The sequence below is a fragment of the Pleurodeles waltl genome, chromosome 3_1, assembly GCF_031143425.1.
Source record: "Pleurodeles waltl isolate 20211129_DDA chromosome 3_1, aPleWal1.hap1.20221129, whole genome shotgun sequence".
NCBI classification, from domain to species: Eukaryota; Metazoa; Chordata; class Amphibia; order Caudata; family Salamandridae; genus Pleurodeles; species Pleurodeles waltl.
In genome coordinates, this window is record NC_090440.1 from 257,816,700 (window position 1) to 257,888,788 (window position 72,089).

The following is a 72,089-nucleotide window of genomic DNA, read 5'->3' on the forward strand; positions in this document are numbered from 1 at the left end:
TCTTTATGAAAGTATTTCTAAATATTACTAATATTACACTCATTTTAATCCATTCCTTTTGTCCTTGCGTTATTCCAGAGGGTTACAGGGTGTATATGTAATGTTGTTGCATGTGTTTGTGTGTATGGTGCTGGGGGTGGGGGTGTTGCATTTTGCGTGTGTGTGTGTGTGTGTGTCACTCTCTTCCCCCCCTCCCTTGTGTGTTAGGTGCAGTACTCACCGTGGTCGTCGTCACCGGCGTTCATGTTCCTGGTATATGAGAAGATACACCAGCATGGGGAACACCTGCAGCTCGGGCTCCTTAGCGTCGTGGTTCTTCCTTGAGTGTCGAGAGGTGAGTGGTTTCCCTTCTGTGTTCTGTTTCCGCGGGGCTTCTGATGGCGTTGGTACCGCCCTGAAAAAGCTGGCATATGGGCGTGTTGTAATGCAGTGGGCGGTACATTGTCTTCCACCTGGCTGTTGGTGGTTACCGCTGCGGTGTTTGTGGCTACCGCTGTGACGGTCAGAGTGTTGAAGTGGCTGTCTGTGTTGGCGGTATCCGCTGTGGTCATGATTCCATTTTTTTTTTCCGCCGACCTGTTGGCGGTGTTACCGCCGCTTTATCACCGACCGCCAGGGTTGTAATGAGGGCCATAGTAACGTTTTTTAAATGTCCTATGAGTGAAATATTACTACATTTGTTTGCCACTGTTGCAAGGCCTGTCCCTCTCATAGGTTAACATGGAGGCTACCTAGATTCCATTTTGGAGCAGGTGGACATGTGGAGTTTGGGGTCTCTGAGCTCACAATTTAAAAATGCATCTTTTAGTAAAGTTGATTTTGAGATTATGGGCCTGATTCTAACTTTGGAGGACGGTGTTAAACCGTCCCAAAAGTGGCGGATATACCACCTACCGTATTACGAGTCCATTATATCCTATGGAACTCGTAATACGGTAGGTGGTATATCCGCCACTTTTGGGACGGTTTAACACCGTCCTCCAAAGTTAGAATCAGGCCCTATGTGTTTGAAAATGCCAAAGTGAGCATTTTCTTGCCTATACCATTTCTGTGACTCTGCCTGTTTGTGGATTCCCTGTCTGGGTCAGTTTGACAGTTGGGCTGGTTGCACCTCGCACTAGACAGTGATACAAAGGGACCTGAGGTGTAGCCTGCATATCCTGATGAGCCATCTGTGCTAGGAGAGAGGGGAGGAGTGGTCACTCACAACTGAAAGGGCTGCGCCTGCCCTCACACAATGCAGTCTCCAACCCCCTGGTGAGTGTCTGGGGCCTGGCCTTGGCAAGGCAAGATTTCACATTCAAAAGAGACTTTGCTTTGAAGTAGGCCTTCTTCAAAGGAGAAAATGGGTATAAGAAGGGCACCCAAAACCACAGACTTTAGAACACTTCTGGAAACCAAGAGGAACCTCTGCCTGGAGAAGAGCTGAAGAGCTGAGGAAGAAGAGCTGCCCTGCCTGTGACTGTGCTATGTGGAGTTATCCTGCAGTTGCTGCTTCTGCCAGAGTAAGAGGGCAAAGACTGGACTTTGTGTGCCTTCCATCTTGTGAAGATATCCAAGGGCTTGATTTAGAGCTTGCCTCCTGTTGTTTGAAGTCTCAGGGACAGCAAAGACTTCTCTCAGCCAGCACCTGTGGTGCCCATCCACTTCCTGGGACCCTGAAAGGAGAAGCTGGCATCCTAAGAGGAAGAAATCCACGCACAGAACACCGTGCGGGGAAAAGATCGACGCGACTCCGATCTGGGGCTAGGAAATCGACGCACCGCCAGCTTCGCAGCTGAAAATCAATGCTCGCCTGCAACGCGACCAAAGAATCAATGCACGGAGCTGGAGAAACGATGCGCAGCATCGCTGATGGAGGCTGGTGAGATCGCAACCCGCGATGCGTTGTTTTCTGATCATCGTGTGGCTGGATTTCTGACGCAAGTACCGCTGGGCATGTAAAAACAACGCAGGGCCTGCCCGGACCCGAGAGTGCTGGCCAGATCGACGCATCGCTCTTCTGGGAGAGAAGAAACGACACACCCGACCCGACGAAAGGAGAAACGACACAAGGTCTCGCTCGTGAGTGAAATCAATGCATTGCAAGCCCTTTTTGCCGCACACTCGCCCTTGCGGGGTAATTTTTGACGCACCCAAGGTTAATTTTCATGCTAACAGCGTTAGTGTGTGTTTAAAACTACATGAAGACTCTTTTTGCTTTTTAATTGACAACTTTAATTGTGTATTGTGGATTTTTGTCATTTTGGTCTTGTTTTGTTTAGATAAATATTTTCTATTTTTCTAAACCTGTGTTGTGTCATTTTGTAGTGTTTTCATTAAGTTACTCTGTGTTTTGGTACAAATACTTTACACCTAGCACTCTGAAGTTAAGCCTACTACTCGTGCCAAGCTACCAAGGGGGTAAGCAGGGGTTAGCTGAGGGTAAATCTCTTTTACCCTGACTAGGGTGAGGGTCCTTGCTTGGACAGGGGGTAACCTGACTGCCCACCAAAGACCCCATTTCTAACAGTCAGCATGTCAGTACCTGGGTCAAGAGTCCTCTGAAAGGGGTTAGAAAAGATTTTCTAAGTCTCAGTGGAGCAGCTCAAAGGGGCAATAAGAGAGGAACATACGTCTCCAAGGGGTTCAGCATGCGGGATTCTTCAGCAGCACAGGTTCTGCTCACAAGGCATCTGGAAAAGTGCAAAGCATCTGGAAAATCTGACCAAAGTCCAACTGATCAACCGTTTAGTAACGTTCATAAAGCAATTTGATTTGCTCCAGAAAGCAGTCAAGGGGCATCATCCAATAGTATTTGATCATACGACTCCAAGTTGCAACATCTACTTCCATTCCCAGGTCTGGTCATTGTGTTGTATAGCTATTATAGTTAGGTTTTAGACATGTTGTTTAGCTAACTAGGCCTGCCGCTGTGCACTTTCACCCTATTACATTTTACGTGGCATTGCTTTATTTTTCTAGCAATAGCTTCATTTGCGGTGCTGTTTTTATTTCTCTCCATCTTATTGTCCTTTCGCCTAGGAATGCATCGTGTCCTTAGTAGGACATATAGTTCACTTTGTGCTTTCTCCAAGGCTACAGTCAGATAGGAGTGCCGTCAAACGTAGCATGCTGTGTCTCCTGCATTCACAGAAAAACACACACTCATACATGGGGGCAGTTTCTTAGAATGTCAGCTGTTTTATTATACCTGTCTTATTATAAAACACCTCTTAGTCCCTGACATGTGAGAGGGAGATTCCAGCCAGATGACCGCGACTGTCTGCTGATTGCTGCACGCTTCGCTACAGCTACTTGCTTAGAATCCCAGCCCTTAACTGTATGGGGACTGTGTCTCTCTAGACCTCAGGCCTCTTTTTCAGGTATGAGGGATGATGTTCTCCCAGGGGGAAACCCGAAGGGCAGATTAGGTTTAGTATGCTATGATCATACTTAGCGTAGGTGAGGTGCTATAAAAACTACTCCTCTGTTTAGACAGCATGGTAGAACTGTTCTTGTGCTTTACTGTTGTTAGTCACATGCCTGCTCCTATTGTCTTTCATTATCCTCGCTATTGCTATGCACCTGCTTTTATCTAAGATGCAGATATTTTAATAAATGCGTATTTAAATATATTCTGCTTCTGTTGTCTTTGCCTGAGTGAGATCTTGGTAACTGAGAGAACGGGATGCAATCTGATGTACCATGATTCCCTGGGCAGTCTATCTTACCATGAACTCGGTTGGCACAATCATCTCGGTCAGAGATGGGGCGCTGCTAGTTAGCTAGAATCCCCGGATTAGGCTGACAGGTGTCACCAGCTGTGGAATTGTACTCAGGACTCACTACCTAGGCGATCCTACCGCCCAAATCCAGTAGCCTCATTACCCTAATGAGAACCTATGGCACAATGGAAACCTCATCCATCCAAGTAGCTTCACACAGGATTGAAACATTTGTTAAATTTATTAGTTCATCTATACAGGATGTTCCAATTTCAAGGATGTTACAATTTCTCTCTGTGTCTATGTCTAAAAAATAGGGCCTATTACCAAAGCTAGTCTTGTCATGGGAATGAAGTCTGAAAGAAAGTTCACGTTATGAAAAAATGAATCAGCATTTCCTGCACAGTCATGAATTACAAATCTAACAGGCCTCACAGCCTAACACAAGTAAATTAAAGCAATACATTTACTTAATACATTTTAATAAAACACATTTAATATGCAAACTTATGAACTCAACATTAATAATGCATCATTAATATGGATAACGTTCACTTTAAAGGAAAAATAACTTTGTTAATGCATTTCATATGTTATCACAGAGAAGTACATTTATTTCATTTTTCCATGCATTTTTAATCATTAGAAATGCAATATCATTTTAATATATTCTGTTATTGTGTAAATCTTGCAAATACTTGATTTAATTCAAATACCACAGAACTCTACAATGTAAATGAAGCCACATTATTACAGCCATTAGTGCTTTTGATTAACATAATGCATCAACTGTCATATTTTAATAACTTTTGTGGCTTGAGGGACAGCACTAAAATGTAGACTATATCAAAACATTACTGTGAATGACTTAGAAGGCCTGTTGTTTCTAAATATTCTGATAACTGTTTATTCACCATTTCTCCCAACACCTTGGAAAAGGCTCGGATTAAGGAGATGGTCGAAAGTTGGTCTGCGCATCTGGATTGGTGGAAGGTTTCTTCAATAGTGGTTTAATCTTAGCCTGATTCCACAGCGATGACATCGTTGCTGCAGTCAAAGTGTTTTTAAACAGAGCATTTATCACAGGGTTAAGGACTTCAGTGGCCTTAACCAGCAGCCTAGAGTGATGTTGATCTGACAGAGATGCACCCTTGCAGTTTCCAATTGTTTTTTCGCTTTCAGCTAAACTGACTGCCTAAAAACTGGACAGAGTTGCGTTGTTTTTTGACATAGAAACTAAAGGGGGTTGCAGCTCCTGAAGTTCTATGTTATTTACCTGAAAACCAGATTGCAGTTTCCTGATTAGCTCCTCAAAAAAATGAGAAAAGTCATTGCAAAGATTTAGTGAAGGTTTAACCTTTGTACTACATGCTTTAGGTTGTAGATAGAGATTCGCCACGTGAAAAAAATCCCACGTGGCTGGGTTTTGGAATTGTTAAACCTTCGGGAGAGCAAGTCTCCTTGAGAAGCTTTAACTGCTTTCCTAAACGATTTCAGAGTCGTTCTGTAGATCTCTTCTCATTTTCTGTTCCAAATGTTTTAATTGTTTTCTTCTCCAGGCCTAACTGCTTCGAAAACCAAGGAGCAATATTCTGAGGCTGGTGGTATACCTAGACGAATTCGGGGAAATAGCCGGAATTTCAATTAACAGAAGGAAAACTCCGCTCTTCCCATTAGGGACAGAGAGGGGGGATTGCCTTCTGGCCTACCTGCCTGACTTAGGCCTCAAGAGCTAGGTAACTGCAGGGTTTTGGGAAAAATGGTTGCCTGGATGACAGAGTGACAATATAAACATAATGTGGGCAAGATGCTCGAGGGCCAAGATCACCATTAGGGTTTTGGAATAAATTATCATAATCTATCATGGAAAGATCTGCTTTTGCAAAAATGGTGTTTCTACCCAGATGTTTTCATATAATCCATAATATACACACAATATACCTTAAAAAAGCTGAACAGTATTCTGGGCTCAGCAGACCACCATTTCTGTGATTGCTTTTAAATAAAGCATTTTTTTTTTTTTAAGTGCAGACGGTTTTCCTTAAAGAAAAACGGGATGCGTTTGAAAAAGAAAAATGAAAAGTTTTCTTTTCATTTCTTTAAGAGGAGGCAGTGGTGCATAGGACCACTCCCTGCTCTTAAAAAATGTTCTCCCATACATTCACAAAGGAGAAGGACCCCTTGGGGACCTCTTCCCGTTTGCAAATGGGTTACCACCTTCTTGAAATAGGTGGTAAAATGATTTGCGACTGCATTTCGGTCACAAAAAAATTCCTACATACTTCTGCGATTCAGTATTAGGAAAGAACGCCCTTGACAAGCCTCTTCCTAACTGAAAATTCCAAATTGCGATTCGCAACAAGTTAGAGAACCGCAAATTGGAATTCATACACACCTAAAAATGCATGATACATCTGGCCCTTAGTGCTGTAAAACTGAAATCATGATTGGTATGACTAGGGTATGGAGGTAAAATCTGTGACGTTGTTTCTGCTAAACACATAGGAAAAATGAAAATAAATATATTAAAAGAATAAATGCAGCAGAAAAGCGACACTGGGGAAAATCTGTAGTGCTTGATAGGGAAACATGTTTAAAGTCACATGGCGTTCTTCGCTCAAGATGGTCGTATGGTGGCTGAAATAACCACAATGCAGGTAATAATTTAAGAGCTGCAAATGCAACAAAGACCTTGTAAAATGATCCATTTGTTATTTGGCAACGAGTGACTAAAGATGCTAGACTTCCTGTCTGTTTTTCTAAAATAAGGCGATTTCGTTTGGTTGTGTAAATAAAAGTCAAGAAATTGTGTCCATTTGGTAAGGCAGCTGCTTTTTCTGCCAAATGATAAATGCAGTGTTTGCTGAGGTGAATAATGGGGATAGTTGGCTGGAATATTTGAATTTGGTCACAGACAATGTTCTTAAATAACACTATGCAGTGTTATGGACATGTTAATATACTTCTGATCACTAATGCTTGGTGCAGCATCCCTCGGTTCCACCTTCTCCCTTTCCCCTCTGCATCCTAACGTGTCTCTCTAACACCTTTGCTCCTGTACTCCACCTCCACTATCCTCCTTCAACCCCCTCACCATCACTTCTCACACCCCCTAACATAGTCTTCATCCATCACATCGATCACCTCCTTCCAGGGACATCTGGCCCGTTTGAGGTTACTCCTTTAACTCCAGCCACAATATGCATCTCTTTGAAGCCTTAAGTAATCTAATAAATGAATGCAGCAGTCCCACTCCGACTCTCTCTTCCTCTCCACCTCTCCCTATTCCCTGAAGCCCCTCACAGTGCAAAACGTTTCTTTTTCCCCCCCTCGCTGTCCCCACCCTGGACTGCCTCTTCCACTGACCATATAATACCTCTCCTCTCGTCGCCACCACTAACTAATCCCATTCCTCCCAGAAGTTAAATCCTTCCTGCTCCTCTGGTGCATGCAACCTTGCTTATCTGGCTGACAAGCGCACCACCTTAGGTGCTTCTTGTCACACCTGTAGCCAGACACCATCAGGCAGGAGACAAAAAAGTGCAAAAAAGGAAAACAACAAGACAACATATTTTCTCCATGTATGCACGAAGGAACTGGAATGATAACCCAGCTCCATCAGAACTGCCCCAATGTAGCGAAGGTCTGAAGACACACCTGTTCAAAAAGCACTACAGGATGACAGAGTAACAGACCCTTTTCACTCTAAGAACTAAAGAAACCCTTCAAACATTTGTTCACTGTAACGTTGTCTTTATATACTATATATAGCTCTCCACTGCCTTTTTGGCTGGGTACCAAATGTCATCTCTTCATCTCTGCAACTGTCTTCACTCTCAATCTTTACCCGTTCCACCTCTTCTCCTCCCTAAATATCCTCTTTACACAATGCGCACCTATCTCCATTCCACCTCTCTTGTCCGCTAAACTGTACTGCTTCCTTTTTATTGCACAATTGATAAACAAGAAGAACAAATAATCTGCCTTTAGATACGATGAGCAACCCCTTATGTGGCACAGTAAGCTCCAATAGCTGCAGAGTGCCATTCTACATGCACATCTGAACTGGGACAGCGCAGCATGGCATGCTGTGGATTCCCTTCTTCTAAGATGGCCACCACATCTAAACATAATGATATAGCAGTGTATGCAACCGGCTGGTGAGTGGTGAGTGGAATTGGTGCCTTCCTCTTCTCCTTCAGTGGTGCCTGCATCATGTATGGCTTTGCTGCTGCTACATTTCTCCCAGAGTCATTATCACTCAATCACGGTAGGAGATGATGGAGGTGGGAGTTTGGCACATGCGCTGCAAAGATATCCTGCCTCCCAAGCTCACTTCACCTCAGTACCACTCTTCTGAGCAAGCACACTCTGTAGAATGTACACAGGGTATCTGGATTGCCTAAAAGTTGGTGCACTTGGTTTGGTAACATCTAGCAAGAGCAGATACTATTGCAGACCTCTTCATGGGCAAATGGAGACAGAGAACTGCAGAAGACTTTGTGTCTGCGAGCACTAAGAGGTCTGGGGGAGGGTGCTGAGACTCTGTTCGTTGTGTAGGCAGTAAAAACTCCTGGGGGTCCCTGATTGGTGTGGGGAGGGGGTTAATGCAAGGGGACAGCCTGCGACCGATCACTGGCAAGGGATGTCAAAAGTAAATGTCTACCCCACTCCATCTATAAGCAGCCTCATTAGGGAAAGTAAGCAGTCAAGACTCATAAGTGGAGGAAGAGCATTCGGGTTACTAATGATTGTTGCAGCTGTGTTTTGGGGCTGAGACTTGCTCATCTTTAAGTGAGTACAAAGTGTGTCTTCAGCCATGGCTTCAACAAAAGCACAAGGGCAACTGCTATAGCCTGTATGATGGAAGACAAAAAATACCCTAAATACCAACAGCACTTTCACTCGTCTCACAGACTACCAGTCACCCAATACTGACAGCGTTCTCACAGCCCTCAAACGCAAGCAGACGTGCAAGCAGCCGAAAAAGCACTCACATCCCTCATAAACTAGCAGTAAAACCACCAGACCTGGCTGATAGCTGAAAGTGCTTCATCATTGGTGTATGTGGTATTGTCAATGGGTGAGTGGGTGAATGTAATATCGAGTCAATCGATGGATAAATGTCAGGAACCCTGCAGTTCGTGCTGGCTGAGGATTGTGTCCAGTGTTGCAGGGACATAGTCATATTTCTCAGACACCATGATACAAGCTTGCTATTGGATGGCCTTGGAGACTGTGTCACATGGCCCTGTGGCACCTGGAGAGGTGAAGGAGAGTGTAGCCACAGGATAAGAGTTATCAGTACTCCCACAGCAAGGTGGAAAGTAACAGAACATTCTGGAAAAGTCAGAACACTAGAGAAGGCCCCAGAAGGTTTTGAACATTTCCATGTCAGCAGTAGCTGTGAGAATTTAAGCACCAGTCACAGCATTATATTTTGCCAGCCAATAGCAGTTGATAGGTTCTCTGTTCCAGTTGCATTGTTTGTACTGTTTACGTTCCCTGCATATTTTTTGTTTTACTCCTCTTTGGTTCCCTCAAGTGGTTATGGCCGCTCAGGCTAACCATTTCTTCAACAGATTCTGAGCTTTGCCATCTGCCATTTTGGAATTCCTGTAACTTCAGATACTGCAAGGCATCCTGTCTCCCAGTATCTATACCATTGGTGATAAGCCTTCATATTCAGCTCATGGGCGGTATCAAGTTCATCAAGGGGCCAGTCACAGACTCTCCACTTGCATACACTGGTAAACTATTCTACTGATACTCACCAGTAGGGTGTGCGTGAAATTTGCATAATTTGGTTTTGCCTAATTACTCAAAATCGCATCACAATACACATCCCCCTCCCAGAGTCCTCCTCAATCCCCCTCCCTCTGCTGACCACCCGACATCCACACACCCACATGCGCACACATACACACTCATACACACACGCATACCCACATCCACCCACGCATGCACACATACATACCCACACACCGCAACACACACTAACATACAATGAAGCACACACGCATTCACAACACACAACATACACTCACATTCAGTCATTCACACATGCATGCACGCACACAAAAACAGACACAGACACACCCTCCACACACACAACACCCCCACTCCCCTCTCCTGTCGGAGAACCCAATTTACCTGCTTGCAGGGGGTCCTCTGGCAGGAAACAGGACATGGCGCTGCTGCCAGCAGCAGCGTCCGCCAGCAAAACACCGCCACGCCGTATCATGGACCATGATGCGATAGGTGGTGTTTTGCTGGCGTGGCGCTGCTGCTGGCACCTTACTGCTGTCCGCCGCCATGACCGTCAACGGAATTCCACCAGAAGGCCGTCGACAGCCATAATGCGGTTGGTGGCTGGTAACTACGGCAACGGTATGTTGGCGGCCATCGCAGTGGCGGTAGGCGGCATTTGACGCCAATGTCATAATGAGGGCCTAAGACCCCTGCTTTCATTATTGACTCTTTGGGGGGGGTGTATTCCAATAATGATTCAGTGGGGTCCCCGGGTTCCAGTAATGATAAAGTGGGGCCCACATAAGTCAAAAGGATGGGCACCACTGCAGTAGATTATGCTCTGCTGCCCAAAGTGACTCCCCGAAAAGTACACATTGAAGGAATTCTCAGCTCTCAAGCAGTGCCTTGGGGCACAAAAAGAAAATCGGATACCTCATAATGTGCTTGTACACCAGGCATAAGGATTTAAACTTCACCTTTTGGCTAACCAGTACCCAGGGCAATTTAACTAACACCCGCAAGATGGATTCATATTTCTTAGTATTTTAGGGCATTGTATAATTTTTGACCAATTGCAATTTATTCAAAGATTATGTGAGCAGACCCACATATGCATTATTACAGTAGTTCAGTGTGACTAACACAAAAGCATTTGTAATCTCTATTGGAAGTTGAAAAGATAGAACATTATTTCTAACATTCTCTGCTCGATAAAAACGGATCTTTACCACGGCTCTATTTGGCTCTCCACTGAGCGGTCTATGCCGATTTTGACGCCAAATTCTTCACACTGTTCACGGGAGTGAGTGTCGAATAAAGCCAGAAAAGGCAATTCCAGTCCATCGGAAAGGGAGTAGGAATTCTGTTTTTTCGCCATTTGGCTTTCTTCGATTTTGTGAACTGCAACATTGCACATTTCAAATAAACTTTTGAAAGGTTTCAGCACTTATACCAGGATCTCCATTAATCGCAAATAAATCATCGGTGCCACCCATGTACATCAGCGCCTCCGGGCCATACAACTGAATTAACCGGACCAGGGACACAATGCACAGATTGGACAACAAGAGTGATAAGACCGACTGCTGTGGCACTTCTTGAGGCTGTGGTCTTATTGTCAAGCATTTACACCGGTAGATGTAGTCCGATGCATCAGTGTAAATGTATGACTTGATAATTCACATACATTGCTAGTGGTATGACTAGAAAGCTGCAGCAGTCATGGCTTTACAGGCTACTATTGGGGATGAGATGTGACCCTGCTATTTCCCCCAGTAGAGAGTTATAAACCGGGCATAACACAGGGGTAGGCCGCCAGATGTGGAACTGCACTTCTCAAGTCTCGACTGACAGCGCAGCAGTCGCCAGACCTGATATGATCAATAGAAAAATACCTTTTTAGAAGCACCACTGAGAAAGGGTCCTTGGCACCACCTACATGTTGTTTTTCTTGAATACCGACTTTTATTTAATGGGATTAGTGTGCCTCCGCAGAAAAAGAGTGCTTGATTTGCAGTTTTTTCAACTTGGCAAAACATATACTCAACACAGCTGGACTGAGTGAGGAATAGTGACAAGACATTGAGCAAAGTTAGAGGCCAGAGTTATGTGTGTACTGTCATTACACTGTTTTAAAGCACATGGATATTTTGTTACAGGGATTCTCAGAGATTACCACACTATGCAAGGATTTCTGTTTTGCTTACCCCTTGTGACAAACATTTGGGATAGAAAATATGCACTTAGAGAATCCTTGTTGTGCCACTTCAGGAAGAATCGAAAATTGTTGTGTCAAATGTAGTTTTTCTGACATATTTGTAGTTTTATGACTACTGAGAGACGGGATTCGGTTCCACACAAGTGGTGCTCCCACCGAGCACAGGAATGAACGGACATGTATAAATTACTTTAGTTCCTTTCATTACTTTGCGAAGCCCATAACACAATACAAAGGAAATTATAACTTGTAGAAAGTGTCTGTGCACACGTGTGCCTGTAGTATTGTTTGGGTGGGAGTGTGTGCATGTATAGCTGTACATTTTCTGTGTGTGCCTCTAATGTTGGTGTGTATGCCTCTATACGTTTTCCCCTTAGACCTGTGCTATTGCCTGTCTGTACGAAACCTAAAACAAAGCCAGACCTTTTTAGCTATATCAATGTTTTGTTTTTTTTTTTGTTTAGAAAAAAAATTGTCCCTCTGTCTCCACAGGGAAAACAGTATTCCCCATGGAGAAACCCCACGCCCTACACATTCTGGCATATGGGAGTGTTCCCTTCTGTAGAAGGAGAGTTACTCCAGACTGTGCTGGGGTAAAACTGTAATCAGGGGTGGGCCAGTCAGCAAACCGGACCAGTTGAAAGCCCGCACGTAACATCTCCCTAGAGCAGGATGAAAGCTCGGGGAGGCCAGCAAGCCTTTGAGATGGGAGTGCCCGGAATGGCTGGCATGCTTTGAATCGGCCAATCCGGGCGCACTGAAGTAGGGGTAAAATGGGACTGAAGAGGGCACCCTTGAATTCAATCCTCAGGACCGCGGTCCAGCCCGAACTGTCAAAAATGCTTTTTGTGTTGCATTTTCATCCTAAGTGGGATGAGTATGCCCAGACGTTGATCCCGTGCTCACTATGCCACCAGTTCAACGCTAGCCTGGCTGATGAGGGGTGATACCCTGAAACTGGTCTCAGGATGCATGCTTTCCAGTTCAGGGAGGACCTGGCCTGCCAGTTCGGGCTGGACTGTTCCCATGGGAAGAAGGGTCAAGGCTGATTTGCATATGGCTGGGTCCAAACTGGAATGGTGTGGCAAGCAAAATAACAATAGATTAAACCCAGATCTGTGACTGGGGTGAATGTTTGACAATGTTCAGCATTTCACCCATCATTTTTTTGTGTCTAATTTTTGCCCTAAGTAGGGAGGGTGTGCCCAGGCATGTGTCCCATGCTCTCTACTCCACTGGTTTCAAGCTAGCCTGGCTGATGAGGGTTGATACCCTGAAACCGGTCCCAGGATGCATGTTTTCCAGGTTCAGGGAGCACCTGGCATGGCACAGTTTGGGTTGTACTGTTCACATGGGGAGCAGTGTCAAGGATGATTTGCATATGGCTGGGTCCAAACTGGAATGGAGTGGCACACAAAATAATGATGGATGAAACCTAGATCTGTGACTAGGGGGTGAATGTTTGACAATGTTCATCATTCCGTCCATCATCTTTTTGTGTTGCATTTAGGATTATGCTGCCTCAGTATTCTGTGCTCGCACATTTAAATGCTGCAGCCGGGTGTTTCAAAGGAGAGCTTTGTGCACCGGCACTTTCTTATTTACAAATTAACCTCTCCAAAACAAGCACTGGCAAAAAAAATGCCAGCAATTTTCTGCCTGGGTTTCTCCTCCCAACAGCCATGGACGTTATTTAGGGGTTGCAAGGGGTCGCAGCTGTGACCCCTAGCATGCCTCTTGCTACCCTTGGCTCTGCCTTTGCAACCACTGACCTCAGAGGTGGCAAAATTAGTGCCTGGAACACAGGGGATGCTCGTCTTAATGGACGTCGGTTCCACTTTCTTGTTTTCTGTCAATTTTATTATTAAACAAATAGTGAAAAATCTATTTGTGTAATAAAAATATTGTGCAATTAGCAGGAATATGACTCTATCTGACAGTTAAGGTAAGTAAAAATGCTCTGAAATATATGTTGTATGCATTGCTGCGAGTGAGAGCGTGTATATGTGACAGTTTGTGTATGTGTAAGCATGTGTATATGTGTGTGTGCGAGAGAGGTCAAATGGTGTGTGATGTCACTTTCGCTACCCCTGGCATTTTGGTGAATTGACGCCCACACCCACAAAAAACAGGTATCGGGGCAACAGAGGAACAAGTCGTGGGGAAGCAATTTAGGAGTGGGTTGCGGCAGGGGGAAAGCAGCACACACAGGAAAGTAATAAGGGATGTGGGGAGAAGAATACGAGTGAGAAAACAACACAGGCTTGAAGGCATAGCTGCTAAGTTTTCATGATGATTGTGTGGCATTTTCCATGATGTCAATATTCTTATCAGGGACATTCTACTGCCAATTGTGTGACACTTCCAGTGACATTTCAAATAATGACTAGCAGTACTTTAGCTGGTTATGACCTTGTGGCACAAGAAACACAACAAGCATTTGCAATGCAATCGGTCTCACATTTGTTTGATTTAGAGCTATTGGTGTTGTAAATGTATAACTGGGCTTTTCTTGGCACATAAATTGGTCAACCCGGCCGCATAATTTGGTCCTCTCTGCCACATAATTCCAGTGGCCCTGAATATAACTTAAGCGCTTCCATCTACCTTCTTCCTCTATCTGCAGCAAAAAAATAAATTGCTATTATTTATTATATTATATTTATATTATTATTTTGGGGCCCCCATAACCTAGTGTGGGGACCCAGAGATGACCTAAACAGAAAGGTCTTGTCGTGCTGACCGTTTTGATGGTGGCGCCATTGTGCTGGAACAATTGAAAGGTGTCCAGGCTGCTTTCAGGAGACCCACAACAGCTGGAGAGGAGACTCCAGCAAATTACCAAATATTTAAGGCAGTAGGCTACAGCTTTTCTGCAGTACTACTTCAGCCAAGACATTCTACTACTGTTAGGGATGCTGTGGAATGAACCAATGAAGAGATCACTGAGACATCCTTGAGCAGCAAGAGTTACCAACAAATCTCAGACAACTACAACGTGTTTTTAAATGTATTCGTCACAGCCAGTGCTGGTCTAGCAGATGACAACTCTGAGGGAGAGTTTGATAAAGATGTAACAGGGTAGTGACACCGTATTTTTCAACATTCTACCATCAAAAAGATTTCATGCTTCAAATGACCAATTAACATAAAATTACCGTAGGCGGCATCATATGAGCCACCACTTAGGTAATTTAACAACAGGAAATGTCATCACATTACTTAGGGGGGAACCCCCCTTCCATGAAGGCCAAATACATTCAAAGAAATGCTGCAGTTGGTAGCAGTTGCATTTCTATCAAGTTATTATGGTTTATTCGAACAAAACAATAAACCATCTGATAAGGGGACAATCTGGGGTGGAAGAAATTCATATTTCCTCAAAGTCACTACAGCAATTCAAAGAAGACGATAGCACCTGTGACATCATGTCTGCCCTTGAAGAGATGCTTATTCAAACTTGCGTGGCACAATGAAACTGAAATTCCTTCCAAAATGTGATTGGGATCCCAGAAACTCCCATCAGTAATCTCATTCCAGAGGGCTTGTACTAAATAGCGACCCTATCACCAGTGCTTAATTTGTAAATAAAAACGTGCCGGTGCCCAAAACTCTCCTCTGAAAATGCGGCTGCTGCAATTAAATGTGCGAGCAGAGAATACTGAGGCAGCATAACCCTAAAGCCATCTCGAGCCTTTTAATGCATTTAACATCCACTCCCTGCCCCTTCAGCTCACTCTTGTAGCTTTCTGCTTTCTCCCTTTGTGACTTTTTTTCAGCTTCTTTCTTCTTCGATCTTTCCAATATGTGACTTTTGCTCACAGTAAATGCCTAATGCAGAAAAATAAGTGCCAGCCCTCAAAAATACGTGCCAGTGCCCCTCACCAGAAACCACCGGCTCAAATTAAACAATGCCTACCACACTTCTTAACAGATGGTGTGCTTCTAGACGAGTCCGTTTATCAGGAAGGAGTGATAGAAGGGAGTGCAAAACGGGTGTTCAGACTGATTTAGTAACAAGGATAAATGGGAATCGTAATGTAAGAATATTAATGTATGTAGCTCTGTAGGTCGATAACGTTGCTTCTCACTGGGACTGCCAAGACAAGCTCTGGGGGGGTTGGGGGTACAATGGCTCCATCCTAAAGTCCTAACGTGCGTAGAGAAGGCCAACCACAGCCCTTTCTGGGCAGCCGTGCAGAGCTGCATAATGTGCTGCACTGGGGCAACTTGCAGTCCTGTTCAACTCTTTAAATCAGGAAGGTACAGAAGACAAATGGGTGAGTGAACTATTCACACATGGATCTGAGATGCTCCAGAGCGCCGGGACACACCAACAAACATTCCGTGTATATCAGAAGCTTAGCCTAAGGAGGAAGCGGGCCATCAACAAGCATCGAAAAATCAGAAAAGGAATAAAGATGTGATTTTTCACACCTGCTGTATCCCCGTGAAGGCGGAGCACAGCGGTGGGAGGTTTGTTTGTGCTGCTGGACATTTTATCCTAACAGCATAATCTGAAGCATATTGCCTTGGTCCCACACAGGGCAGCAACACTCAACAGCCACCCCTGCAGCACAGACATAGTAATAACTGACCCAATTGCTGGAAAGCACCTTGAGGCCACGGCGGGAGACATGAAAGCGCTACATGAGTGGCAGCATGCTGCATATGGAGACTGCGAAAAAGGGACTTCACCGCTTAGACGTAGACACGCTATAAACAGGCGTGGTCACCCTGTGACTGGGGTATAACCTTAGTTTGCACCTGGCTGCACATGTGACACGAAGGAGCAAGTGGCTGAGAGGGGCTTCCAGGCACACGCTGTGACAGAGGCAGAAGCCCCAGGTGCTGCTTGCACACGGTGTCATCACACACACGTGCTCTGAGACACGGGAGCAGGATTCCAGCCCAAGAATGAACGCTCACCCGTGATGTGACAGACCCATGCAGGGGACCTGTTGCAAGAGGTCAACGGAAGATTGTGTAAAAAAAAATGTATCATCCAGTTTTACCATTGATGTCTATTGAGGGGGAAGGGGTACAGTGACCGTCTGCCCCTTACTTCACACGGACAGATGGTGGGCTCAGCGTTCGCGCTAAATGAAACATAAAAAAAAAAAAGAACATTCCACCCCAGACCTTTTACCTTTGTTCATCCAAAAGGCCTGCGGCAGGCTGGGAATGGGGCAGATGGCTCAACAACCCCTCAATCCGCTAGTTTACTGGAACTAGAGCCCTCCAGGAGTTTATTTACAATACGTGGAGGACGAGAAGAACATAACAAGAGCTGTGGGCAGGGCAAGGCGGGCTGGCACAGATGGGAGAGCTTAACTCTTGCAGGCTGGGTGTGGATTCCACCCATCCTCATGTTTTCCTTCAAGCGCTTTTAAGTTGTGAGGAAGGAGCTGCTGCCTGTGTAGATTTCTGGACTGATCATGTTCACACGTGTGGCAGTACAGATCTGCCTCTTCATGGTTGTCTGTCACTCACACGATGGTGGCAAGTGCTCATTTGGGAGCGGAGAGCCCTGTTGCAAAAGGGTAACGGGGATGTGACTGGTACGGATGTGCTTGCATGCATGTGACGTGTACGTTTGTCGTGTGTGGGTTTAAATCTGTGTTAGTCTGCATCAGTGTGCACCAGGAGAGAGAGTCCATATAGGAGTGCATGCATGTGTGTGTGTCTGCTAAAGCTGAGCGGGCTCACATATTAACAGCAGGAGCTGAGCCAATCTTCTGGTATGGCTTTAAAATCCCTGCACGATCTTAGCTATAAACATGTTTGACCCATAAATCATGCAGAAAAGTACGATAAAGCCTCTTAAAAGTTCAGAAGAATGCAAAATAGTTCATCTTAGTAGATCAGATTGCTGTGAATGGCATCTCATGAAGCAATAGTTTTTTTAAACGAGTTAAGAAACATTCATGCTCTTCCTCTCCTCCTGCACCCTGATTCAGATGCCTTTAGTAAAACAGGAAGAAAGTTAATTATTTGCCTCCTCTATATCGCCTATTATACATTGTACAACAGTATAGTCTATTAAAAACAAGCATTTGGAATGCAATAGTCTCGTGTTTGCTCGAGTCAGAGCTCATAGGGTTGAAAATTACTGACTGGACTTTTATTGCCATACAGAGTGAAAAGAACGAGGAAGAGAGCGAGAGCGAGCTGGCCCTGGAAAAGCCCCCTCTTATGTTGGTTTATGTTAACAGAGGGAGCTGGTGGGGAGGAGGGACTGAACACACACCCACAGCGCAAGGCAAACAGGCCAATACTGAAAGAAAAAGTCCCCTTCAGAAGAGATAAACAGGACAGTGCGTAATTACACAGTACTTTGTGCTGCTCCCAAAGTGAAAAAAGGCAGGACAAAGAGGCAGAACTGACCACTAGCAAGCAAGGATTTTTGAAAGACACTGCAACTAACAACTCAAAACACTGGAACTCACTCTATTGTATACTTTAGTATACAGCAGGCCGAACGCTAACGCTCGACCTAAAAATGACTATTGCACGCTGCATCAACCATGATTCAATTCTGTTTCTCTCCAATTACACACAACACACAGACATCTGCAGTGACTGCATTAAACAATTTTCTTAATGTAAAATAATTTATTTCCCAGCGATTATTGCCACTTGCATTTATCTTTGATATAAGGTGTGTGCTTTGTTTTATTTGCAGTTACCTCTGCGATTCCTAAAAATACATATTTTTAAGGCACATTCATTTGTTATATTAAATATTTAAACAGCAACGGGCATATTTACTATGGCTTCAAGACTACTAAATTAAACAAAGTTGCTGCACTGCATTGTTTGAAATGGAGAGAGCAGAAATGCACTATATCTACTATGGCACACTTCTGCTCTCCCCTTGGACTGGCGCTGTGCTGCATCATGCTGCAAGGGTGTCTGCATTATGAACAGGAAAATGCCTTTCAGGATTATTTTTGTGCCATAAAGTACCCATTCATGTACAAAAAAATCCTTAATAGCATTTTCCTTTTTCTATGTGTGACGCGGAATGCATCACAAATAGAAAAATAGAAAAAGGAAGTAAGGAGGAGAAATAAAGATATTACTCTTCGTTACGCCTGGGTCTGAGAGGTGCACCATTGTGGCGCAATCCCAGGTTTACTGACTTTAGTAAATCTGGGGTTGCGTCAAATCCATGGGTGGATGTATGGGAACGCCCATGCTTCACCCATGGAACTCCTCTCAGATGTACAGTAATGCAATGCAAGCATGCAAAGCCACAAAAAAGTGGCTTTGGAAATCCAGGATAACGAATTGTGTTGCCCTGTGTCATGCAAGAGCAACTTGAGTTCTTTGTAAATCTGCCCCCTAATCTCTTTGTATATTTCATGACAGCCTATCTTATACTGTTGTTATACAACATTAAAATCATGACATGCATAGACACAGTGGTGCCTCAGTATCAGACTGGAACCTCCTAAAATTATATATACACAAGTGACTTTTCAGCACCAAGACAACCAGGATTAATTCATGTTTCCCTCTGGTTACACACACACAGGCCCAATTCACAAAGGCAAAGTTAGACTTTTGGTCTAAGTTTAGACCAGAAGTCTAACTTTATGACTTTTCGGTATTCAGAAAGGTAAGATACAAGTCGTATCTTTACATCCACCAGAGGGGCAGAATCTCCATACTCAGGCAGATTCCATCCTGAGTTCGGAGATTCCGCCCGCAGCTCTCACGATGAGTGCAGTATTCTGCTGAATTTGCTTGCATCAACAAGATATGCCTCCCTGTGACTGCCGGGCTGAGACAGAGGCCCTCATTATGACCCTGGCAGTCTTCGCGGTGGTGGATGGACTGCCGCCAATATGTGCTGGTGCACCCCACGCATTACAGCATTGCCGCCGGCTCTATTATGACAATGCTGTAGGCCATTTCCCGCTGGGCCAGCGAGCGGAAACTCTGTTTCTACCCACTGACCCAGCAGGAAACTCGCAATGGGGCTGACGGGGAGGTGGCCGTACTAGCGGCAACCTACCTGTTGGGACTTCGGCCGACTGGCTTTTCCGTCCGCCGAAGTCATAATCGGCCCTAGAGTGTCTTCAGGCTCGGCTGAAGGTCACCAGGCAACAGACAATGTGATAATAAGCAGACCTGATGGTGACTGGCCTGATAATTGCCTGAGCAGGTGGGCTAAGTGAGCACACTGACTGCTTTTGTTTAATGATATTATGCAGCACCTCACCAGAGGAGCTGTAACATGCGTGACTAATGCATTTTGGTGCAGTAACGGTGACACCAGCATTAAAATGCATTTGTCTAATCCCTGTTGCTTTGTACTTGGCAAGGCTGCATGAGGGAGGCAGGTATTTGGCTGGGGAGAAGAACACGAGTAAAAGAGCTAGAAAATATGTGCACTCTCAAGGAGAGCTCAAGAAAAAAATATGTTAGTTAATAGTGAGCAGTGGAAAGATTGAAGCCAACCAATTGGAGATGCTCAGAGATGCTTTAATTTTATATTTTGTTGCTCTATATTCATTGATGCCATGTCTTTTCTTTTCTTGTTCCAAGATGCTACAGTGGACTCTGCACTTATTGTTATTGCAAAAATAAATAAATAATGATAACAATAATAATAGATCAGTGATAGAACTGAAGCGTGATAATACATTCAAATATGTACAAGTCGGAAAAAGATGTGTGTATCAGAAAACAAAACACAAGTTAAATCTACTGCACATAACACGGCACGCGGATGCCACAATACTGCATGCCATGACCCAACTCTTTATAAATCACATTATTTCAAACACTAATATAAGTAAACCCACCAGGAGACAATTTCTATGGCTTTCCTGCTCTGGTCTCAACACCACCCCACATTTTGGACCCTTCCTACTTTCAGTGAGCTATTGATGTATACTTAAATCCCCTGAAATTGTCTCCAATTAAGGATGTCCTCCAGACAAATATGAAAAATGCTCATGAAGAAATCAACTGCACAGATACTTTGTACTCTACTCTGTATGGTTTTATTTATGCTTACATTGGTTCTTTTCTTTTTTGTTGAATAAAAAAATTAACATGCAATTATTTAGGTCTATATGCATATTCCTGTAAACAATAAAATAACATTCTGGATAGAAACACGTATTTCAGCGCTGTGAAGGAAGATGAAAGATGCCTTAACTTATGATGGCTTGTGAAAATAATCTAGGGGTAACACTGTTTTATATTGTTAAAAGATTATGGGCCACATGTACAAAGCCTTTTTGAGGTTGCGAATCAGCCTGTTTGTAAACGCAAAAAAGGCATTTTGACATGTACCAAACCCAGAGAATGATTCGGCAACATGTTACCGTAGTGCCATTTGGGTTTGCAATTCGGTATTAGGAAAGGGCACGTTGAAGGCGGCCTTTCATAATATCGAATCGTAGTGGTATATATGAATGTTTTGCTACCGAAATGTGGTTGCACAACATTCACATTTTACCACAGATTTCAAATTGGTGGTAACACATTTGCAAATGGGAAGGGGACCCAAGGGACTATTTCCCTTTCCTGAATTTTTCTTAAATCATTTTTTAAAGCAGGCAGAAAATGAAAACTTTTCTTTTTTTTTTTTTTTTTTTTTTTACATGCATCCCATTTTTCTTTAAGGAAAACAAGCCACATTTAAAAAAAAAAAAAAAGATTGCTTAATTTAAAAGCAATCACAGACCGTTGCAGGCCACCATCCCTGTGATTTTAGCGATTCCCAATGGATTGCAAACTAAGACCTACCTCATTAATATTCATAAGGTAGGTCTATTTGCGACCCACTGGGAATCTCAAATGAAACTCTAAAGAGTTTCATACATTTGAAATAGTGATTCCTAGTTGCAATTTACAGGAAAACGCAATTAGGAACTCATGATTTCAAACTGTGGGTTCGGGCCACTGACTGTTACCATGTAACCAGAACCGCTTAGTGCCATCAAGTAGCTGGGCTAAGCTTGAGCACATTGATAACTACCAAACTGGTGGTATGCCATGCTGCTGTCCTAGCCATAAGAATAGATTCCGGGTAAGTCTCCCTTACCTACATTGCCTCTTTTTTACCCTGAAATGTCAATCACTACTAAAGTTATTGTGGGACGAAATTCCTTTTGAAACTTGAAAGATTAAGAGTTGCTTAGATCTACGAAACATATTGGGCTAGCATAGAGGAGTGAGGACAGCAGTGAGACAAGCAGCAGGCCTATACGGTCTTGTGCTGGCAGTGCAGCAATCTGCCAAGCACTTCTTCTCTCACCCTTGCATATGTAAGGCGACACATTGGCTGGGTTATGTGCCATGACTCAACTATGGCTTGCCACCAATGGTGCTCGTCTGCCTTTGACAGCCTCCAGAAGCTTGAGAGGGCTATGGGGCATCAAGCTTGGCTCCTTCAGCTGAGGAGCAGTAGATGGAATGTGGGCCCTTTTCAAGTTTCTGCTCAGTTTGTCAGCTTTGACTGCTCTTCCACTTCCTTCCTCTTCGTGGGGTATATTTATTCTGCAATAAGTAAATAAATATATACATTAAAATAGTGTGTGGCTCCTGCTTATGAAACCAGTTCATATCCTTCCCCATGTCGCTCATTCGACAGCATCTCTGCTTGGCTGTGTCATCATATGTATTAATGGGCATTCTCTGATTACCACCCATTTTGGTTAACAGGTGCACACCATTCTGCAGCCCCTGTGGCTAAGCTGGTTAATTCATATTACAATTACAAAATTACAATTTGTGTGCTTATCTCTCACATACCCTCACCCATACAACAGTTGGGCACTGTGTCACATAACACGATAACCACACCTCAGTGGTCATCTTGCAGAACATAGGCTCAAAACATAAGAAACATCTTTGCAACAACCATTGGAACCAAAGTTGCACTTTTGCAACTTTTACCTGCCTGGTTGCAGCTTGCTAACCAGGCAGGTAAGAGTTTCAGTACCCCATATAGGGGTAGTACACGCTACAAAAATGGCACAATACAGTACAGTAGTCTTTACAAACTTACATATACATATTTTAATATCACCTTGGAGCAAACAAAAAATGTTAGGCTAAGCGTGTTTTATGCCTTCACATGGGATGTTCCAAAAATCATGTCCCAGTGTCCAAAGAATGGAGCGTAGTTTGTGTTCGGTTTCTGGTGATGAATGTCGTGGGCTCGGGCTCCACCATACAGACCAAATGGTATGACATTATGGAGACACCAAGGGAAATCATATCCCACGTGGTCTTCCACAGACATCCAGATACTCACCAGGTTACTTGACCAAGCTGCCAGAGGATGGCATTCCAAAAGGATAGGGTTGGTGGAGCTCCAGAAACCCATAGACAGTAGCTCCACACCACTAAGTTGCTGGCTTGACCACGAGAAGGGTGCTGTATTCTGATGGTGAACTGCATGGATATTTTTATAGAGCCAGCCGATTCTGTGGTGCAGCACATGCCAGACAAAGTACTGGAAATCAAAAAGAAGTAAACACCCTAGCACCTCTAGAAGAAGCTGTTTGAGTGTCGGAGCCTCAACTGGCAGGGGGCCGGGAGGCATCCACAGCTGGTTGATGACCACAGCAGGACAGACATAAATAACATGGTTGTAGAGCGCATGCCACATGCAAAGCCCCATCATTTTTATTGTTGGCTGTTTGTCTTTTTGAATTTTGTACTTGAACAGAAATGGACAACTCTGCCCAAGAACATCAATGACAGCAAAAGGAAAACTGAAGATAAGAAAACCAGAGAATGCCAGTAATACACTGAAAAAAGGAGATGTGACTGCAGGTTGCAGTTGATATATCACATAATCCCATAGTGGCTGAAGAAAAACAGGACCTTGACGGTAGTCTTCCAAAACATCAGGAGAGGAGCACTGAGACTGGGTCACATCCATCTTGTTCTCTGGGTAGGTAGCAATCTAGCTGGAAATCAGAAATCAGAAAGAGGAAATAGCGGGATGGATCACAACTAATGGTACATGCCCAGACCCAAAACAAGGAGTCTCTTCTCTACAACATTCTCTTACTGCAAGTACTCCTACCATGGATGTCGATTCACTACATGCCAAGGTTAGAAGTGACATCACACACTCTTTGACACCTAATGACATCACAGGGCTTACCTTTGGTCCCACACATAGACCCTTCAAACTCTCTTTTTTTTTTTTGACAGGTTAGGGTAGGGTCAAGAATTCAAAATACAAAAACTAAAGAGGGCTCTTAATTCCATTTTTGCATCCCGTTCCTCCAGCTAAACTACCTTCTTGACTTTTGAGATCAGAAGTAGCAAAGGCATTGCACCAGATGTACGAATGGGAATGCTAGGCGTAGAAGCTGCTACCAATAGGGTGCTTCTGAACGCTTTAATTTACATCAATTCCCCCCGACACATAACGTCCGCCAGGATCAATGGGCTAGAGACCACGAAAGTGGGCTTTTCAAAACAGGAGTGAAATGGCATGAAATCTAGTACTAGAATACCACCAAGTCCACAACGACAAGAACATATTTGAAGAGCCCAGACATTTGTTTCAAGCTCACCAATGTCAGAACTACATTCATCTTTCTTTTTCACACAGCAGACACCTAGTAACTAATCCCAGCATTCTTCACATTATCGCTTTTCTCAGTGACACCCTGCAGACAACATATGCCCCAACCAAATACCTTCAGCTATATCAGACTAAGAAGAATTTAACAAAGGGCCAGTAATGACCTACGTTAATAGAAAAGTAGAATATTCTGCACAAACATTCCAAAGAAAAAACAGTGCCTTACTCTTTTAAGACATGCTATGCCTCAAGACTTCAGGAAAACATGAAGAGGCACACATAACTACTAAAAGCCCTGTGACCTCTAAATGGTAAGAGATATCACCAGAGTGACTACGAGAGCCCGTGATTAAAATAAAGGCCAAATAGTACCGTCAAGTTTTCCACAGTAGTCCATATCCTCATTTGCTGCAATAACTTTACACACTACCATGACAGTGCCACCAGGAGTATCCTTCTGGAAATTAGATGTGCATTAGGCAATGCAGTAAACATTCATCATCTGTCAACAAAGATCTGACCTAAATGCAAACATGGCTGGAATACTCCTGTGATCCTACAACCACTCTCATTCACACAATACCCCACACAATATTTTATGTCAAAATATCCAGAAGCAGTAACTTAACCATTATCAACAACAGAGCAATTGTAAAAGGGCTTCTGCCTTTAGAACCCAGCCCTAGACGGTCTACTTCTCCACCAAATCATAATTTTCTCTTGTTTTACTTTACAGACTGTCTGCCCCAGGTAAGTGATTTAAAACTGTTTTCAAATTCATTGTTATTCTGTTTTGTAAATAAAACCTATTTGTCAAGAGTGATTTTAATGGGGGCGTGGCCTGTGAGACAATCTTGGTGACCATTCAGTAAAAGAGCTCCACACTGCCACAACCACTATCCGGCGGAACCAGTGCCTTTCCTCCAGGCTCTCCATGCCAAACTGAGCCCTGGCACGTGGCAATACCGTTTGCAGCAAAAGGGCCCTGCTAAAGCTGATAGAACTGCATGGAGGCAGAGTCAGAGTTCAGGAGACTAGGCGGCCCACACGATTCATGGCCTGCAGCACTGCTGGGCCGTCCACAACAAAACGTCCTGCAGAGCCCCCACTCTTGCTGGCCATCGCCAGCATTTTCTCTGGGTTACCCTCGACTGCGAGCAGGCCCCAAGAAGTGGTACCACAGCGTTCTACACCCCACTGTGTGGCCCTGGCCTTTAGGTGCCTGGGGAGGACCATGCGGCATGCAGGATTTGAGGAGTGTTTTTGTGGCCCCAGTGAGATGCAAGGCCTGGTCCTTGAGTGCTGCTGGACCACTGGCATGGGGGCCTCCACCAGATCCCAGAGTCTACTGCCTATGCCTTCCCCCAGGGTTCTGTGGCTGCAAGCTACCCCGGAACATCTCCAGCATCTCACTGAGCACTCCCAAGCTTGGGGAGAGCCAGGTGCAACAAAAGCTGCGAGGCCTCCTCTTCTTCCTTGAAGAAGAGGAGGCCTGGTCCTCAGGCCTGAGGCGGCCTGCACTGAGCTGGATTGGGAGCCAATGAGGCGGTGAGAGAAGGGGGTCTGCCAATTATTGCACAATTGTATTGGACCCATGGGGTACCTTGGACTGTCCTGTTGCCGGAGGTGAAAGATGAGGAAGGCAACTGGCCTTGTTTGGGGACAGATACCTCCGGGAGCCTGCCTCAGTGTGGCAAAGATCTGAGTTAAGAAGGGAACCTGGGGCTGTCTGGGGGCCATCCGAGCCAGCCCTGCAGTGGAGGGTCCCCCCTGTTGGGTCCCAGGACTAACATCTGAGGCAGCAAACAAGGCTGACAGCTAGGCCTGGTAAGACGGAGGGGTTGCTGGACTGCTTTTGACCCCCCTCTACTGCCCCCATATAATCCGAGCAGCTTGTATACATTGCCCAGGCTGGATCCAGCAGTGATATTCGACTGTCATAGGGTAGAGTAGTGACGGTCTGCTGCCACAGCGGACCGGGTTCTGTGAAGTCAACCATAGATGTTGTCAGGGTGAAGACAAGGAGCACACAGGGGCCCCTGGTGATCGGTGACAGCCTTGTGTCACGGGCGCTGTGGTGAACCTAGAGAGGCAGCACCGACATCTGGGCTGAGCAGTAGCCTGCTGCCCTCGCTGCCTGATATGGAGTGGACCTGGTCGTGTCCGGGGTGGTGGAACATGACGTCCTTCTTTGACTCTCTAGGCCCAGCGCTACTGAGTGGACACATCAAAGGGTCATCCCTTACACCACAAAGGGGGGACAGCATGGGGCAGATGAGGCCTACCGGAGCTGGGTGTCTCACATCCCCTCGGGAGGGAGGCCCCCACAAACCGACTGGTGGCATGGCCTGTGACAAACTCTTGGCCACCGTGGGCCTTCAGAAAATTGATATGTTCAACAAGCTGACCACACTGCCAGAGGAGGCTGGCACTACCGTAGGAAGTGCGACTTGTGCAGATAGCCCCCCAGACAGCCTCTTTCCTTCAGACCATCCAAAATCTGAAGGTGACAAAGGGGGAGAATGGGAGAGTTAAAAGTAGACATCCTTGATTCAACAGGACTTATGAAACACAGTTGACAGGGTAACGGAAGTGGAGGGCAGGGTTTCTTAGAACAAGGACACAGTCTGGTCCCATGAGTCCAGATTAGTTGGCTGCAGAAGCTGATTGGTCAACTGGAGGCTGAGTGGACCAGCTCCTGGTGCAACAACTTGTGTATTGTGGGCATCCCAGACGGGGGGGAGGGGACCACCCCCACTGCATTCATATCAGACTGGCTAGAAAGCTGGGTGCCTGCTGCTGAAGTCTCTCCCTGCTTCATAGTCGAGAAGGTGCACAGGGCGCTTCTTGCCAAACCCCCTGTGGGTTCCTCACCTCACCTGTTTATCACCTGCATCCTCAACTATGCAGACCAGGATGCTTCCCTTTGGTCCCAGGGAGACCTGAAATTCCCTTCCTTTATGGTGATGATCTTCCCAGACGACACCATCAAGTTCCAGCAACCGCAGAGATCCTTTCTGGAGGTGAAACAGAAGCTACAAGCTCTGTACTTCGCTATATGCTCCTATTTCTGGCTCAACTGAAGGTATTTTATAAAAACAAATCCCTCTTCTTTGACACACCCAAAGCCTCATGGGACTGAGCGGAGGAACGCCCTCAACTTGAATAGCCAGGGGACAATTGCAATGGAGGGTGTGGTGGGGACCAATGGTGGCGAGGGTGGGAGGCCTCCTGGCAATGGGTATTCTGTCCCACAAGAATCGACTATGAGAGCACAGGGTGCATTACCATGAACTGGGCAGTGCCTCAGAGAGGCAGTTGCCTTCACAGCCTGTGTGGTAGACCACAAATTATGCGGAGGCTGTCGACTCCCTGCTGGCTTACCAGGAACCTCTGGCTTGACTCACCTTAATGGAGAGACAACTGAGTGGAGGTGGTAGAAGATGACTGGTATTGATGCCCAACGCATCCTATTTTGTTGTTTTTCTTGTTATTGTTTGTGTTCTTGTGTGTTTCAAGGGGGGTTGAGGGCATGGACATTGCGAGGGTAGGGGGGTTGCATGGCTGTGGGGCACACACCTCAGGTTAGCACAGTTGGCTTTGATCTCTAGTTGCATCACAGTAGTTAATTCTTGTTGGCAAAGTAAAATGGGACAACAGGTAGGAGAGGGAGTTAGTGTAGAGGGATTTTTCTCATTTTTTCTTATTGTTAGTTTAGCCATGCCAAGTTTTTACTTGCCATTTCCTCCATTGCATGGCATACACACACCCACATCCACGATATGACCTTTGATGCAACCAACCCCTTGGTCTGATGACTAATGTACAGCCTCACGTCCCCTTGGAAAATCTCACAGTAATGTCATGGAATGTTAATGGCATGTTGGATAAGATCAAGAGAGGGGCAGTCCTAAAGGCTGCACACAAATATGACCCAGACATATTGTTACTGCAAGAAACACACTTAGGGCCATATGTACGAAAGCTTTTTCCCATAGACAAAGAATGGGTAAAAACCTTTGCTACATCTGGCCCTTAGTGTGTTACAATGTCCCTATTCTGGTGTGTAGGTGATTCTTGCAGGTGTTCCATGCTGGGTTTTGTTGTGGTTGGTGATCTTGGTGAGGTGCTGCATTTCCTTTGCAATGTCATAGGTGTGGTACAATAAACTGGGGGGGTATGAGGCAGTGACTGGATCCTTGCAGGGCTTCCCATTGTCCCTGATATGCATCTACACCCCTCTCCCATTAACTGCAGTGTTTAATCCATTACTGAGCCAGCTCCCTATGGAACTACCAGCAGCTCCCCTAGTTTTGGGGTGTGACCTCAACGATGTTCATGACTCCAGTCTGGATCAATCGTCCGCCATGGCCACAGCAGTGCTGCAGCCAACTAACCTTGCAACCTTTATGCGTAATATGTCTCTGCTTGATGTATGGTGGGCACAACACCCGGATTAGCGTGGTTATACTTTCTTCTCTCATCCATACAGGGCTTACTCTCGGCTTGATTAATGCTTCCAATGGCAGAAGGTCGTAGAGTTCTAAATGCGCAGATCTTGGCGCGAGGTTTGCCTGTGTAAATTACATTTAAGTGGAGGCTCAGAGGCACAGCAGCAGGATGGCATTTAAGCCACTGGTGCCTGCAGGATTGGGACTTCCACAAGGCTAGTAGATGTAGGGGTAAACAGTATTTGGCACAAAAAAGGGGTCTGTGGCATTCTCAGGGATCCTGTGGCAGGCCATGAAAGCCACCATCTGTGGTGACATTATCAGCTACAACAGTGGTCATAAGCAACGGTCCCAAAAGAAATGCACGGACTTAGAAGATCACATTTGTGAACTAGATTGGCAGTTCCTTGCTGAAGCGGCAGAGTCAACCCTGAGGGTTTCTTTACATACCCAAATGCTTTTACACCAGGAACATCTCCATGAGGCTCGGGCATCATGGCTAGCTGTGCGCAGTAGGGTGTATCAATGGGGCGATAAGGCTAGTAAGGTCCTACATTGGTTCTGCACATCCTGCAATACTGACACTCCTATATTGTTTCTTGATACAGAAGATGGACAGCGCACCACAGGCAACACTGACACAGCGCAAGCCTTTGCCTCTTGTTACGGGTGACTAATCCAGCGCTGCCCTGGGGATTATGAGTCCTCTCTCCGTCTGCTTTTTCATGCAAAGGCTGGCAGAGATGGGGTGCCGGGAGCCCCATGGGGGTCCCGGCACTTGGCATGGGCAGTGCAGGGGCCCCCATGGACAGCCCCGTCGTGCTTTTTAATTCCTGAATTACAGGCAGTGAAAAGCCCAACGGGTGATGTCGCACCTGACACATTGCAACATTGCCGCCTGCTTGATTACGAGCCGGCGTCAATGTTGTGGCCTGTTTCCCGCTGGGCCAGTGGGAAACTCGAAATAGGGCCAGTGGGTGGAAAACCAGAGTGGAGGTTTTCCGGCCTAAAGAGTTTGGCAGGCGGCCTCTGCTGTCTGCCACACTTGTAATGAGAGCCTGAGACTCCAGCCTACTCCCCACTGGAGGAAAACATTTGGTTGACCAACATTAGTGGACAAAGGTTGACGGCTATCTACCGAATGCGGTTACACTAACAATCGCACCCCATGGGAAAGGTGAGTGTAGTCCTATAGATGATGAGGATTGGTTGGAAGCAATGGCAGCCCCGAGACAGGCTGTGATAGCCTCACAGTGCCACCTCATTCAGTTTAAAATACTTCACCAGACATACAACTCTCACGCATGGGTCTCATTGGACCCTGGGGACTGCTTATGCTGCAGCGATGATAATGGGGATTTATTGCACACATTTTGGAGCTGCCAGGCGCTTTCACACTTTTTGGAGGTGGTGTTAGAGACCTTGGGAACTAAAGCAGGTCATGACACATGTCACTGAAGATGTGGGGGGGCAATAGATACCAAAAAGCACTACTTTGGTTGGGCTTGATGGTGGCTAGAAGAGATATCACGAGGGCGTGGAAAAGCACCAATGCCCCCTCTAGACAGGGCTAGGACAAGGGCATGGATTTTTGTATGGGCCTGGAACGGCTGATCTATCAAGCAAGAAGCTGCGCTCACAAACATTTTAAAACGTGAAAAGATTGGGCAGACCACAGCGGGATTCAGATGGAGCCCTGCCCATCGAAGGCCATGGCTCCTGGACAAAATATTGAGCTCATATGAGCCTACATCGGGTTGAGGTTTGGGAGTGAGGGGGTGGGGAGAGATGTCTAGATGTCTTTGAACACGGCAGCACCTTTGTTGCTGTGACGAGTAGGAAAGAGCTGTTTGACTTATAGGGCATGTGCACAATGCTATGGATTGCTGGGTGGACAGATAACGGCAATGGAATTTTTTTCTTGGTATGATGTATGTCAGGCTTGTTAAATGTACAAGGTGCACTGTTCCAGAGAGAGAGGAATAGGGCCTAATCCTACAGGAGTGAGAACCCTCATGCATCGCTTTGGATGACTGGCTTCATCATCGGGAAAGCTCCTCGTCAGGCCTGTGCTGCAATGCCTGACGGGCTCCCCGAAGGGGACTCTTAACCGTATTGCTCTGGGAGTAGCAAAGAAACCAGGTCGTATAGGTGAACTACCTTAATCAGAGTCCCTGAGCAATATGGGGAAAAAAGGGTTAAAATTGGTTATCTATCTTGGACATACATCATAAGTTTAATCAGCAACCATAAGATGGAGACCAAGGTTAAAACCATAAAGGTGAGTAAATAGGTGAGTGGTAGTGCTCACTTACTCTCTACAAGAACACAAGAGGACCAGACCTATTATGGTGCCTCAAGTCGTGGGTCTACATGTTTTGCGTCTAGTGGTCCAGCCGGATCCATTGACGCTTCATCAGGACCAGTGTAAAAATAACAACTTCTCCAAACAATAATTTAATGCCAAACCCTAATGGGGGGGGGGTCAAAGACAGAAACAAAGAGAAGTCACTTACTTTGAGTCTACCTGCTATGTCAAAAAAGGTCGCCTTAGGAAAAGACAAACACATATGGAAATCATAGCCACCATATGTCAGGCTTGGTCTTTGTTTTGAGTTGTTCTATGCAAAAAAATCAATAAAAAGCTGTTAACAAAGAATGATTTCAATCTGTGAGTGGGAATAAAGAACAACTAGTCACAATATCTTCATTTAGCATCTCAAAATATTGACCATTAATCAAATAATACATTTTGCAGCCAGCTCAAAAGGACACAAGTGCATGTTTTCACACACTCACCAAAGACATAAGTAACATCACTACTGTAAAATCGATTGCAGCAATACCACTAATTCCAATTAGACATTGGCCTTCCAATGAAACGAAACACCACCAGAAACCAATGAATGATTAGTAAAAAACAGGGCCAATGCCACACACTGATAACCGGCAATCCTATTCCACAGCAGGCAACTGCACAGAAACAAACTACCTTAACATGAATAGAAAGCTAGTATGTTTTGCCTACTAAGGCTGCCATGTCAGCCACTCATGACACAATCGAGTACACAGATCGGGCAATTCTAAATCAAGAAAATAACAGGAACCACAGAGGTAACTCGGGAATGGTTATCTTAATTTTCCAAAAAATGAGGGTCATGCAAGTACAAGCGCTGATACTGCCTTGCATGATTTATTTTGATAGCAGGCTCCTCATCACTTTGGATAGGTCTGAATAGTGATATAATCATAGTAAAATATTAACAGCACTTTAGAAAGGTATTTGAAAAGATTATTTCACTAGAGATCTGAATAACACTCAAATGTGGCAAGGTTCAGAAATTGGGGTATTACTTTGGAGGGGTGTGACCTATGCCAACATAATAGACTTTAACGGGTTAGGTCAAAACAACGTTCTGTGAGAATCTCTCCTCAACCCCTGTTACCTATGGTAAAACCAGCAGGACATCTCCAGAGAAGTGTGTGTTAAGATCAAGAAATTTCAACAAATTCAAAGTGAAGAACACAACATAATAATGTTTCCAAACCAATTGTTAGAAATTTGATCTTTGGTTAGCAGTCAGGTTATCCCCTGTCCAAGCAAGGACCCTCACTCTAATCAGGGGAAAAGAGAATCACCCTCAGCTAACCCCTTCTTACCCCCATGGGAGCTTGGCACAAACAGTAGGCTTAACTTCAGAGTGCTAGGTGTAAAGTATTTGTACCGTCTCACACAGTAATTCAATGAAAACACTACAAAATGACACAACACAAGTTTAGAAAAATAGAGAATGTTTATCTAAACAAAACAAGACCAAAACGACAAAAAATCACAATACACAAGTCAAGTTATCAATTAAAAAGCAAAAAGAGTTTTCATGTAGTTTCAAACACACACTAACACTGTTAGTGTGAAAATGTGCCTTGGGTGCGCACGGGCTAGTGTGGGTCAAAAAGGGCTTGCGATCAGTCAACTTCACTCACGAGCGAGACCTTGCGTCATTTCTCATTTCATTGGGCAGGGCGCGTCCTTTCTTCTCTCAGTAGGAAAGCGATGAGTCGATCCGGTCAGCACTCTCGTGTCCAGACAGGCCTTGCGTCGTTTTTACACACCCAGCGGTGTTTGCGTCGGAAATCCAGCTGCACGATGATCCGAAAACCATGCAGCACGGGGTGCGATCTCACCAGCCTCCATCAGCGATGCTGTGCATCGTTTCTCCAGCCCCGGGCGTCGACCTTCGGGTCGCATTGCAGGCGAGTGGGGATTTTCAGCCGCAAAGCCACTGGAGCGTCAATTTTTCAGCCGCAGATTGGAGTCGCATCGATCTTTTCCCCGCACAGCGTTCTGTGTGTGGATTTCTTCCTCTTAGGCTGACAGCTTCTCCTTTCAGGGTCCCAGGAAGTGGATGGGCACCACAGGGAAGAGACTCCAGGTGCTGACATAGAGAAGTCTTTGCTGTCCCTGAGAATTCAAACAACAGGAGGCAAGCTCTAAATCAATCCCTTGGAGATCTTCACAAGACGGACGGCACACAAAGTCCAGTCTTTGCCCTCTTACTCTGGCAGAAGCAGCCACTGCAGGATAGCTCCATAAAGCACAGTCACAGGCAGGGCAGCTCTTCTTCCTCAGCTCTTCAGCTCTTCTCCAGACAGAGATTCCTCTTGGTTTCCAAGAGTGTTCTGAAGTCTGTTGTTTTGGGTGCCCTTCTTATACCCATCTTCTCCTTTGAAGTAGGCCTACTTCAAAGCAAAGTCTCTCTTGGTGTGAAATCCTGCATTGCCAGGGCAGGCCCCAGACACTCACCAGGGGGTTGGAGACTGCATTGTGGGAGGGCAGGCACAGCCTTTTCAGGTGTGAGTGACCACTGCTTCCCTCCCTCCTTGCACAGATGGCTCATTAGGAAATGCAGACTACACCCCTGCTCCCTTTGTGTCACTGTCTAGTGAGAGGTGCAACCAGCCCAATTGTCAGACTGACCCAGACAGGGAACCCATAAACAGGCAGAGTCACAGAAATGGTTTAAGCATGAAAATGCTCACTTTCTAAAAGTGGCATTTTCAAACACAAAGTCTTAAAATCAACTTTACTAAAAGATGTATTTTTAAATTGTGAGCTCAGATACCCCAAACTCCACATGTCCACCTGCTCCCAAAGGGAATCTACACTTTAATCAGATTTAAAGGTAGCCCCCATGTTAACCTATGAGAGGGACAGGCATTGCAACAGTGAAAAATGAATTTAGCAGTATTTCACTGTCAGGATATATAAAACACATTACTATGGCCCTCATTACAACCCTGGTGGTAAATCCCGCTTACCGCCGTGCAGAAGACCGCCAACATACCGCTGCAGCCGCGGAATTCCTCTACAGGTATTGCGACACCCAGCTCGGAATCCGCCACAATACAGACACCCACACAAGTCCACCACACCAAAGGTCAGTGATAAACTGGTGATAAGAAAACCGACACGGTCAAGCCAACACGAATACGCCCACACTATCACAACCCACGAATCAACGCGGCGGTCTTTCAACCACGGTAAACCATTGGCGGTACACACCGCTGCGCTCAAAATACACACACATTTACAAAACACAACCACATTGCGTAATTCAAAATACACACACCTGATACACATACACACACCACACCCACACACTCACACCACTATAAAACACACACCCACATTACCCACAAACCCTTACTACCAGAAATGTGAAAGCAGGCCTGAGAGAGACACTACCTAAAACAACACTAGCACCCACAGAAACACAACACCATCACTTACACAACATCCACGCACCTCAAACAACACACACCAACACATCCCTTCACACATCACAACAGACACCACCTCACACATCACCCACACCACATCATGGCACCTCAAAGACACCCCAGGTTCTCTGAGGAGGAGCTCTGGGTCATGGTGGAGGAAATCGTCCAGGTAGAGCCACAGCTATTCGGATCACAGGTGCAGCAGACATCCATTGCAAGGAAGATGGCGCTATGGTGAAGAATTGTCGACAGGATAAACGCAGTGGGACAGCATCCAAGAACACAGGATGACATCAGGAAGAGGTGGAATGACCTATGGGGGAAGGTGAGTTCCGTGGTATCCAGACACCAGATTGCTGTACGGAGGACTGGCGGTGGACCCCCACCACCTCCCCCACAACTTACAACATGGGAGGAGCAGGTCTTCGCAATACTGCATCCTGGGGGCCTCGCAGGAGTAGCAGGAGGACTGGACTCTGGTAAGGCAAATCTTTACTACGTTATCCCCACCGCCCCACCTGCATGCCATCACATAGTCCAACCCCTAACCTCACACCCATCACTCCAACAACCCACAGATACCCCACCAACACAACCCACACATCCCAAAACCAAGCCCTGCATGTAACACCAATGCATGGACACCCATCACCCAAGCATGTCCAATACAGAGACTCGCTCATGCTCCAAAATCACCAATCACACAAGGACAAAGCCAATAATGCAAGCACAGGAGTAGAGGGTCACTCACCCATTGCACACGATGGCACACACAGATACAATAACTATGCATTTACACCCCAACAGGACCCCTACCCAACGTCACCAGACAGGAGGTGCCAGACATATCCAGTCCCCCCACAGAAGAGGCTCACAGTAATGTCAGCAGCTTTGCACACCTGGATCAAGATGACCAGCCCGGCCCATCTGGGACCTCAGGACAGTCGGTTCTCCTGCCACTGTCACAAGCCACCACAGAGCCTCCCCCCTCAGGAAACACCAGCACAGCACCCACCCAGCGGGCCCATCCCTCTGGCCCCAGGATACGTCAATCAGCAGTGTGTCCACCACTACAGGGAACCCAGGCATACCCACTAACACAGGACGATCAGGGACCTGGGGAAGTGGCAATGGGCACACGGTTCAGGGGACAGAGGCACATGATAACAGGGAAACTGGGAGTACTGCTGTGTGACGGGGGGACAGGCCCAGGGAACCGACACTCCACGAGGCACTCTCCAACATCATGGGAGCTTACCATCATTCCCAGGAGACCATGGCAACGGTACTGGCCAAGTTTCAGGAGACCCAGCGGCTGCAGGAGGAACACTACCTTGGGATCAGGAAGGACTTGAAGTCCATTAACACCACCCTGGTCACCATTGCATGGGGTGCTGGCAGATCTTCTCAACACCAGGAGGGACACAGTGGCACAACAAGGGGCCCCTGACACTAGCCTGGACGATGAACAGCCCTCCACCTCCGCCGGCACTAGTGGACAGGTGGCACTGCCACAGGAACAACAGGACACCAGCACCCCACCCCCTGCCGATGGAGAGCCACCCTGCAAATGGTCCCTGAGATCCAGGAACAAGACAGAGAACATTGCCAAGACCCCCGCCAGGAATTGAGACCCCCCTGAATGTCACCCTTCTGTCCCACTATGTCACCCTGTCCATCCTTAAACTGCCATTGCTCCACTTCCTATGCCCCCTTGGACAATGCACCAGTGGAACAAATAGACTGGACTCTGCCATGGACATACCTCCACCATCACCCCAGCCCATTTTACAACCCCCTCCACTTATTTGCACAGGAATAAACACACTTCAATCACAAAACAATCTGGTGTCAGTCTGTGCTTTCACAAATGTGTAATTGCAATAACTATGGAATATAGCAATGTCAATTTACTTGTTCACATACCAATGTAAAACAGCTGTACGCCAGGAGTAAACAGAGCAGAGGGCACAAAGTGGGACCCAGATCTGTGAAATGGAAAGTCAAAGTGACAAGTCAGGGTCCATACACTGAGGGAAAATGACAGACTTATGCTAGCTCAAACAATAGTATGAGATGTGGGAAGCAGTGACCTGTGTCTCACTGGAAGTATTGCATGATGATGTTGTTTTGGTTGTCAATATCCTCTTCTTCTGCCTCCTCTTCTTCACTGTCCATAGGCTCCACAGCTGCCCCAAGACCACCATCTGGCCCATCCTCCTGCAAAAAATGCACCTGCCGTCGCAAAGCCAGTTTGTGCAGCATACAGCAGGCCACGATTATTTGGCACACCTTCTTGGGTGAGTAGTATAGGGAGCCACCTGTCAGATGGAGGCACCAGAATTTGGCCTTCAGGAGACCGAAGGTGTGTTCGATCACCCTCCTAGTTCGCCCATGTGCCTCATTGTAGCGTTCCTCTGCCCTTGTCCTGGGATTCCTTACTGGGGTCAGTAGCCATGACAGGCTGGGGTAACCAGAGTCACCTGCAAATGAGGGACAACTGTTAGACACACACTAACCCTTAGGGATAGCCCCATACCCAGACACCTATGCCAACTGTATTGGGACCTTGAACTTACCTATTAGCCACACACTGTGCCTCTGGAGTTGCCCCATCACATAGGGGATGCTGCTATTTCTCAAAATGTAAGCGTCATGCACAGAGCCAGGATACTTGGCATTGACATGGGAGATGTACAGGTTTGCCAAACACACCATGTGCACATTCATCGAATGGTAGCTCTTCCAGTTTCTATACACCTGTTCATTCCTGCAGGGGGTACAAATACCACATGTGTCCCATCAATGGCACCAATGATGTTGGGGATATGTCCCAGGGCATAGAAATCACCTTTAACTGTGGGCAAATCCTCCACCTGAGGGAACACGATGTAGCTGCGCATGTGTTTCAGCAGGGCAGACAACACTCTGGACAACACGTTAGAGAATGTTGGCTGGGACATCCCTGATGCCATGGCCACTGTTATTTGAAAAGAGCCACTGGCCAGGAAATGGAGTACAGACAGTACGTGCACTAGAGGAGGGATTCTTGTGGGATGGCGGATAGATGAAATCAGGTCTGGCTCCAACTGGCACACAGTTCCTGGATTGTTGGACGATCAAGTCTGTATGTGACTAGGATGTGTCTCTTTTCCATTGTCGACAGGTCCACCAGAGGTCTGTACACCGGAGGATGCCGCCATCTCATCACCTGCCCTGTGGAGGAGAACAGCGAGCAGAGAGTCATCCACATTGAGGTATCACAATTTGTTATTTGCAGAAACGTTATTAATCCGCAATGTGCCGGTATCGGTCTATATTCGCGGCCTAGATAGGTGTGACGCACTTAACATTCAGCCCATGTGGCCTCCTGAAATGGTGGCTGCCTCACCTGTAAGGTGGGACAAGGGGATATGAGGTAACTGCGCTGGCGTTGAACACCGTCGCAGTGGGCAAAGACGTGGAGCAATTCTGCATTGGTTAACATTTGGCCCTATGGGTCCCAGGAGCCAATGGCAATGTACGCCGGCAGTGACGGTACACACCGGCGCAGACGTGACCGCCATTTTCTGTCTGTTCCCTCACTTGATACCTGACCTTCAACAGGAGAGGACCTACACTGCAAGTGCTGCTGTGACCTGTGTCTGGAAGCGACGATGGCTTGAGTGTCTGTGGAAAGGGCCCCTGCCTTCACTTTGGAGGAGTTGGAGAAACTAGTGGATGGGGTCCTACCCCAGTACAAGCAACTGTACGGTCCTCCAGACAAACAGGTGAGTACACTGTGAGCATGCTGCATGGTCAATGCCTGTTTTGAGTGGTGTGGATGGAAGATACATGGGGGGGCTGAGGCCTGCATGTGCGGATGGTGAGTGTATGTGCGTCAGGGCATGGGTGGGAACTGGTGGGCAATAAATATGACGGTCCAGACGGGTAAGTCATTTCTTACGGACCTGCGCCCCTGGAGCAAGAAGACGGCGGAGGCCCAGCTGGGGATAGCCTCCCAACGTGGGAGGGGTGCCCATCGCACCATGACCCCCCTGATGTTTCGGATCCTGCTGTGGCCTATCCGGAGTTGGATGGGAACTTGAGGGAATCACAGCAGCCACAAGGGGGGGAGTACACTCTCATTCAGCTGCTCCATGTGTGTTGTGTCCACCAACGGTAGTGGTGTTTCATGCACTGAACATGTCTTTCTTCTGTCTCCCCCCCACTTTTTGTGGAGTCCCTGTTCTTGTGTGCAACAGCATCATCAGGCAAAGGAGCATTGGCAATGGAGCAGGCGGGAGCTGCAACCCACCTGGCCCTGGAGGGAGAAGCAACGGAGCCTGTAGCCACCAGTGGGACGGAGGGTAAGGGCTAGGGGAGCTCCAAGGCGGGGACAGGAGCAGACAGCATTGACAGAAACTCCTCCTCTAATGGGAGCTCCCTTGCAGTGGTGGGCACCTCTGTGCCCACCGCATCAACAGGTACAGCCGTCACCCCCTCCACCAGCACCGCCCTCCCAGCAGCCCTTCAGCGTGTGTCCCATGCCCGCTCACCCAGGAGGGTGGGCATCTCCTTCACCCCAGGCACCTCATGCCCTGCCTCAGTCAGCCCTGCTGCCCTCAGTGAGGAGGCTATTGACCTCCTGAGATCCGTCACTGTTGGGCAATCTACCATTGTGAATGCCATCCAAGGTGTAGAGAGGTGTTTGCAACAAACAAATGCATACCTGGAGGGCATTCGTTCTGGGCAGGCAGTCCAACAGAGAGCATTTCAGGCTCTGGCCTCAGCACTGATGGCAGGCATTGTCCCTGTGTCCAGCTTCCCCCCTCCAACTTCCTTCACCCAGACCCAATCCCCTGTACCTCAGCCTATCCCAAGCACACCATCAGACCAGCATGCACACACATCAACACACCAGAGTGGACATGGCAAACATAAGCACCACACATCCCACAGGCACTCACACAAGCACCATCCCCATGCAGACACAGCAACATCCACTGCCTCCATTGTGTCCCCCTCCTCCACGTCCTCCTCCTCCCTCCCTGTCTCGTCTCCACTCACACCTGCATACACTACATCCTCAGCCACTACCTTCATCACCAGCACGCCCATCTCCACACACCGCTCACGTGCACTCACCACCCCCACTACCATTCACACCTCTCCCAGTGTGTCAGTGAGCCCTCCTCCCAAAGTACACAAACGCAGGCACACACCCACCCACCCAACAGCCATCCACCTCACAACAGCCTCCGGCCCATGCACCTTCACCCAAATTCAGCAGACGTACACCTCCTACAACCACTACCTCTACCTCCACTCCCAAACCCCCTCCATCTTCCCATCTCAGTGTGTCTAAAAAAACTCTTCCTAGCTAACATTGACCTCTTCCCTACTCCTCCATCCCCCTGTTCTTCACCTAGGGCCAGGCTTTCCAGGTCCCAACCCAGCACCTCAGCCACCACATCTCCAGGCACAGTGGTGGTAGCAACTGCGGGGTCATCGAGTGCGCAAGCCATCCGGGCTGCCAGTGTGCCATGTAGCAAGGGCAAGGACATTCCGCCACCTGCCAAGGTGAAAAAGGTGCCCACATCCCAGAGGGAGAAGCCGAAACTACCAGCTACCAAGGGCTCATCAATACAAAAGGGGATAATGGCAAGACAACTGCGGCATCATCAAAGGTGGGGAAGGGCCAAAACCAGAAGAGCAGGTCAGAAAAGGGCATGGTGGCACCTACTGAGGGACCAGAATCACACCTTCCGTCCACGACCACACCAACCTGTACGCCGGCGAACACCGCTAGCTGCCCCGCCAACACAACCGCCACCTGCACTGCCACCGGCACGTCTACAGCCTCAGCGACAGTCCCCAGCCTCTTCCCCAGTGGGCAACCTTCCGAGGCTGCAGGAGACGTCCTGCTTTGTCCCTCAGCAGGTGCTGACCCATGCCCTGCCGCCAGCACCGCCGCCACATCACGGCCGCCAGCACCGCCGCTACAGACACCGCCGCAAGCACTGCCACTGGCCCTGCGGCGTCCTTGGACACTGGCACCACCGCTGACATGGCTACGATCCCCAGTGGTCAGTCGTCTGAGGCTGGAGGAGAGTTCCTGGACCCTGGGCAGCTTCCATGAGGCATGACTTCCATCACTGTTTGCATCTGCAGGTGGAAGGCGAAGCCCCAGCAGTGTGGGGTATGTCGCTGCCTCCATGGCGTATCATGCTACCTGAACTTCACCAATCTCATGGCACGCATACCCAGGTGAGGGAATTGTACTGGCCACACTGCACGTGGAGCACTCTGGGCACCATGCCCCCTCGGGAACCAGTGGAGAGATACATCCACTACCTCAGTCCTTGGCAGGATGAAGCATTCTGGGCACCAGGCCCCCTCCAGAACCAGTGGAGAGATACATCCACGACCTCAGTCCTTGGCAGGATGAAGCACTCTGGACACCATGCCCCCTCCAGAACCAGAGGAGTATCACATCCACTACCTCAGTCCCTGGCAGGATGAAATACTCTGGGCACCATGCCCCCTCTAGAACCAGAGGAGTATCACATCCACTACCTCAGTCCTTGGCAGGATGAAGCACTCTGGGCACCATGCCCCCCCTCCAGAACCAGTGGAGTATCACATCCACTACCTCAGTCCTTGGCAGGATGAAGCACTCTGGGCACCAGGCCCCCTCCAGAACCAGTGGAGACTGTTGTCCACTTGAGAAACCGTGGATTTCCACTCCCCAGGATAGAGCAGTGGGCACACCACCCACTGGAGAGACTTGAGAGACTATGGCTTTGCACTCCCCAGGATAGAGCAGTGGGCAAACCACCCACTGGAGAGACTTGAGACTGTGTCTTTGCACTCCCCAGGATAGAGCAGTGGGCATGGAGCCCCCTTGTGCAGCAGTGGCATTGTACGTTCATCAGGCTGAGGAGTCCTCCCCTCCCCCTCCCCCTGAGGTGCCTGTGTATTTTCGATCTGATGCCCCAGCAGTGTTCTCTCCATTTCCAGTCAGGTATCATGTGTGGGCTTCGCCCATGCATTTTGGTCCCAGTGGTCCACGGACAATGATTGGTACACTATTCGGACTTGTGTGGTTGGTGTACATATTTGTATATACAGAATTATTTCTTTTGACTAAAGGATTTTTCATGATTACAATCATTACAATAATTTCCTTTTGTCCTTGCGTTCTTCCAGGGGGTGTATATGTAATGTTGATGCATGTATTTGTGTGTATGTTGTGTGTGAGGGTGAGGGTGGGGGTGTTGCGTGTTGCATCTGTGTGTCACTCTCTTTCCTCCCCCCCTCGCCTGTGTTGTAGGTGCAGTACTCACCGTAGTCGCCGCCGTTCGTACTCCTGGTAGAAGAGGAGGTAAACCAACATAGGTAACTCCTGAAGTTCGGGCTCCATGGTGTCCTGGTTCCTCATTGAGTGTCGAGAGGTGAGTGGTTTCCCTTCTGTGTACTGTTTCCGCCGTGCTTTTGATAGCGTTGGTTCCGCCCCGGAAAAGGTGGCGGATAGGCATCTTGAAATACAGTGAGCTGTACTTTGTCTTCCGCCTATATGTTGGCGGTTACCGCCGCAGTGTTTGTTTCTACCGCCGTGGCGGTCGGAGTGTTAAAGTGGCTGTCTATGTTGGCGGTTTCCACCACGGTCGTAATCCTATTTTTTTATCCGACAGCCTGTTTGTGCTATTACCGCCGCTCTAACACCGACCGCCAGGGTTGTAATGAGGGCCTATATGTCCTACCTTAATCATACACTGCACCCTGCCCTTGGGGCTACCTAGGGCCTACCTTAGGGTTGCTTTACATGGAAGAAAAGAGAAGGTTTAGGCCTGGCAAGTGGGTACACTTGCCAAGTTGAATTTCCAGGTAAAACTGCACACAGACACTGCAGTCGCAGGTCTGAGCCATGTTTACAGAGCTACTAATGTGGGTGGCACAACCAGTGCTGCAGACCCACTAGTGCATTTGATTTACAGGTCCTGGGCACCTCTAGTGCACTTCACTAGGGACTTACTAGTAAATCGAATATGTCAATCATGGATAAACCAAATAACCTTACAATTTACACAGAGAGCATATGCACTTTAGCACTGGTTAGCAGTGGTAAAGTGCTCAGAGTTCAAAAGCCAACAGCAACAAGTCAGAAAAAATAGAACGCAAGAGGCAAAAAGATTGGGGATGACCCCGCATAAGCAAAAAAGTCCAACACCAATGTAGAAAAAAGGAAATATTTAATGAGCAAAGAGACGTCAAGATCATTAAAATATAATAGAAACTGAAGATATGATTGTTTTTAAAAAATTGAAGGCAAAAAAGATCTCTCCATGGTTGACTGGGATCTAGATGCAATTTCAGATTGACTGGAATTGAGCAGAGGTCAGACACATCAAGCGGGGAATCCCAATCAAATTAATATTTACGTTTGGTGGACATTCAGTATTTCATCAACAGAGCCCTGTTGGCTCCATGAACAGATTACTTCCTCCAAATGCCCAACAGAGTAGGGGCTGTCAGACAAAGGATATTATACCAACAGTCATATTTAGAGTAGCTGTGTAATGCCTTTTTTTCCTCTTCTGAGAGATAGGAACTCTCTGTCCTTCCTCTGCTCATAGATAGACCATTGCCTTGTGAGACAGGTTTGTTAACTCTCCTAGCCATGGATGTGAGATCCAGCTCTAGGGGTGTGATGAGTAGCAGAACTGGTTTCAAGCCAGTTCTTGTTCAGGAAATCTAAAGTACTTTTTTTTACTTTTCCACTTACGTTATCAAAATTTGATTTTACCATTAAACCAGATTTTGAAAATTAAGAAATCACTTCATGGACTTTACTAGCACTTTCAGAAGCAGAGATATAAATCAAAATATTGTAATCACACCTATGTCTGTCTTATGGAAAATAGTTGGAACTATCAGTTAAATACATTGGAGGCCTTCAATCATAGTGAAGACAAACATTTTATATTTCATGCCAGTATATTAGGCACCCTATCTTGTGGGCTTACAAAGTACATTTTCGGAGAGACCTTTGTGAGAAAAGAGATGTTTCGTTTGTGCCTGTCGGCAAAATATGCAAGTTTTCTTTTGGGCCTCTCCTCCACTGGATGTCTGAAATGGGTCCCTTCCTACTTGATCAGGAGTGCTATCAGCGCAACCAAGAAAATAACAGCCTAAACCACCAAAAGGATCAGTGCCCTGGATCTACTAATAAATCACAATATTGGGTTTCACCCATGTACTGACAATGCACAGCTCTCTCGCTAAATGACAGGAGACCCAACAAAAGCCTCAGACACTTTCAATAGTGATCTTTTGATCATCGCCAAACATTTAATGGATGCCGATTGGTAAAGCCTCAGTGGTGACTAATATTGTTACTAGACCACCATTACAAAACTCACAAAAGCATTGTCTCACATAACGTTATGTGATGCTGAAATCACCATGAGGACTCTCAAAGTCCTTATAAAGACAAGCCAGGCAAGGGTAAACATAACACAGCAGTTTACCCAACATAACCACAAAAATTCTCCAATGGAAACTGCAAGGTTTTTAAAAAAGAGAGTGGAAGCTAAACTGTTGCGGGTGATCATTTGGTATACAGTAAACCATGGAAACATTCTTTACATCACGTATTCAACAAATTATCCAGATCATCCCGAATAGCATAGGGGCTCTAAATTTGCTCACACCACTCTAGTTCTTATGAAGATCCTCTTACTTTAAGATGAATCAAATTAAAAACATCCTGTCCAGATTCAGAAGAGCCTATACATGCATCCCCATATCAAAAAATGTCCAAAAAGGTCAAAAATAAATTCTACAACATATGACAAAACCTCACCTTAGTAGTCCAACACAAAGGGAAAGCACCACAATGTAATGAAGAAGCAATTTGTGGAAACAATGTTCTGTGGACCGATACAAGGTTTGATTCCCCAACCCTTTTGCATAAATTTGATGCTGGTAGTTTTTTTACAAGTGCAAAAATACGTTTCTTATTCAAGTCATTTTTGCTCTCATAAAGGAATTTATTCACACGGTTTCCTTGTGAGTATATGTCATCCTATGAGAAGGACATGGGCATTCTCGGGGAGGAATCAGTGGTGGCAAGTGTGAGGGAAAAGGGGGGGGTGGCACGTAGCAGGGGAGGAGATGGGAAAAATAAAATAAAATAAGAAAATAAAACGCACCTGAATGCCACGCCGCTTCTCCGTCCTCGCTGCAGGCTCCCATGCCTGCCCTGCAGCCAATCTTGACGCTGCTCAGAGCAGCATCGGGATTGGCTGGGAGCACCCAGCTAGGGCGCTCTGAGACAGACTGGGAGCCTTTGCAAGCTCTCTCCAGCCCGGCAACACAGTGTCGGGCTGCAGACAGCCTACTGCGCATGTGTGTTTGGCCGGTCTGAAGCAGCCCGCCAAACATACATGTGCAGTGAGGGGGAGTGCTGTGCACTTCCCCTCTGTCCCCATCACAACCGTGGCCCCACCACTTTTAATACAAAACGACAATAATTGTTGTTTATTATCGTTTTATATTAAAAGGTTTGCTGCTGTTGCTGGCAGGAGGCAGCGTTCCTTCACCCTAACAGAGGAGCCGCGCCTGGCAGGGATGCCGATGATGTTTGTGAACACCCACAAATGTGGATTCTCACACACTCCACCCTGATCCATTCCCATCTTAGAAACAGTTGAAGAAATACTACTGGCAGGCACAGGAGTTAATCCCTTTGTGCAGGATGAACGGTAAGGGAAACCGCCCAAATCTGGAGGGGGTGCAGCAGAAGAGGTTTCACGGCATGAAAACATATTCCCATGGAGAAGAAAAAAGTCAAGAAGTGCATTTTCACTTTATCTTTTTTAACATACATAAAGTTATGCATACTTTCACTTGAGAAAAAGGAATTCTTAAAGCTTTTTCAGGCTGACAACTGAAACGTTGTGGCTTTGAAAGGTCTTCAGGTGCAACTAGGAAAACGTTTGTAAATTCCCAAACATTTTCACCTCTGCAAGGTCGCACAGTTGCAGGTGGAAATTACCTATTTTGCGAATGAAGTTCCATAGAGTTCATTATGTTCAAACACTCCCAATCTGAGATAATTCCAACTGCATACACATTTGGGAATATACAAAGCCTTGTTTTGGAAAGAACACTCGGGTCAAGTAGTAAACTGACTCAATTCATTGGGTGTTGGCCACTGAGAAAAACCAAGATGGGGTTTGAATCCCGCCTCAGCATTGCACTCTTCCATGTAAGTTAAATTGAGTGCCATTACTTTGGATATGGTAACCTTTGGTATCTACTGTGCTTAGACACACAATAATTATGGTGAGAGGCCCTAAACAGAAATATTATTCAGGCAGAAAAATGCACTTTTTAGAGGTTGAAAATCGCATTTACCAAGAGAATACAGACAATCTTTGTGTACCCAAGCGAGTAAGTGCTATGTAACACACATACGGAAAAGCATATCCTGTTGGGAGGATTACAAAGCCCTTCTCAGGGTCCCAGGTTTGCGTGGCTATGCATTGGCAATCGTCTGTCCAGGTAAATCAAGGGAGCAGAGTAGCAATTTATGGTTGTACACCACTCACGAGGGACAGGGTACAAATGAGGATTATATTAATAATAGGAGCCTCTGTCTCTCTCTGAACTATGCAAAGGTCTTCTTGGACGACTTACCTGTCCAAGGGCAGCCTCTCTTCTCGTCTTTCATGTGTCTTTTCTCAGTTCCATCTTCACTGCTTGGTCTACTCTGTTCTCTAGCAAGTCAAGACAAGTGCGCACTTTACCATAGTTTTCTTCACTTCTGCCTGTCGACTGTCACTTTGGGCATCCACTGCTCCTCAGACAAGCTTTTCCAGTTATATCTGTTGCTTGCTAAGTACATCGGGCCACTCCCACACAATGAACCTTGTCACGCTAGCAGACTGTTCTTTAGGCTAAAAAAGTAATTTTTTGCTAAGGAGCCTTTCTCACACAGAGGGAATATGTTTATTGCGTGAACGGGAGGTTTGTTTCAGGATCACTATAACAAGGTGCTAAGGTCACGAGACCTATCTGCGCCTGGAGTTCACAGACTGGTCCACTTATAATTATGGTGTAGGAGATCCTGCAGACGACCATTAAGAAATGTGCATTTCATGGCTATAAAGTACTCCAGCAGATTCAGATCATGGAGCATATTTAACATGGTTGTGTGTCCTCCTTGCACCACACAAGGGAGCGCAAGGGCAAGGCAATACCTAGAAATACATTGTCCAAGCAATGCAAGGCCAACTTGCATGGCCTTTCGTGGCTTGTAAATGTGGAGTAACGCAAGGAAGCTCAAGTCCCTGCGCTTCTTTACTCTGCCCCAGGGAGGCATTCTGTGGGTGTTCCTACGCATCCACCAGTGGATTTTGGCACATTCACAGATTTACCATTAGTGATAGACCTGAGAATCTGTCAAAATGTTATGCCTCCCATGGGAGACGAAATAAGAAATATGCTTATTTCTCCTCGTTTTTTTACTTTTTCCGCGTGTGCTGCATTCTACAGCAGTTTGTGCGCCAGCAAATGCGAAGAGAAGGAATGCACTGTTTAATATTAAATATGGCACATTCCTTCCCCCTCCCTTTCACGCAGCACAGTGTAGAAAGGTGGCTTGCTGCATGGCATTGCATGAATATTTGATAAATATGCCCCACAACATCTTCCTTTTAGTCAACAATGTCCACTTTATGTGTCATTCCAATGCACGTGCTGGCTTAATATACATACATGACTTGCTTCTCTGGGCCTCCTACGTTTCCCTACAGGCTTAGTTGCTCAGGAGAGGGCCCAAATACCCTAGCTTATTACAATAAGTTATTCCATACAACTCTTTACTGCTTACTCGTGATTTTTATCAACTGATCTTTGCTGCAGTCCTTGCTGTTTGAGGAGCATCCAACTCCTCACACCAGCCTTGCAAGCCACCAATATGCATGGCATAAATATATTGCATATAGTAATGCCATGCAATTGAAATCAATCAATCAATCAATCACAGACATTTATAGAGCGCGCTACTTACCCGTTAGGGTTCCAAGGCGCTGGGGGGGGGGAGACTGCTACTGCTCGAAGAGCCAGGTCTTGAGGAGTCTTCTGAAGGCGAGTAGGTCCTGAGTCTGTCGGAGGTAGGTAGGGAGCGCGTTCCAGGTCTTGGCGGCGAGGTAGGAGAAGGATCTGCCGCCGGAGGTGGTTCGTTGGATGCGGGGGACGGCGGCGAGGGCGAGGCTCGCGGATCGCAGTTGGCGGGTCGGTGTGTAGAAATTAAGTCTGTCGTTGAGGTAGGTGGGGCCGGCGTTGTGGAGTGCTTTGTGTGCGTGGATAAGGAGCTTGAAGGTGACCCTTTTGTCGACGGGAAGCCAGTGGAGCTCTTTGAGGTGAGGGGTGATGTGGCTGTGTCGGGTTGCGTTGGTGATGAGTCGGGCTGAGGTGTTTTGGATGCGTTGGAGTCGTTGGAGGTGTTTTGCTGGGATTCCTGCATAGAGTGCGTTGCCATAGTCCAATCTGCTGCTGACGAGGGCGTGGGTCACTGTCTTCCTGGTGTCGGTCGGGATCCACTTGTAGATCCTGCGGAGGGTGTTGTAGCAGGAGGAGTTGACGGCGCTGACTTGTCTGTCCATGGAGAGTGCAGAGTCGAGGATGAATCTCAAGTTGCGGGCGTGGTCGGTGGGTGTCGGAGCTGTTCCAAGGGTGGTGGGCCACCACGAGCTGTCCCAGGCAGAGGGGGATGTCCCAAGGATGAGGATTTCTGTCTTGTCGGTGTTGAGTTTCAGGCGGCTATTTCTCATCCAGCCGGCGACTGCTTTCATTCCTTCGTGGAGGTTGGCTTTGGCGGTGGCGGGGTCGTTGGTGAGGGAGAGGATGAGCTGGGTGTCATCGGCGTAGGTGATGATGTTAAGGTCTTGACGGCGGGCCACTTGTGCGAGGGAGGCCATGTAAATGTTGAACAGCGTTGGGCTTAGGGAGGAGCCCTGGGGGACGCCGCAGATGATGTTGTTGGCTTCTGAGCGGAAGGGTGGGAGGCGGACGGTCTGTGTTCTTCCGGAGAGGAAGGAAGAGGTCCAGGCTAGGGCTTTTTCCTGGATGCCGGCTTTTTGGAGGCGTGATAGTAGGGTGCGGTGGCAGACCGTGTCGAAGGCTGCTGAGAGGTCTAGGAGGATGAGGGCGGAGGTCTCGCCGTGGTCGAGTTGGCGTCTGATGTCATCTGTGGCGGCGATGAGGGCGGGACGGTGCTGTGGTTGCGTCTAAATCCGGTTTGTGAGGGGTTGAGGACGTTGTTGTCTTCGATGTGGCGTGTCAGTTGAAGGTTGACGATCTTTTCTGTGACTTTTGCTGGGTAGGGGAGGAGGGAGATGGGGCGGAAGTTCTTGAGGTCCTTGGGATCGGCTTTGGGTTTCTTGAGGAGGGCGTTGATGTCTGCGTGCTTCCAGCTTTCTGGGAAGGTGCCTGATTCGAAGGAGGCGTTGATGATCTTGCAGAGTTGGGGCGCGATGATAGAGTCGGCTTTGTTGAAGATGTGGTGGGGGCAGGGGTCATACGGTGATCCGGAGTGGATGGTGTTCATGATTTTGCGTGTTGCGTCGACGTTGTACCAGGCGGTGAAGGGGTTGGCGATGCCTGGGTTCGAGGTGGTGACGGTGGTGGGCGTGGTTGGGGTGTTGAAACTGCTGTGGATGTCGGCGATCTTGCTGTGGAAAAAAGCGGCGAGGGAGTCGCAAAGTTCCTGAGAGGGCGGGATGTCGTTGGCGCTGGGGGCGGACAGTTCCTTTGCGATGCTGAAGAGCTCTTTGCTGTCGTGTGCGTTGTTGTCTAGGCAGTTTTTGAAGGAGGACTTCTTGGTGGTCCTGATGAGGTGGTGGTGTCGGCAAGTGGCGTCTTTGAGGGTTACGTGGTTGTCCGGTGTGCGATCTTGGAGCCATTTCTTTTCCAGTTTCCTGCAGGTGCGTTTGGAGGCCAGGAGTCCGTCGGTGAACCAGGAGGCTTTCTTGCTGGTGAGGTTGCTGGGGGGTTTCTTCAGTGGGGCGAGGATGTTGGCGCAGTCGATGATCCATTGTCTGAAGTTGCAGGCCGCGGTGCCTGGGTCGGTGGGCTCGTTCGGTGGGTTCTGGGAGAGGGTGCTGAGAAGTTGTTCTTCTGTGACTTTGCCCCAGTTGCGGCGGGGGAGTTGGCGTCTGTGGTGGTGTGCGATGTTTTTGTTGTAGGTGAAGTAGGTGCAGTGATGGTCTGTCCAGTAGGGTTCGGTGGTGTCTTTGAAGGTAACGTGGTCGCTGGTGTAGAAGATGGCGTCCAGTGTGTGTCTGGCGGTGTGGGTTGGTGACGTGATGAGTTGTCTGAGTCCGAGGGTTGCGAGGTTGCTGATCAACGTGGTGGAGTTGTGGTCGTTGTTGTTCTCGAGGTGAAAGTTGAGGTCCCCGAGGAGGATGTAGTCCGTGGAGGCGAGTGCATGGGTGCTTGCGAGGTCGGCCATGGCGTCACAGAACTGGGCCCGTGGTCCGGGAGGCCTGTAGACGAGCGTTCCTCTGAGGGTGGTGTTGGGGTCGGTGTAGATCCGGAAGTGTAGAAACTCTGCGGTGTTGAAGTGGTCGTCGGTGTGGGTGGTGATCTTGAGGGAGGATTTGTGGGCGATGGTGAGTCCTCCTCCGTAGTCGTTGATGCGGTCCCTGCGGGAGATCTTGTATCCATCTGGAAATAAATATGGAAAGGTCAAATTGAACGCTGCTGTGAAAGTGCAACCCAATTAACTTGAGAAATCTCTGCTCACTTCATCACAGAATGTCTTTGTGCTGGGAATTTACAGAGAAACAAAAACTAGTACCCTACTGCAATGCGCTTCGATTAAATGCCTGTGTTTTATCTCTTCAGATTAAAGAACAAAGTATGATATCAACCATGCATGCAGATCTGCCAAGAATAATATGCTCTTTATTAAAATTGTTCAGTGAGGATCATCTTGATCACTTAATCTTCACCTCCTCGGACGAAGGGCCCTCCCCACACTCAACAAAAGGTTAAAAAACACTCTGTGCTTCTGCTTGTACACTCTGGGGCATATTGACGTGCCCTTTGCGCCGCCGTTGTGTCACTTTTTGTGATGCAACAGCAGCACACACCTTTAAATCATATCAATAAGGCAATGCAAAGCCACTGTGGCTGGCTTTGAATGGCCTCATGGATATGGAGTAGGGCAAGGCAGAGCAAATTGTAGCATTGCCTTACTTTGCGCAGGGGAGGCATCCCATGAGCATTGCAGCTGACGTTCCCATGCAACACCCGTGGATTTTGACCCATCCCCAGATTTACAAGATCTTGTAAACCTGGGGATGCGCCAAAGCCTTATGCCTCCCCAGGGGAGGTGCAACATGGAGAAATATCTTTATTTTGTCTTGTTTTTCCTAGGTGTGCTCCCTGAGATGTTTGTGTGCAGGAAGATGCCCCTTCCTGCACAAAAACAATCTTGCCTACAATGCAGACACCCTTGTAACATGATGCAAGTGTGCCTGTACTGGTGCTAGGCTACCAAAACGGCACCAGCGCAGTTGGAAAGGACCGGGATACACCATATGTCCTAGATATGGCACATTTCTGCCCTTTCCTTTTGACTCAGGGCAGTGCAGCAAGGTGGGCTTACCCCACACACTCAGGGCGGCAAATGCAAAAACAACAACGTGATGGATGGAATGCTTGAATTAATCTTTGCTTTTAATTTCATGTAATTTTAATCAATTCGGTTTTTCTGTCTCCTTCAGCTGTATTTGGCACGCATGTCAGACTTCACCTAAGACCCCACAGCTGTCATGCCATTCTCCTTCTGTACTGTTTGAGAGTTTGTCTGCCAACCTGCAAAAGTAGGGGGGCAGGAAGAATTCATCAAACCTTTTGTGGAACCCAGCTTACCAGACCACCCTTTCCAGAGCTTCAGTGTGTCAATGTCGTAGTAAAAACATAATCAAAATTACGTTTATTTTGTTGTAACCAGCATTTGGAAACCGTGTTGATATGGTGGATTGTATTAAAAAGTCAATCAAGAAGTGACCTGAAGGCCACTGGAAAGCTGACTAATGTACAGGTAACATGGCTATAAACACACATAAACACCTCATCCACTGCCAACTGGAGATCAAATGACTCTGGATGACACACCAGTAGTAGAACCTTACCACAAAACATTCTTACTTCTACTGATCTGCATGTGGTCCTACTTTTAGTATCACATGCAGAAAACATCACACATCTTCCTTCCTTATTGTATATAAACAATACCATTGTCTTGTCAACTTATAAACCATAGTTGTGATTTAACAGCATAGCCACTACCTTAGCCTTTACTCAGTGTCAAAATCTTGCAGATAACGTGGTGGCCTTTTCCTACAATAATTCATTCTCACTTCCTCTTGTTAGAAATTAGGTCTCTGGTTGGCAGTCAGTTTGCACTCTGTCCAAGCAGGGACCCTCACTCTAGTCAGGGTAATGGAGATACATACCTAGGAAACCCCTGCTCACCCCCTTGGTAGCTTGACACAAGTAGTCAGGCTTATCTAAGAGGCAATAGGTAAAGTATTTGTACAAACACACACAGTAACCCAGTGAAAAAGTACTAAGCACCAGTTTAGAACAATATCCACTATTTATCTGAATAAAACAAAACCAAAATGACAAAACTCAAACATACACAAGCAAAGTTATGAAATTTCAAAGATTAAACTTCAATATAGCGCTAAAAAACACAAATGCTTCAATTTGGTGTTATCACGGTGTCGTGGCGGAGTCTTTCCCAACATGCTGACAATGGCACCGGTAACGAAGTCACCTGGACACCCAAGTACAGTACCTTTTGAAAGTGAGGAAACAAGCCGGTGCACGGAGTTAGAGAAACAGGGCATCGCTGGATCCGATGCAGCATTGGTTGTGGTGCTGCGGAGTGAAAGCATTGGTGCGAAGAGTCGGGTCCTTGCTGCGGATCAGTGGGCATGAGGTGGTGCCGGTGTGAGGCATTGGCTCCTTACACTCCGGCGGGGTCAATGTCCGGTGAGTCAAGATGCCGTGGGACGACCTCATGCGGTCACGGTCATGCCACAGGTCTGCAGGACCCTCAGCGGAGTCAGGTTTCACAGACGTCAGTGACACAGCACTTGGGACTCCCGAAGTTGCAGATGTCAGTGCGGCTGCGGCGGTGTTAGGCCTGCCATGTCAGTCGAGGTTGCCGCACTCCAGCGGCGACCACAGTCTCGGCTGCAGGCAGCATCGCGGGGTCAGGCAGCGGCGTCAGTCTGGGCATCGTCCAGCATCGGTAAACTTGGTTTATCTTGCTTTTCAATCAGCTTTCACTCCCAAGGGCCCAGAAACTGGAATAGGCACCACCTGGCGAGTTAGGGTCCACAGCAAGTGAACACAGAGGCTGGTAGGTGAAGTCTTTGCTGTCCCTGAGACTCCTTGACAGGAGGCAAGCCAGTCTTTCTCCTCTCTAAGGAAGCAGCAACTGCAGGCCAACCCAGCAACGCACACACAGCAAAGGGGCAGTACTCCTCCTCCAGCTCTTCAGCTCTTCTCCTTGGCAGAGGTTTTTCTTGATCCAGAAATGTTCTAAAAGTCTGGGGCTTTGGGTCCTCTGCATATACCCATTTCTGCCTTTCAAGTAGGCAAACTTCAAAGGAAGGTCTCCGTTGTTGACAGGATCCTGCCTTGCCCATACCTGGCTCCAGACATACATCAGAGGTTCGGAGACTGCATTGTGTGAGGACAGGCACAGCTCTTTCAGGTGCAGATGTCAGCTCTTCCTTCCCCACTCTAGCCCTGGAGACTCATCAGGATATGCAGGACACTCCCCAGCTCCCTTTGAGTCACTGTCTAGAGGGACTTCACAAACAGCCCGACTGTCAGTCTGACCCAGACGTGGATTCCACATGCAGGCAGAGGCACAGAATGGTTAAGCAAGAAAATGCCCACTTTCTAAAAGTGGCATTTTCAAACTGACAATCTAAAAACCACCTTTACCAAAATATGTACTTTTTAATTTTAATTGGGAGTTCAGAGGCTCCAAACTCCATATCTCTATCTGCTTCCAATGGGAAACTGCACTTAAAAGATATTCAAAGACAGTCTGCATGTTAACCTACGGGGAGAGAGGCCCAGGAATAGCGAAAAATGAATTTAGCAGTATTTCACTATCAGGACATGTAAAACACATCAGTATGTGTCTTACCTTTTAAATACACTGCACCGTGCTCATGTGGCTACCTTTAGCCTACCTTATGGGTGCCTTACCTGTACAAAAAGGGAAGGTTTGGGCCTGGCAATTGGGTACACTTGCCAGGTCGGACTGGCAGCTTCAAACTGCACACACAGACACTGCAGTGGCAGGTCTGAGACATGTTTACAGGGCTACTCATGTGGGTGGCACAATCAGTGTTGCAGGCCCACTAGTAGCATTTGATTTACAGGCCCTGGGCACTTCTAGTGCACTTTACCAGGGACTTGCAAGTAAATCAAGTATTCCAATCATGAAAAAGCCAATTACCAATACAATTTACACCGAGAGCACTTGCACCTTAGCACTGTTAAGCAGTGGGAAAGTGCCCAGTGTACCAAAACCAGCAAAAACTAACTTCAGCACCCACTCAAAAATACATGAAGCAGAGGCAAAAGATAGGGGAAACCATGCCAAGGATGCCAAGTCTAATGTAATTCTGTTCATTCAAAGATCTCACATCTGGTCTTACAATCACCCCCTCTCCTTTGTTTCTGATCGGCACATCACTTGGACTTCCTTCTCCACAATTTTCGTTTCACCACTCATGCTATTCTTACTTCTCATATCTATGTTTACTAGCACAACCCTGTTCTTATTCCATATCCTTCAATCAGCTTTTTATAGCATTTCAAAATAGCTTAATTACTTTTTGCCCCTTGGTGAACTTTGAATTATGCTGCACATCCTACAGCTGCTTTAATTTTCACTGCATCGCCTACTTTGATTTCAACATTACAGAAATGTTTTCTTCTGTCAAAATCCTTTTTTCTTTTTTCCATGAACCTTTATTCTCAACTTCTCCAGCCTGTAGGACCATTGAACATTATGCATGTGTTCCAGTCCATCCAACCTGGACACAAACACGTGTTGGTTGCTCTTCCCTTGAACGGTTTAAACGGTTTAAACAGAGTCTTCCCAGTGGTCATGTATAGAGACATACAGTACACAGTTATTCTCTCCTGTAACTGTGTTTGTTCAGTCTAAACAGTTCACCTTGGCTAACTGTATGCTCTCATTAATGTATTTATTGAACCTCTCAATTGCACCATTTGTTTCTGGATGACAAATGGCACATTTTTTTTTAGAGTAGAGAGTAGAGATCCATCAATACTCACATGCTCAACCCTGCAAAGGATCCACAGTATCAATTGATACCTCTTACCATGGTTGCCTCTGTAAATTCCTGCAAACCATGGGAAATTGATGAGTTCTCAACACTTTATTGCTAAAAGAACATTCCATAAACTCCCCAACAGCCGGTCCAATTTCCACATCCATTCCTAGCCACCAAAAACTAGCTCTCAAGTTTCCTTTTATTTTTACTATCCCAAGATGGCCTACGTGAGTCGGTTTTATTACTTTGTCTCTGAGTTTTGACTATGGGATTAATCTTGTTCCTCACAGCAATACATCACAATCTATAGCCAACTCCTCTTTAACCAAATTCCACACTCTTAAGATTTTTTGACTTATGGCATCTATGACTTCCTTTAAAGATTCATCATTTTGTGGCTCATATTTCCATTCCTCCTCAGTTACAGCACCAAGTGTAGTTCCACCTTATGTCCATTATTCATTTGTTCCTCATCCACCAGTCTTAATAAACAATCTGCACTAACATTTTATGTACTTGGCAAATAATTAACACTAAAACTAAATTCTTGTAATGCAATAAAACATTTACATATTGTTGCCTAAATTCAATCCAAACCCTTCTTTTTGAACACCTCCACTAGTTGCTTATGGTCTGATAACACAAAAAAAGGTGTTCCCCAAATGAAATTCTAAAATTCCTGAGGTCCAAGAAGATTGTCAGAGCCTCTCTTTCTATCACATAATAGGTTTTTTTCTGAGACATTCAGGGGGTCATTTTGACCCTGGCGGTCCGAGACCGCCAGGGCTAAAATGACGGATGCACCGTCAACAGGCTGGCGGTGCTTCCTGCCCTATTACGTCCGCGGCGGAAGCGCTGTGGTCGCACCGCCGGGGCCGGCGGTATACCGCCACTTTAGCCCCGGTGGTGACAATCCGCCTGGGCAGCGCTGCTTGCAGCGCTGCCTGGGGGATTACGAGTCCCCAACCGGCAGCCTTTTCTGGCGGTATGAACCGCCAGGAAAAAGCTGGCGGTACGGGGAGTCGTGGGGCCCCGTGGGGCCACTGGCATGGGCAGTGCAGGGGCCCCCTGACAGGGCCCCATGCGGCTTTTCACTGTCTGCCATGCAGACAGTGAAAAGCGCGACGGGTGCAACAGCACCCGTCGCACGGCAGCAACACCGCCGGCTCCATTTGGAGCCGGCTCCCATGTTGCGGCCCCCATCCCCGCTGGGCTGGCAGGCGGAAACTTGGTTTCCACCCGCCGGCCCAGCGGGGATGTCCAAATGGGCACTGCAGGAGTGTGGCTGCATTGGCGGCCGCCTGGCGGTTACAGCTTGGAGGGCGGCGGTAGCCGCCCGCCAAAGTTGTAATGACCCCCTCAATGTTTTTGAGGCACAGAGTATTATATTTCCTGTCCTTTGCTTCTCTGGGTCAACACGGCTCCCAAGCCTTCAGAACTGGCATCTGTAAGGATGTACGTCTCTTCACCTCAGCTTTTCCTTTATTGCCCTGAACTCCAAATCACATAGATAACTCCACTCAAATTCTTTACCTTCCTTTAACAGACTTCTTAAATTCACTGATTTCCCTGCCAAGTTTCTTATGCATCTTCCATAGTACTCTACCATCCCAAAAAATTAACTAAACTCTTCCTTAGACTGTGTTGTTTTTCTGATAACTTATGGTGTCAACCAGTTCCTGTTTGAGTTTCACACCTCCACCCGTAATCAGGTGTCCTACGTATCCTACCTCAACCATGCCAAACTGGCATTTGCTTCTTTTGAGCGCAAGACCTGCCACCTTTAGCCTCTCAAAGACTCTACAAACACAGACATTGTGTTCTTCGACAGTGTTACCAAATTACAGACCATCATCTTGGTAGCACTTGACTGCATCTAAACCCTTTAATACTTTATCCGTTATGCTTTGATATACTGATGCAGCCGACACAAGACCAAATGACATTCTTTTGAATTTAAAAGCACTCATGGGTAATATGAATGCCAAAAGGTCTTGTGACTTACCATCCAATTCCACCTGATGATAGGCCAATGCTAAGTCTAATATGGTGAAAAACTTTGCTCCCCTCAATGTCAAGATTATTTCCTCGATGTTGGGAAGAGGAAACGTATCCACCACAACTTCTCTGTTCATTTCTCTGAGGGCCACACTCAATCTGAGGTTTCCAGTAGATTTCTCCTTACTATTGCAGTGATCGGGTTTGCACCATCCTTTAACTTAATACAATATTTGTAGTTCTTCAGGCACCCTAAAGATTCCATAAAGACCTCAGGAACCTTAGAAACAAAAAACATGTCAGACAAGTGAATCTCTTGCACCTGAACTTGTGGCTCAGCATTAGGAGTGAGCACCACATTAGGAGTGAGCACCACATTTAACAGCCTTTGGTGTGGCAAACTCAATAAATTGTCTCCTTTGCTGGATATATAGACCTTGCCTACTACATATCTACCTCCTAACTCTAAATAACCTTCAAAGTAACCTAACATTTTGCGGTCCCCCATACTATTCTGGGTTCAGATCCATGGAGTGTAATTTAATTCTTCCCTCAACAAAATCATACAAAACAGTGTTTGGAAATATTTATCAAATGCGAACTGGTGTTTTTCTCCCCCTTTCTTCCCACAGGCATTGCAATAAACATTCAACGCTGAGCAAGAACTTGCATTTGCTGTGTGACCACTGTTGCCACACCTAAAACATTCTCCCATGAATTTTGTGTGTGTGTCTTTTTCTTTGGATTCTGCCTCTTTTTCTTTCACTACTTCCTTCTTTTTTTACCTCACACACCAACTCTTCCACGGTCTCTGAAATTGGCACATGTTTCTCTTCGGTTGAGTTTAATTCTGACACACTTTAACATATGTTCCACTCTCTTAGCCACCATAATTACTTCCTCCAAGGGTAACTCATCCTTCACCCACAATTCATCCCTGATCTTGTCACTTCCACATCTTAGGACAAACTGATCACAAATTGTTACCTCTAATGTCGCACAAATTTACACGTAGCTTTCAGTTATCTTAGACTCGTCATGTACTCTTTGCTCGCAAAGTAATACCGCTCCATCATCGTGCTCACTCTGGGAAGATACTGTCTGTCCATTTTCACTAAACAGGTCTCATATTCATTTAAATGTATTTTTTCATCCACACTCAGGACAGGTAAACTCTCCGTAACATCTTGTCCCTCACCCCCAAACAATGCATAAGTAAAGCATGCCTCCTTTCTGCACTTAACATTGGCCCACACACCCTCACATAATGATTGGACATCTTTTTCCATTTGCTCCATGGCATGGTGGCTCCCCTGGGCTGCTTAAGAAAAATGGGGGTGGCATTACGTTTTGCATAATAGTATAACTTTGTGTATATGTTCACTATAGAGGTACATTTTACCCCAATGTCACTTTTAAATATCTACCACAATCAAAAGGTACAGTTGCTGCAACACAATATAGTGTTCATGGAATGACAGGCTTAGGTGTGCCTGTCACCAAAACTATAGTACAAGCTGTGTGGAATATTATTCAAAAGTGCTCTGCCTGTCGCTGTACTACAACACAGACTGAATAGTACCTTTCATCAACCTCTTATGGCCGACTTGTTATTGCTTTCAAGGTGTGCAAGTCACAGCTATGCTTCCTCACTGACCGACAAATCTTTGTGGTGTGCCAGTCACAGGTGTGTTTCTTTGTGCTGTAAATCCGTCCTTTGTTTTACTCAAAAGCCGAGATTCTGTCACATTGTTTTTTCCCTTACCACGCAGCAGCTGAAACGCTCAAAAGGAAATCCTGGTGTAGCGATATTGGCGGTTAGTAATCACACATGAATCGGTCGTCAGATGTATACGTAATGTTTATTTGAAGTAAATAAGGTTTTGGGCTTATATAGTTCTTGTTTGCTCCTCTTTTCTTTCTTCTAGCTTTGTGTGATGCTCTTCTCCAGGATCGCACTTCTTACTCTTCTCTTTGGTTCCCTTCATCTCACAGGTTCCCCGGGAAGCGCATGCGGACAGACAGAGAGAGATAACGGTAAGTGATTTTGAACTGCACTCTTTTGTATCTTCCTCTCTTCTATCTCTTTCCTGCCTTTCCTTATTTCTGTTTCACTCTTGTTTTCCTGGTGTCTTTTCTTTCCTTTGTTCCTCCTGAACTGTTTGGTCTTACTTCTTCACCTCCCTTCTCTGCCACTATGACGGCTTTGGTCTGTTATGCCTTCCTCTACTCTCTTTCCTACTTCTCTGATCTGTCGCCTTAGGGTGGCGTATCTCCTATTTCTATTTTCTTGCCCTTGGGTTTTCCTGCTCCATTACACGGTCGGGAGCTTCTTGTTTTTCTAGTTTCTGTGCTTTTCTGTGCGCGGTGCCTTGGTGCTGATCCACATGATAGTGCCTATTTTGTGCTCAGTGCCTTGGTGCTACTTCATACAATTGTGCTCCTTTGTGTACCCCACCAAACCCCACCAAACCCCCCTCTCCAATTATAAGTATCCAGGTCTTTTCTCCTTTAGTCTCCTCTTCCTCTCCTCCTTCCTTTGTCCCTCCGCCCTCAGGGCAGTGCCCACACACACCTGGAACTTCCACGCTTCTCCAGAAGTGTGGCGGGAATGCAGCGCTCCGTCTCCCCGGGTTCCCGCGGTGCTTGGGCCTCTGTCCGTGGTTTTAAGTTCTCGTCGCTTGTGGGAAATCCATTCTCCCGTCCTCAGACTCTTCTCGGTTCTCGGGCTCGCCTCATCCTCTATCTGGTCATCTTCTTCTCCGCCTCCTTTCTCACTTCCCTCTGGTGCTAACGCTGAATCTTTTGACCTCCCGGCTTCCCGCGTTGGAGAAGTAGACAGCCAATCATGGGAAGGGAAGCCGGGGAGGTCTGGAGCAGCAATGACAGCGACAGCACAAGTCCGGTTCCTGCGCGGGCAGACCTCACTCAGCCTGTCAGCCTGTTACATACACTTCCCCTAGAGAGCGGCCGTTCGGGACGCTCGGACATCGGATATCGGGACAAGAAATCAGCGTTCGCCGTTTGGTTCCCCGGGAGGTGCTGAATCTGAAAGGAAAAAGGCTGTAAGGAAAGAAACCATCGCAGGATACGGGAATTTGTGTCCTTGTTACGAGCGAGCCAGGTGAGAGGAGCATGATCGGTAACCAGGGTAAACGACCTGCCTGACAGGTAGTACCTAAGGGATTCTATGGCCCATTTTATTGCCAGGCATTCCTTTTCGATAGTGGGATAGTGTCTTTCCCTCGGGAGGAGCTTTCTGCTGATGTATAGAATGGGATGCAGCGTCCCATCTGCCTGTGTCTGGGATAGTACCGCCCCAAGACCCACATCGGAGGCGTCAGTTTGTAAAATGAAAGGCTTACGGAAGTCCGGAAAACATAACACCGGACCCGAGGTGAGTATGGCCTTTAGTCTGTCAAGGCTTTTTTGGCAGACACAGTGGGAGGGGAAAGGGTATTGGGACATGTGTTCTGTGACAGATTAGTAAGAGGTTCTGCTATAGTAGTAAACTGTGGAATAAACCTACGATAATAGCCTATTAGTCCTAAGAAGGCTCTGACGTCTTTTTTCTTCTTAGGGAACGGTATGCTCTTAATGGCCTCTATTTTCTCCACCTGTGGGATAACCTGGCCTTCCCCCACTACGTAGCCCAAATATTTGATGCTGGTTTGTCCTAATCGTTATTTCTCCGGATTTGCTGTCAACTGAGCTGTTCGTAAGGCCCGTAGGACGTCGTCTAAATGTGCCATATGGTCACCCCATGTCTTTCTGTGTATGACAATATCATCAAGATATGCTGCTGCATATTGACAATAAGGCCGTAAGATCCTATCCATGAATCTCTGGAAGGTGGCAGGTGCCCCGTGAAGTCCAAAGGGTAGGACTGTGAATTGGTAAAGTCCTGAAGGGGTGGCAAAGGCTGTTTTTTCTTTGTCATCTCTTCTCATGGGTATTTGCCAATAACCCTTTGTGAGGTCAAGGGTGGATAGGTACCTGACTTGGCCTAATCTCTCAGTAAGCTCGCCAATACGTGGCATGGGGTAGGCATCAAAATGGGTTAGGTCATTGACTTGTCTATAATTTACACAAAACCGGGTACTTCCGTCCGGTATGGGGACTAGTACAACCGAGGAGCACCAGGGACTGGCAGATGGCTCAATAATACCGGCCACCAACATGGACTGTACTTCCTGTTCTATGATTGCCTTTTTGGCTTCCGGAATGAGATATGGTCTCTGCCGGGACACCATATCTACTTTGAGCAGAATGGGGTGTTGCACTAGATCTGTTCTACCCGGACACTTAGAGAAGACGTCTGGGTTTTTATCTATCAGCTGGGGTGAGTTGTTTACGACAGGGTTCTGTTAGTGTGGGATTTAGCCATGGTCTTGGTGTATCATAAAGGTTTTGGTTGGAGAGGGAGGGATACGGGATTTCTTCTGTAGTATCATGTGTAATGTATCGGACAGACTGCCCACCGAGGGCTCTTGCCATTTTTTAAGGAGATTAATATGGTAAATCTGTTCCCTTCCACTTCCTTGGGGAATGGCTAGTTTATAAGTGGTGGGATTAATTTGTGCAATAACGTCATATGGTCCCTGTCATCAAGCTAGCAGTTTGTTTTCACTACTAGGGAGTAGGACCAACGCCTTGTCTCCTACTGTCAAACTACGTACTACACTTCTAGCGTCATACACCTGCTTCTGTTTCATCTGGGTTTCTCGTAAAGCGGTGTGGGCTTTTTCCCACACTGTATGAAGATTGTCTCGCAAGTCTTGTGTATACGATACGAGATCTTTTACTTCTTCCTCTGTTTCCTCCCATTGTTCGGCCAACATGTCGAGCAGCGTACGTGGCTGTCTGCCGAACAACTCCTCGAAGGGGCTATGCCCCAGGGAGGTCTGGACGTGGGTACGTATTGCGTACAATAATACAAGAGGCAATTTCTTCTGCCGATCTTTACCGGCCTCAGATAAGCTTTTTCTGAGGAGCAATTTAATTGTCCTATTGTTCCTCTCTACTAACCCATCTGTCTGTGGATGATAAACAGAAGTCCTGATCTGTTTCACCCCAAGTGAGCGACTCACCTCTGTCATGAGTCTGGACATGAAGGGGGTCCCTTGGTCTGTGAGTATTTCTTTAGTGAAACCTACCCTGGAAAAGAACTCTATCATTGCTTGTGCAATGGCTTTGGTGTGCATGCTGGGTATGGGAATTGCTTCCGGATACCGGGTGGCATAGTCCACCAATACTAACACATATTGTCGCCCCCTGACTGAGGGTGTGAGAGGCCCAATAATATCCATCCCAACCCTGGAAAACGGGGTGTCTATAATTGGGAGGGGAACGGGTCTATGTGGAGAGGGGTTATAAAGTTGGCATTTTGGACACTCCGAACAATGTTTACGGATCTCCCTGAGTACCCCAGGCAAATAGAAGCGTCTGAGCACTGCTTCCTCCATCTTTTCCCTTCCCAGATGCCCTTCCCCGTTGTCTCCATGGGCTAGGTGCAACACATGCGGTCGGTGAGTCCTAGGAACGACTAATTGTAAGTCTTTTCCTCCCATTGTAATGGGTCTCCTATATAGTAAGTTATTTTGGAACAGAAACCTGAGACCTACCCCCTGTTCCTCTGGAGACAATGCTTGGTGCCATGCGTGTTTCAAAGAGGGGTCCTTGTGTTGATTCTGCCGAAAGTCTCCTGTAACAGTGCAGACTCTACTGGCAGTCTCTGGTCTGTCCCCCTGTAGACGTTCCGTGCATAGTAATGTCGCTGTTCACGTTTCTGTTTTCTACCGAGGTTAATCCGGGCTTTTTTGGGTTCGTCCGTATCAGATCCCATGGGTACCTCCTCCCACCAGGTTCTCAAGGTATGTTCCTGTCCTGCTTTAGCTAGGAGAGAGGGGAAGTCCTCATAATCAGTTCCGATGATTATTTCCTTGCCTAGTTGGGAAAGTACCCCCACCCGTAGTGTCTCCTTTTTATTTCTCCAATTCAACCGTATGGTAGCCACTGGGTAATACCTTTGATCGCCATGTACACATGCAATTAAGACCTGGGTTTGTGGATCCTCTTGACCGGGTAGTACTAGAGCTTGCCGGATTACATTCTGGCTCCACCCTGAGTCTATTAATGCTATCCTTTCAACCTCATTGATGAAGATAGAAAGTTTGTACTTTGGTTTCTCCCCTCCTGACCAGAAAACCCTCGCTCTCGTCAATCCAATCTCCATGGGTTCCTCTGTATCTTTTCTGTGTGGGCAATGTCTGGCAATATGACCCCATTCCGAACAGTAATAGCACGGGGGACCCATGCCTGGATAGCCGGGAGCTGCCGTGGCTGGTGGTTGGGAACGTTCTGGACCATGTATCAATACTGGTCGATGGGTGATGCTTTTGGTTATGGTGGGTCGAACGGGGGCGGGAGGTGATCTGCTAGCCATAGCACGGAAGTCCGGGCCTATGTGATAGGCACATGCAAGGCCTACAGCTGTTTCGTTAGTCAGTCCAGGATGTTGTCTGACCCAGTTCCGTGTTGTAGAGGGCCAGGCGTCTAGGTACTGTTCCAGGACTATAGTATCAAACATTTCTTCCCTGGATTTTTCTGTTGGGTGCAGCCGTCTTCCCGCACCATGCTGGACTCTGTAGTACAAGGTGCGAGGGTTCTCCTACTGTTGCCTCTTCACTTAGGCGGAACCTGGTGCGGTAATTTTCACTATCCAGCCGCACCCGTTCTAATATGGTTTTCTTGATTTCTCTGTAAGGTAAAGTACCACCGGGATTGATAGCTTGGTAAGTGGCCTGCAAATGGCCTGTGAGTAGTGGGGCTATATACTGTCCCCATTTCTCCTCTGGCCAGTTTGCAGTGCTGGCAACTCTTTAAAAATTCGTGAAGAAAGAGTCCGGGTCCTCCTGTTCTTGAGAGCGCTGCAGTACACTACTTGGTACAATTTGGTGCACCTTTGTATGTGCGATGGTGTCTGTAAGCTTCCCCAGGGCCGTTTCTTGTACCAGCTGGTTGTTCGCCATAATTGTCGCCTGACTCTTCAGAGCTGTCTGTAACGCCTCACGTTCTTCTTTTGCTTCTTTCATCTGTTGCTCCCATACCAGCTGGATGTGTCGCTGCCCCTCCGCCAGCTGGACTATCATGTCTGCCATAGTTGCCTTCTCTTCCATGGTGGTGGTCCTCAAAATCCCACTTCTGACACCACTTGTAACGATATTGGCGGGTAGTACTCACACATGAATCAGTCGTCAGATGTATACGTAATATTTATTTGATGTAAATAAGGTTTTGGGATTGTATAATTCTTGTTTTCTCCTCTTTTCTTTCTTTTAGCTTTGTGTGATGCTTTTCTCCAGGATCGCACTTCTTACTCTTCTCTTTGGTTCCCTTTGTCTCACAGGTTCCCCGGGAAGCGCATGCGGAGAGACAGAGAGAGATAACGGTAAGTGATTTTGTACTGCACTCTTTTGTATCTTCCTCTCTTCTATCTCTTTCCTGCCTTTCCTTATTTCTGTTTCACTCTTGTTTTCCTGGTGTCTTTTCTTTCCTTTGTTCCTCCTGAACTGTTTGGTCTTACTTCTTCACCTCCCTTCTCTGCCACTATGCCGGCTTTGGTCTGTTATGCCTTCCTCTACTCTCTTTCCTATTTCTCTGATCTGTCGCCTTAGGGTGGCGTATCTCCTATTTCTATTTTCCTGCCTTTGGGTTTTCCTGCTCCAGTAACCGGTCGGGAGCTTCTTGTTTTTCTAGTTTCTGTGCTTTTCTGTGCGTGGTGTCTTGGTGCTGATCCACACGATAGTGTCTATTTTGTGCTCAGTGCCTTGGTGCTACATCATACAATCGTGCTCCTTTGTGTACCCCACCAAACCCCCCCCTCTCCAATTATAAGTACCCAGGTCTTTTTTCCTTTAGTCTCCCCTTCCTCTCATCCTTCCTTTGTCCCTCTCCCCTCCCACTCCTCAGGGCAGTGCCCACACACACCTGGAACTGCCACGCTTCTCCAGAAGCGTGGCGGGATGCAGCGCTCCATCTCCCCGGGTTCCCGCGGTGCTTGGGCCTCCGTCCGTGGTTTTAAGTTCTCGTCGCTTGTGGGAAATCCATTCTCCCGTCCTCAGGCTCTTCTTGGTTCTCGGGCTCGCCTCGTCCTCTATCTGGTCATCTTCTTCTCCGCCTCCTTTCTCGCTTCCCTCTGGTGCTAACGCCGAATCTTTTGACCTCCCGGCTTCCCGTGTCGGAGAAGTAGACAGCCAATCACGGGAAGGGAAGCCGGGGAGGTCTGGAGCAGCGATGGTAGCGACAGCACAAGTCCGGTTCCTGTGCAGGCGGACCTCACTCAGCCCGTCACACCTGGTTACACCAAATATGGCCGATGTGCATCGCTGTTGCGTGCATTCTCAAGGCAGTGGAGCTTATTCTGCAAGCATCATTTCCTTGTTGATGTGCTTCTTTACCTTGGCGATCGGGTGCAAACAAGACTGAGGCTTAGAACGTACCTGCATTCCAGCACCCCTCACTCAAGCTCCACCGCCAAACCTGCAGGCCTCGAATGACGCCATCCTCCTCGGCACACCTGCACAAACTCTGCCTCCGTACTTCTCCACCCCACTCAGGTGGCAGCCTGTCAGCAATACCAACACCGAGCGTTTCCACCACTGCTGTCCAACACAGCTTTAATCAGATTATGTGTGTACCTTCACTCCAAAAGTCTGCTAAATGTACTTCAAACTTTTGTCTTGAATTATTACTCTTTCTCCATGTTGAGGTGTAACTACACACGTTGTTGCCAGTGTGAAATTGAGTAAATACTCTTCAGACGTGGTCAGTAGTTAAAGAGGTTTATTTTATAAACACTTCATCCATTGCAAGTTGGGGACCAACTGACTTTGGATGACGCAAAAATAATAGACTCTTACCATAAACCATTCTTAATTCTACTAATCTGCATGTGGTTCTACTTCTAAAACCACAGGCAGAAGATATCTCAGTGGTATGGAAAACGGACTAATGGACAGAGAACCTGGCAGCTGTCAGGAAGGTTTTATTGATCTGAACAGGAGTTTGGAAGAGAGAAAGATACCACACATCAGGGTTCACTGCTCCCATTGGCTGGAATTATACAGTGCAACAAACTGGCTGCTGTAGAATGGGGGCACCTGCATCACGTAAACGTTCTGTGAATCTCTATACACTTATTTCGGGACACTGCAAACACAATGAATGAATGAAAGATAACGTGTGGTACCAAGACCGAGTATAGTGTCTGGTTGCTCAAAGATTGTGAAATGTGTAGATGTGGCTATGGGACGCTGTATTTTTTTCTACTAAATAATCACTTGAAAATTGTGTCCCCCCTAAACTGCAGATGTTCTGTATAGAACTAATTGGTCAGATCTTTGAATGCTGCTGTACTATAAAAGCCAATCAAATCAAATCAAATCATTAACATTTATAAAGCGCGCTACTCACCCGTGCGGGTCTCAAGGCGCTAGGGGGGAAAGGGGGGGTTATCGCTGCTCGAACAGCCAAGTCTTTAGGAGTCTCCGGAAAGCGGAGTGGTCCTGGGTGGTCCTGAGGCTGGTGGGGAGGGAGTTCCAGGTCTTGGCCGCCAGGAAGGAGAAAGATCTCCCACCCGCCGTGGAGCGGCGGGTGCGAGGGACGGCAGCAAGTGCGAGGCCAGCGGAGCGGAGGGGGCGGGTGGGGACGTAGAAGCTGAGGCGTCTGTTGAGGTATTCCGGTCCCTTGTTGTGGAGGGCTTTGTGTGCGTGGGTGAGAAGACGGAAGGTGATCCTTTTGCTGACTGGGAGCCAATGCAGGTGTCTCAGGTGTGCGGAGATGTGGCTGTTGCGGGGTACGTCAAGGATGAGGCGGGCCGAGGCGTTTTGGATGCGTTGCAGGCGGTTTTGGAGTTTGGCTGTGGTCCCGGCGTAGAGGGTGTTGCCGTAGTCCAGGCGGCTCGTGACGAGGGCGTGGGTCACGGTTTTTCTGGTGTCGGCGGGGATCCAGCGGAAGATCTTACGGAGCATGCGGAGAGTGAGGAAGCAGGCGGAGGACACGGCGTTGACTTGCTTGGTCATGGTGAGAAGAGGGTCCAAGATGAAGCCGAGGTTGCGGGCGTGGTCTGCGGGGGTCGGTGCGGTGCCGAGGGCCGTGGGCCACCAGGAGTCGTCCCAGGCGGACGGGGTGTTGCCGAGGATGAGGACTTCCGTTTTTTCAGAGTTCAGCTTTAGGCGGCTGAGCCTCATCCAATCTGCGACGTCCTTCATACCCTCTTGTAGGTTGGTCTTGGCGCTGGCGGGGTCCTTGGTGAGGGAGAGTACAAGTTGGGTGTCGTCGGCGTAGGAGGTGATGATGATGTCGTGCTTGCGTACGATGTCGGCGAGGGGGCTCATGTAGACATTGAAGAGTGTCGGGCTGAGCGATGAGCCTTGAGGTACGCCGCAGATGATCTTGGTGGGTTCTGAGCGAAACGGAGGGAGGTAAACTCTTTGGGAGCGGTTAGCGAGGAAGGAGGCGATCCAGTCCAGGGCCTGGCCTTGGATCCCGGTGGAGCGTAGGCGGGTGATTAGGGTGCGGTGACAGACGGTGTCAAAGGCAGCCGAGAGGTCGAGGAGAATGAGGGCGACTGTTTCACCGTTGTCCATCAGGGTTCTGATGTCGTCTGTGACTGAGATGAGGGCGGTTTCCGTGCTGTGGTTGGTTCGGAATCCGGTTTGTGAAGGGTCGAGCAGGTTGTTGTCTTCCAGGAAGGTGGTCAGCTGTTTGTTGACGGTCTTTTCTATTACCTTGGCTGGGAAAGGTAGAAGAGAGATGGGGCGGAAGTTTTTCAGGTCGCTTGGGTCAGCCGTAGGTTTCTTTAGTAGGGCGTTGACTTCAGCGTGCTTCCAGCATTCGGGGAAGGTAGCAGAAGAAAAAGAAGAGTTGATGACGGTCTGGAGGTGCGGGGCGATGATGTCGTCGGCTTTGTTAAAGATGAAGTGCGGGCAGGGGTCCGAAGGGGCGCCGGAGTGGATAGAGTTCATGATGGATTTGGTTTCTTCCGTGTTGATGTGGGTCCAGTTGTTGAGGGTGATGTCCGGGGAAGCGGGTTCAGTGGTGTATGGTTGGGTCTGGTGTCCGAAGCTGTCGTGGAGGTCGCTGATCTTGCGATGGAAGAAAGTGGCGAGGGATTCGCACAAATCCTGTGAGGGCGTGACGGCGTTGGCGCTGGCGCTGGGGTTGGAGAACTCTTTGACGATGCTGAAGAGTTCTCTGCTGTTGTGGCTGTTTTTGTTTAGTCTGTCGGTGAAAAAGTTCCTTTTGGCAGTGCGGATCAGGTGGTGGTGTTCGCGTGTAGCGTTCTTGAGGGCGGTCATGTTGTCAGCGGTGTGGTCCTTGCGCCAGGCCTTCTCAAGGGCACGACAAGTTTTCTTTGATTCTTTGAGGGTGTCAGAGAACCAGAGAGGTTTTTTGGTGTTGGTCTGTCGATGCGTGCGTTTGAGGGGAGCAAGGTTGTCAGCGCAGTTGGAGATCCAGTTTGTGAGGTTGAGAGCTGCGTCGTTGGGGTCGGTGGTGAGGGTGGGTTGGTTGGCGGCGAGAGCGGAGAAGAGTTGCTCTTCAGGGATCTTGTTCCACTGTCGATGAGGGATGGGTTGAGTGCGGAGGTGGGAGGTCTCGCGTCGGAATGTGAAGTGGACGCAGCTGTGGTCGGTCCAGTGTAGGGCAGAGGTGTGGCTGAAGAAGACGTGTTTGCTGGCGGAGAAGATAGGGTCGAGCGTGTGTCCGGCGATGTGGGTGGCGGTGTTCACCAGTTGTTTGAGGCCGAGGTTGGCGAGGTTGTCGAGCAGGGTGGTGGTGTTGGGGTGGTTGTTTTGTTCCAGATGGAAGTTGAGGTCGCCTAGGAGGATGTAGTCCGGTGAGGCGAGGGCGTGCGGGGAGATGAAGTCGGCGATGGCGTCGCTGAAAGAGGCGCGAGGTCCGGGAGGACGGTAGACCTATGCTTGACTATATTGTTCCATAGTACCAGGGTCCCTACAACATTAGTGACCTTCCTTTCAACTTCTGAGACCTCGAAGCACATGTGAGAGAGAAGTGATGTAACTGAACTGCTTATAGAGACAAAGGCCCTCATTATGAAATTGGCGGTAAGTACTGCTTACCATCATGCTGACTGCCGCTAACATACTGCCGCCGCAGTGGATTACCGCCACCCATATAATGACCCACACATAGCAATCCATCACTATATAGCCACACACACAAGTCCGCCAGCCCAAAGGTCAGTGATACACCGTTACACCAACAGAAATACGACTACAGCATTATGACCCACGAATCACCGCGGCGGACATTTAATGGCGCTAAACCATTGGCGGTACATACTGCTGCGCTCAAAATACACACAACCTAACAAAACAACACAACATTGGACAATTTGAATAACACACACCTTACACCCATACCCACACCACACCCACATCACTATAAAACCGACACCCACATTACCCACAACCCTTCACGACTAAAAACAACTGCCACCAGAGAGATAGCAAGACCACAGACAAGACCACAGCCACACACCACCATCACCTATACACCATCCACGCACCTTACATCACACACCCCAACACATCACCCCACACACCCTCACCACTCACACTACACCCATGGCACCACAACGACACCCCAGGTTCTTTGAGGAGGATCTAAGGGTCATGGTGGAGGAAATCATCAGGGTAGAGCCACAGCTATTCGGATCACTGGTCCAGCAGACATCCATTGCAAGGAAAATGGAGCTATGGCGGAGAATCGTGGACAGGGTCAACGCCGTGGGACAGCACCCCAGAACAAGGGATGGGTTCAGGAAGAGGTGGAATGACCTATGGAGGAAGGTTCGTTCCACAGCAGCAAGACACCAAATAGCTGTACAGAGGACTGGTGGTGGACCCCCACCTCCTCCCCCAGAACTAACAACATGGGAGGAGCAAGTCTTGGCAATCATGCATCCTGAGGGTCTGGCAGGAGTAGGAGGAGGACTGGACTCTGGTAAGTCAACTCTCTATTACTATCACCCCCTACCTGCATGCCATCACAAACCCCCACCCTTACCCTCACTCCCATCACTCCACCACCTCACACACACCCCACCATCACAACCCACCCCCCAATACCAAGCCTGCATGTAACACCAATGCACGTACACCCTTCACAGATCTGCATGGACAACCATCACTAAAGCATGCACAATAGAGATAATCACCTAGCCCACAAAATACCTACTCACACAAGGCAAAGCTGACAGGGCAATAACAACCATAGAGGGCAACACACCCATGCACAATAAGCCACACACAGAAACAATAACACTGCATTCACATCCCCACAGGTCCCCCATCCAACGTCACCGGAGAGGAGGTACCAGCAACATCCAGTCCCCCCCCTCCCCAGAAGAGTCCCACAGTGATGACAGCAGCTCTGGATGCCAGGATCTGGATGACCAACCTGGCCCATCAGGGATCTCTGGACAGTCGGTAACCCAGGCACAGTCACATACCACCACAGAGCCTCCCCCCTCAGGAAACACCACCACAGTACCCACCCAGTGGGCTCATACCTCTGTCACCAGGACACGTCAATCAGCAGTGTGTCCACCACTACAGCGACCCCAGGCCACCCCACAAACACAGGACGATCAGGGACTTGGGGTCAGTGGCAGTGGGCACACGGTTCAGGGGACAGAGACACAGGACAACAGAGAAGCTGGGAGGACTGCTGTGCGACAGGGGGAGGACAGGCCGAGGGAACTGACTCTCCAGGAGGCACTCACCAACATCCTGGGAACATACCACCATTCCCAGGAGACGATGGGCCAGATACTGGACAAGTTGCAGGAGACCCAGCGGCTGCAGGAGGGACAGTACCTGGGGATCAGGGAGGACTTGAAGGACTTGAAGGACATCAACACCACCCTGGTCACCATTACAGGGGTGCTGGCAGACATGGCCAACACCATGAGGGAGGCAGTGGCACACCGCCGGGCCCCTGACACTAGAGAAACCGATGAACAGCCTTCCACCTCTGAGGCCACTAGTGGACAGGAGGCCCCGCCACAGTAACAGCAGGCCACCAGCACCCCACATCCTGCAGAAGGAGAACCACCCTGCAAACAGTCCCTGCGATCCAGGAAGAAGCCAGAAACTATTGCCAAGACCCCCACCAGGAAATAAGACTCTCCTGACTGTCACCCTTGTGTCCCACCCTGTAATGTAATGCAAATTTGTACTTGTAAAGCGCACTTCGACCCTAAGGTATCAAGGTGCTGAACGCATACCGCTGTGGAACCCCTCCTGGCTTTTCCCTGTGAGGTGCCCACTCCTGGGCAACCCCCAAAGTGAAGCCAGGCATCCCAGAGCTGTTGGGGCCATTGTGGAGATTAAGCAAGCTATTGCCCAGAGTTGCAGAGTGACACCCATGAATTAGATTAGGCACCGAGGCGAGAAATATCATGTCCAGGGAAATTGAGCCCAAGAACCGCCAAGGCGCGAATTGAACCCTGGTCCCAGGATAGATCTCTACATCAGGGTCTGCCTCTCTAACCATTGTGCCACACTTCTCCACTTCTCCTGTCCACCTTTAACTGCCAATGCTCCACTTCTTATGCCCCCTTGGACAATGCACCTGTGATACAAATAAACTGGACTCTTACTTGGACATTCGTCCACTATCACCCCAGCCCATTGCACATCCCACTCTACTTATTAGTATTAAAATAAACACCATTTGAATAGATACAAGTATGGAGTCTGTCAAATGATTGAAATGTGTATTCGTTTAACAAGCTTTAAACACTGTAATACAAACTGTACAGTAATGTATACATAGGAATGACCTGTAGTTGGCTGCTGCCACACGCCCATCTCCAGCCTCATCCTCCTGCAGAAAAGGCACCTGGTGACGTAAGGCAAGGTTGTGCAACATACAGCATGCCACGATGATCTGGCATACCTTCTTGGGTGAGTAGTACAGGGATCCACTTGTTAGATGGAGGCAACGAAACCTGGCCATCAGGAGGCAGAATGTCCTTTCTATTATTCTTCTTGTTCACCCGTGTGCCTCATTGTAACGCTCCTCTGCCCTTGTCCTGGGATTCCTCACAGGGGTTGTAGTGTAGCCATTTTTATGTTGCCTTTGCGCGTTTGCTTCAGGCGTTAGGCCTTAGTGCGCTTTGCCCTG

The 72,089-nt window shown here is 47.5% G+C and overlaps 1 protein-coding gene across 2 annotated transcripts; it reads right to left on the reverse strand.

The window, feature by feature from the left end:
- Positions 1-20,138: 20,138 nt before the first annotated feature.
- Positions 20,139-46,310, reverse strand: LOC138284011 (cholesterol 25-hydroxylase-like protein 1, member 1). Of its 2 annotated transcripts, none has more exons than XM_069222347.1 (2): positions 46,165-46,310; positions 20,139-23,614 (listed from the first exon to the last, which is right to left on the reverse strand). In XM_069222347.1, the coding sequence occupies exon 2, from the start codon at positions 23,588-23,590 to the stop codon at positions 22,766-22,768; it is 825 nt and encodes a 274-aa protein (XP_069078448.1). In that variant the 5' UTR covers positions 23,591-23,614; positions 46,165-46,310; the 3' UTR covers positions 20,139-22,765. The 2 variants fall into 2 exon arrangements, with proteins under 2 accessions (XP_069078448.1, XP_069078447.1); XM_069222346.1 differs by having other exon boundaries at positions 20,139-23,618.
- Between the last annotated feature and the right edge of the window lie 25,779 nt (positions 46,311-72,089).

Coding starts and splice junctions, on each gene's coding strand:
- LOC138284011 (XM_069222347.1), bottom strand. CDS start 23,590: ATGGATGTGACCCAGTCTCAGTGCTCCTCTCCTGATGTTTTGGAAGAC.